The sequence below is a fragment of the Apium graveolens genome, chromosome 7, assembly GCF_009905375.1.
Source record: "Apium graveolens cultivar Ventura chromosome 7, ASM990537v1, whole genome shotgun sequence".
NCBI classification, from domain to species: Eukaryota; Viridiplantae; Streptophyta; class Magnoliopsida; order Apiales; family Apiaceae; genus Apium; species Apium graveolens.
This window is the reverse complement of record NC_133653.1, coordinates 7081215-7139170: the sequence shown is the minus strand read 5'-3', so window position 1 is coordinate 7139170 and position 57956 is coordinate 7081215. Positions and strand designations below refer to the sequence as shown.

General features: G+C 34.6%; 2 protein-coding genes across 4 annotated transcripts; both read right to left on the bottom strand.

Annotated features, from left to right (window-relative positions):
• Positions 1–10408: 10408 nt before the first annotated feature.
• LOC141670691 (uncharacterized) lies at positions 10409–20803 on the bottom strand. 3 transcript variants are annotated; one of them, XM_074476643.1, is made up of 24 exons: positions 20421–20803; positions 19832–19928; positions 19015–19712; positions 18845–18913; positions 18635–18772; positions 18403–18520; positions 17530–17612; positions 17247–17342; positions 16921–17089; positions 16697–16839; positions 16534–16620; positions 16283–16468; positions 15567–15734; positions 14824–14944; positions 14656–14725; positions 14099–14186; positions 13890–14010; positions 13364–13557; positions 13157–13265; positions 12215–12370; positions 11699–11801; positions 11209–11382; positions 10992–11137; positions 10409–10847 (listed from the first exon to the last, which is right to left on the bottom strand). In XM_074476643.1, the coding sequence occupies exons 3-24, from the start codon at positions 19258–19260 to the stop codon at positions 10654–10656; spliced, it is 2979 nt and encodes a 992-aa protein (XP_074332744.1). In that variant the 5' UTR covers positions 19261–19712; positions 19832–19928; positions 20421–20803; the 3' UTR covers positions 10409–10653. The 3 variants fall into 3 exon arrangements, with proteins under 3 accessions (XP_074332744.1, XP_074332746.1, XP_074332747.1); XM_074476645.1 differs by having other exon boundaries at positions 19015–19375; XM_074476646.1 differs by lacking the exon at positions 20421–20803 and having other exon boundaries at positions 19015–19375; positions 19832–19981.
• Positions 20804–21046: 243 nt separating this feature from the next.
• Positions 21047–39185, bottom strand: LOC141670690 (uncharacterized). Its single transcript, XM_074476642.1, has 23 exons — positions 39004–39185; positions 37517–37814; positions 37340–37408; positions 37115–37252; positions 36723–36840; positions 35782–35864; positions 35317–35412; positions 35021–35189; positions 34805–34947; positions 34642–34728; positions 34300–34485; positions 33599–33766; positions 32812–32932; positions 32642–32711; positions 26069–26156; positions 25859–25979; positions 25160–25353; positions 24961–25069; positions 23533–23688; positions 22971–23073; positions 21862–22035; positions 21640–21785; positions 21047–21402 (listed from the first exon to the last, which is right to left on the bottom strand). Exons 1-23 carry the CDS (start codon positions 39168–39170, stop codon positions 21212–21214), a joined length of 3195 nt encoding a protein of 1064 aa, XP_074332743.1. The 5' UTR covers positions 39171–39185; the 3' UTR covers positions 21047–21211.
• Positions 39186–57956: the final 18771 nt, after the last annotated feature.

Sequence of the window (57956 nt, the reverse complement as noted above, 5' to 3'; positions counted from 1 at the left end):
CATTATATCAATTGACTTGATCGTATAAAGACCTCAAAAATATTAATTTTTATTAATATAAGATATTATAAAATTTATCCTTATTGGTAAAATATTCACGTCGAACTCGTAATTTAAATTTATTAAACCTAGATAGTGATGATGTATTTTTGGCTGGGTCATGTAGTCGAATTTCGAGTATTTTTTCAAAATGGGTAAAATTCTGATTTTGAAGCTAGTAATTTTGAACATATTATCAATTGACTTGATTCCATAAAGACCTCAAAGATATTAATTTTTACAAACATAAGAAATCACAAAACTTTTCTTTGTTGGTAAGATTTTCTAGTCGAACTTGTAATTTAAATTAAACCTAGGTAGTGGCGTGGTATTTACGGGCAGGTCATTTAGTCAAATTTTGAGTATTTTTTGAAAAATGGGTCAAGTTCTAATTTTGAATTCGAAATAAATCGAAATACGCTAATTATAAATTATCTAAATATGTAGTACACATATATATTATTTATATAAGTGGATCTCTTTTCAACATATAAAAAAATTAATTATATGTACAATTTATTTTTTATTAAACAATATATATTAAAAATGTATGAGACATACTTTTCAAATTAAAAATTATTTAATAAGTAAGGGAATGATCCGTTTATGTACTATGATTAACTTTATATCTCAAATTCAATTATTCAAAACTAACTCTACAAATATTTTAGTAATCATGTTTAAAGTTAAATAAATTGTCACTATTTACGACACTAACATATTATGCATATGATAAAAAACTTAAGTAACAGTGTAGTGCAGTGGTAAGGTGATGTGTTTGTGAATGAAAAGATTTGGGTTTAATTCCTCCCAACAACCTCTTTTATATAAATTTAAAGTACAGGGGTAAATTAGTCATTTCAATGAGACTTTTTAATCATATTAATATTATCACCGTTCATGGGTAAATTAGTCATTTCAATGAGATTTTTTAATCTCATTAATATTATCACCATGTTCTCTTATTATATATAGATGAGATTAGATAATGTTCATTTTTACACCCACGTCTTGAAAATTTTATATTTTTTCATGATATTTCTGAGTGTACTTCATAATATTATTTTTTTAATAGAGATTGTCAGTTTTTATTTAGTTTTAAAATATCTTACACTCTTATTCATTTACCCACTGTTTTCCAATTTGTTTGACTCATCTCACATATATAAATTCACTTAGTCAACCTAAGTGTTAACAATTGATAAGTGAGACGAATTAGTAACAAATTTCGGGGATCGAGGCGGAATCTAGGATTAGTGTCTCCCCGCCCCATTTCCCCGACCCCGATTATATGTATATATATAACATATTTATATATTAAATTAAATTAATTATTCTAAAAAATATGATTTAAAATATTATATTATTTTTATATAATCAAAAATTACGTTGATCAATTTTTTTACATTATAATTTCAAATATTTTTTTAATTTGTCATTTCGTTATATTGTAAATCAAATTTAATATGATTTGCTATAAAAATATGAGATATTATTAATGTTTTTGTATAATACAAATTAGTATATTGTGTTTTTTGAAAAGAACTTATTAAAAATACAGAATTATTATTTTTAATTATATCCTGAATTCTAGAGGGATTCCCCATTCAGGTGAGTATCGGAAATGAAAAGAATCTCCGTTCGGGGATCGAGGATAACACTTCCTGACCCCGAAGTGACCCGATGCATATCCCTACAAACAAACTACAAATATTTTTGTTTTAATAATATAGTTTTAATTTTTTTAGTAATTAGGTTTATATACCTTAAACTAAGTATCTAATTTCAAAATTTTCGGAGTGAGCGAGAATCGAATTTTACGATAAAAAATAAGTTTTTACCACTTAAGTTATCTATATGTACGAAAAGAAAAAAAATGACAATACAATGATAACCTTTATGTCATCTCATTTTTATTGTATATTTATTCATTTAAAATTTTACGAAATGTAATTAAATTTATAAAAACATATTATTCATTATTACGTAATTGCTATATAAATATAAAATCAAGTTAAAATAATCATTTACCATATTTGAAAATTAATTTTTTATAAGCACAAGTTCGTCCGAGATAATATTTCGATATAACTACAGGCCCGTACCTCGCACGGGCTTTTACGCTAGTACCATATAGAGAGGTACATCAACCATCCTAGTAAAAATTAATGTGAGTGTTGCAAAATAAATATATGTTATACTATATAGAGAGCATATAGAAAAGAGAGAATAATGATTTCACTATATTCTTGTATATCTTACAAGCTCAGATATGAGGTCTATTTATAGGCCTACAAGATGTAAGATACATGAACTTGTAGAATTAAGAGTCATGATCTGAAAGGCCAAAAGTCTAAGTTACAAGAAGATGAAAAATCAAAGGTTGGTGTCTAGAAAATTCTAGGGTCATCCACTAATATACATAACGCTCCCCCTTGGATGACATGTACTAACATCATGCCTCTTTAAAACCTTACTAGGAAAAACCCTGTGGAAAAAACCCTAGTGAAGGAAAAAGAGTACATATGTTGCACATGTAATAATGAGTGTATTATATCTCCCTCTCATTTTGACATGACTATGAATATCAACATAGATCTCGAAGTTTGCACATTCCAATTTTGTGCACCAATTTCTCAAATGAAGATGTAGGAAGTGATTTTGTAAATAAATCTGCTGGATTATCACATGAACGAATCTGACAAACATCAATCTCTCCTCTTTGCTGGAGTTCATGGGTGAAGAATAATTTTGGATCAATGTGCTTCGTCTGATCTCCTTTAATGTAACCTTCACGAGTCTGAATGATACAAGCTTCATTGTCTTCATACAAAGTGGTAGGAATTCTTTGTTGATTGAAAGACCACATGAATCTCGAATATGGTGAACAAGAGACCTCAGCCATACACATTCTCGACTTGCTTCATGAAGGGCCAATAATTCAGCATAATTTGAAGAAGTTGCTACAAGAGTCTGTTTTGTAGAGCACCAAGATATTGCAGTATCACCATACGTGAATGTATAACCTGTTTGTGACCTTCCTTTATGAGGATCAGACCGATATCCTGCATCTGCATAACCAACTAATTCCACTTGTGAGTCTTTAGCATAAAACAAACCCATATCCAGTTCAATGTCTAAATATCCGTTTCACACCAGTCCAATGTCTTCGAGTTGGAGCAGAACTATGTCTTGCCAATAGATTAACAGAAAATGCAATATCGTGATGTGTGCAATTGACAAGATACATTAGTGCACCAATGGCACTAAGATATGGTACTTCTGAACCAAGAAATTCTTCTCCCTATTCTCTTGGGCAGAATGGATCCTTATTCTTTTCTAATGATCGTACAATCATGGGTGTACTCACATGATATGCCTTGTCCATAATAAATCGTTTAAGAATCTTTTCAAAATATGAAGACTGGTGGATAAAGATTCCTTTAGATAAGTGTTCAACTTGAAAACCAAGACAAAGTTTCCTTTTACCCAAGTCTTTCATTTCAAATTCTCTTTTCAAATATTCAATCGTCTCGTGAAGTTCATCCGAGGTCCCAATGATGTTTATATCATCAACATAGACAACACTGATAGTAAACCCCATTTTTGTCCTTTTAATAAAAATACATGGGCAAATAACATTATTAATATATCCATCTTTCAAAAGATATTCACTGAGACGATTATACCACATACGACCCGACTGTTTCAATCCGTATAATGATCTCTGTAATTTAATTGAGTAAATCACTCGGGGTCTTGAACTATATGCTTCAGGCATTTTTAATCCATCAGGGATCTTCATGTAAATGTCAATATCAAGTGACCCCTAAAAGTAGGCAGTCACAACATCCATTAAATTCATTCGGAGCCCTTCTAGAATTGATAAACTTATTAAAAATCTGAATGTTGGTGCATCCATTATCGGGGAATAAGTTTCTACGTAATCGATCCCCGGTCTTTGTGAGAAGCCTTGAGCAACAAGGCGTGCCTTGTATCTCACAATTTTATTTTTCTCATTTCTTTTACGCACAAATACCCATCTATATCCAACGGGGTTTACAACTGCAGGTGTTTGGACAATGCGTCCAAAAACTTGGTATTTTTCAAGTGATTTCAGTTCTGCTTCAATAGTTTCTTTCCATTTTGGCCAATCATTTCTTCTTTTACATTCATAGAGCGGTCTAGGCTCATGATCCTCGATTTTTTCAGAAATGTCAAGTGCAACTGCATATGCAAATATATCATCCATGACAATTTTTTTCTGTTCCACCTCTTTCCTTTAAAATGATGTCATTTGATGTATCAACTTCTTTATCAATTTTCCTTGTTTTTCTTGGAGTTTTATCCTTGGATCCAATAGGTCTACCACGCTTCTGGCGTGATTTAAACTCATTTGCTAGCATGATTTTACTTTCTCCTTCAGGGAGTTTAATCTTACAAGGAACATTAACAGCTGGTATATGTGACTTTATCATAGTCTTGACATCAGTAAATGCATCAGGCAATCTATTTGCGACTTCTTGTTGGTGGATAATCTTTTGAACTTCAAGTTCACATTAATTTGTGCGAGGATCATAATGAGACATGGATATTGCATTCTACAAAATTTCTTGCTTTTCTTTTTCAAATTTTGTCTTATCTCCCCCTAATGCAGGAAAAACTGTCTCATCAAATTGATAATCGACAAATCTTGCCTTGAATAAATCACCAGTCATGGGCTCCAAATATTTAATAATTGAGGGAGAGTCAAACCCAACATATATCCCTAGTCTTCTTTGGGGTCCCATTTTTGTTCATTGGGGAGGAGATATCGGAACATAAACTGCACACCCAAAAACTCTTAAATGAAAGATATTCGGTTCTTTACCATTTACAAGTTGCATAGGGGAATATTGATGATAAGAGGTCGGTTGTAACCGGACTAAAGAAGCCGCATGCAATATCACATGTCCCCAAGCAAAATTTGGTAAATTTGTTTTCATAAGTAAAGTTCTAGCAATCAGTTGTAACCTTTTAATGAAAGATTCGGCCATACCATTTTTAGTGTGTACGTGGGTAACAGAATTTTCCACTTCAATCCCAATTGACATATAATAGTTATTGAAGGATTGAGATGAAAATTCTTCTGCATTGTCCAATCTATTTTTCTTTATGTTATGATCAGAGAATTGTGCTCTCAATCGAATTATTTGAGCAAGGAGTTTGGCGAATGTCTTGTCCAATCTAATTTTTTTTATGTTATGATCAGGGAATTGTGCTCTCAATCGAATTATTTGAGCAAGGAGTCTGGCGAATGTCATATTACGGGTGGACAGTAAACTAACGTGTGACCAACGTATCGATGCATCAATAAGTACCATAAAGTACTGAAAAGGTCCACTTGATAGAGTAATAGGTCCACATATATCTCCTTGAATTCGTTCCAAAAATGATGGACATTCAATTGCAAATTTAACAGGCGATGGTTTCGTTATTAATTTTCCTTGAAAGCAAGCAACACAAGAAAAATCCTTGGACAATGGAATAATTTTATTCTTTAACGTATGTTCATATGAATTTTCTATAATTCTTCGTATCATTGTTGAACCCGGATGGCCTAAACAATCATGCCATATAAGAAAATTTGTCGGGTCTGATAATTTTTGGTTTATCACCATGTGTGATTCAACTGGATTTATAAAAGTATAATATAATTCATAATTATATGACAGGAGTTTTTCCATAATTTGTTTCCTCCCCGAGAGTAAAGATGTTATATGTAAATATTTATCGTCATTTTAATTGTCCGTCTCAATATGATAGCCATTCTGACGTATATCTTTGAAACTCAAAAGGTTTCTTTTTGATCGGGTGGAATACATTGCATTTTTGATAAATAAATGTGTACCATGAGGTAACAATATACTTGCTCTTCCGGAGCCTTCAATAAGATCTGACACACTCGATATTGTGTTTACATTAGCTTTAGCTAAAATGAGATGCGAAAAATATTCTTTATTTTTTAGAATTGTATGTGTTGTTGCACTATCCGCCAAACCATAGGATTCTTCTTCTTTTGCACTTAATGAGAGGCTTCCGACCATATTTATATCTTCAGAAAGCAAATATATAAATATAAATTTAGAAAGTTAATATCTCAAAAATTTCATAGCAAATATAAACATTACATAGCAAACATAAACCAACCACATAAGTGTTCAAACATAAAATTTTAATATTTAAATAAATAAAACAAGGTGTTTAATATATGACTTAATTATTTCCACCGCCAGATTTGGCCATCTCCGCATCACCGTCATCAAAGAAATCACCAACTTCCATATGTGTAAGGTTCGAAGGATCAACTTGGCCTCCACCTCCAATGTGTGCTTCAAGATGGGAAATTCCCAAAAGATCAACTTCTTCAGTGAAATTAGTTTCAACATTTTTCAAAGAGGTCTGATAAAGATCAACCACATGCTTGGAGGTACGACATGTACGACTCCAATGGCCTTTCATTCCACAGCGGTGACAAGCACTTTCAACCCTTTTATCCATCATATTTACTTTAGGCTTTTCCTCATTTTTCGTTCATTTCTGGTGGTGAGATTTTCTTTTAAAATTTGAGAATTTTTTATTATTATGACCTCGGCCATGTAAGAAACCACAACCATCAGCATATCCACGAGCACGCCCAAATCCACGTCCACGTCCAAATTGCTTACTTGGCCCAAGATCATTACTGGTAACAATATTTACTTCAGGGAATGATGTTGAACCAGTTGGACGGGCTTGATGATTTTTCATTAATAGTTCATTATTTTGCTCAGCAAGAAGCAAGACTGATATAAGCTCGAAATATTTCTGAAGCCCTCTTTCACGCTACTGTAGGGCTGAGCATTCGGTCGGTTCAGTCCAAAATCGGAACGAACCGAATAGACCGAAAAACTGAATAGTCATTTTTTCTTGGATCGAACCGGACCGAAGTTATATTATGGACTGGACCGAAGTTGTATTAAAAATTAAACAACAAATTGTAAAATCTAAAATATAATTAAATTAATGTGATATGAAGAGTTCTAATAGTGTATTAATATAATTACAAATTATAGAGTATGATTATAATTTTTAAGATATATGTAAAATGTATATAATATGAAATTATAGTATTTATGATTTGGTCTATTCGGTCTATTCGGTCCGGACCGAAATATTTTTTAAAAGAACCGAACTGAACCGAATTTTATTTCGGTCTATTCGGTCCGGACCGAATAAAATGAATTTTGGAAAAAATTAGGACCGAACCGAACTAGCACGGTTCGGTTCGGTTTTCGGTTTCGGTTCGGTTTTGCTCAGCCCTAATACTGCTGTTATAGGAGCATATTAATGGCGTGGAATGTGGAGTAAGTTTTCTCCAACATATCTTTATCAGTTATATTTTCACCACATAATTTCAGCTGAGTAGTAATCTTAAACATTGCAGAGTTATACTCGCTTACACTTTTAAAATCTTTCAAGCGCAAGTGTAACCAATCATAGCGAGCCTTAGGAAGTATAATAGTTTTCTGGTGATCATATCTTTCTTTCTGATTTTTCCAAAGGGTTGTTGGATCTTTAATAACCAAATATTCGATTTTCAATCCTTCATCAAGGTGGTGGCGGAGGAATATCATAGTTTTTGCTTTCTCTTACTCAAAAATTTTGTTCCCTTCTTTAATTATGTCACCAAGACCCATAGTGCTAAGATGGATTTCCGCATCCAAAATTCATGTCAAGTAATTCTTTCCGGTGACATCAAGTGCGTTGAACTCAAGTTTTGTAAGATTCGACATTTCTTATATTACTATAATAAACATAATATAATTAATCAATTATAATAAGCACATTCGGTCAATATTTAAAATACGCAAAGAAAACACATATGTATTAATATTAAAAAATGCATGACAATATAACATGATTATTTATTGACAATACATGGAGATCACATACATGCATGAAAATGTAAACTCAAAAAATATTATTATGTGATGTTTGTAAAATACTAACATTTTATGTGCTAGTTATGCGAACTTGAGTATGTCTATGGTACATTGAATTCAATCTACTAATACATTGAATGCAATCTACTGTATACATAGCGTCTAGCACGTTGCACCCATTTTCACATTTATAATTTATCTCAACCCAATCCAAAAAATATAGTTTCCTAGTATAATGAAGAAAGGAAGTTGAGAACTATTAAAGCAAGTAAGGATGAAACATATTGATCCAATATCTCAAATCAAATATCGTACAAAATGGCTAATTATGATAAAGTCAAATCTGATCAGTTTCAAAGAATACCAATTTACTCTATGAAGATGATTTTATCTAGAAAAAGTATAAAACACGAAAAATGTAGAAAATTTCGGGACTTTTCCAGAATGGTAAGGCTCGTTGAAAACGAACAAGTAACGAATTCAGAAAACAAATATTTGTGGACTGTAGAATCAGAATCAGCTCCTGATTATGATAGTATTTTGATATTTAAGACATCGAAATCACAGTATATGGTAATGGAATGTAAAGACAAAAGGTAGATATCGAAAAGATATTTCGAGAATGGTATTGCTCATAATATTTGAACAAATATTCAATTTACTATGAATTTTAGAAGTTACTGCATATCACCTTGAATCATACAATCAGATTACACAAAATGCAGATTTTGACATACTTATAAGCAGATTTTGGAAAAACGTAAAAAAGAAATATTGTATATAATCAAAAAACCTTTACAACGGGTATAAGCTCAATAAATTCTGATGGATAATGAATCAGATACAAAATATACAAGAATCAGGCACATAATAAGCACATGAAGATCATCCTATTGCAAAAATAGTGTATTTACCTAATGGACAAACTAAAATAATAAAAGTTTCGTAGAATCCTTCTTCTTCTTGGATTTCCAACACCTATTTACATTATCGTGCTGATAACGTGTTGCAGAATAAATATATGTTATACTATATAGAGAGCATATAGAAAAGAGAGAATAATAATTTCACACTATGAGTGTGTTTGGTATTGCTGTTGCTGACCGCAACACCAACTTTTCGCTGAAAAACAGTTAAAAAACTGTTTGGTAAAATTTAAAAGTTACTTTTCGTAAAAAAAAATTTAGCATAAAAGCTGTTGTTAGAGAAAGTAAGTCCCCATACTTTTAGAAAAAGCTATTTTTCAACTTTTGCGGGAAGCAGATGCTGATTTCACCATCAAACATTACCAAAAACATTATTATTTTTAATTTTTTGCATCAAAACATATACATATCAAAAAAAATTATCAAACAGTCATCTGATTTTTACAACAACACTTTTTTCAGCAGCTTTCGGACAGCACAACAATTTTTAATAGCAATTCCAAACAGAACATATATTCTTGTATATCTTACAAACTCAAATATGAGGTCATTTATATATCTTACAAACTCAAATATGAGGTCATTTATAGGCTTACAAGATATGAGATACATGAACTTGTAGAGTTATGAGATACATGAACTTGTAGAGTTAAGAGTCATGAATCTCAAAAGGCCAAAAGTCTAAGTTATGAAAAATCAAAGGTTGTTGTTTAGAATATTATAGGGTTATCCACTAATATACATAACAGTGAGAGGCATATCTGGATTTCAAAAAATTGTCCTCAATTTAACACTAAAAAAAATTAAACAAACGAAAAACAACAAATCCTTTGGCTGTTGAGATGGGAGATATAGGAAAGGCATGTCCAAATATTGTGATTAAAATTAAATTATGTTATTGTGATTTTTTTTTGTTAAAAGTAATGGATGGATTCACAAGTTTTTTTTTTTACAAAATGTGATAAAACTAATGGATTCACAAGTTGAAAGTGATAAAATTTATAATTAGAAAATGAAATTAGAAGCCCATTTTTTAAATTCTAAAACTCCCCAAAAAAATAATTTTTTGTTTTTTATTGGACGTAGGCATGTTAATATGAATCCTACTAATGCTCGTCAATTTTGGGATTTTTTTGGAAAGATGAGACTTCCTTTGGATATCTAATTTGTAAATGTCAAAATTACAAATTACCCGTTTGAATTTCATAATTCATACGAACAGCTCTTGATGTACTAGTATCTTTCCGACTCCCTTCACGGGATGTTGAGATTCAATGTTGTCAAATATAAGGTGGATGAGTGTGCATGTGGTTCCTATCATATTTTGTCGAGGTTCGAATTTTGTCAAAAACAAGGTGGAAGTTCGAATCTTGTCAAAAATAAGGTGGACGTGTGCGTATGTTTAACTACCAAAAAAAAGGAAAGTTTCTAGTTCCTAGCAGATTTCGTCGATGGATGTTACAGAAAAATAAAAAAAAGTGAGAACCGTCTGAGTTTAATATTTAAAAAGTTTATCAAGGCAATGTAAATTAGTTTCAGTCCCTCCCAATTTTATTCATCACAGCAAACTGAGGGCTTATGTTCTGGACTTGTTCAATCAAATGCAATGAACAGACATGGCATACTTGATGCCAAGGTAAGATTACCAGTGAAAGACATGTTTGAATGCATTTTAGATGCATTCTGCTGGTTTAGATGTCTTCTGTGATCGCCTTTCTTCAAAGTTAACAGACTCCTCTCACCTCGTATCGGTGACAAATTGCCAAAGATGACTTAATCGAAACAGGCCTCGCCTCGGACCAGAGCTCTAAGTTAACTGTACCGGTTCCCCAGTGTATGAGACACTTGTGAACCTGGCTGACATTGAATTTGTTCACTAAAGCCACACTGAGGCATTTATCCACGAGCATCCATTCGCCTGAAATATTTGTAAATCGTAAGACAATTAGTGTACAGTTAAAAAACCGTGCATGCAAATTAGTAGTTAGTAAGACAACTTGTTGAAACAAGAACAGTATGGACTATGGAGCTCAGTTCTTGAAAGTTTTCTGACGATATGTACCATTAGGCCGAAGGTCTCCTTCATAACTCTGCTCACTGGAAGTTGGCCTACAATCATGCCTAGAACCATCGATGGAAATAAACGAGACATATGATTCTGTAGGATGTAGAAGGCTAAACGTAGGGTGCACCCGCAAGCAAACAACCCTATGGATATGTAAAGTTAGCTCAAGTAAGAAGTTAAAATATCATACAGGATATAAAACATAATAACAAACCTTGAAAATCCTCCAGAACCAGCACCAATACTGTGAGCTATAATTCTTGAATGAATCTGGACAACTTTTGGTTCATCTTTAGGTAACGATATTATCCTTTCAAGAACCAGTCCTCCACCAACATCACCTTCTAATGAAAGAGACTCCACTTCTCCAGCCTCTTCAAGATTACGACTGAGAAAGAAAGTACATTCAGAAAAAAAATAGGCAAAAATCTTAAAGATACGCTGTCTTAATTAAGTTAATTTTATGTCCCTGACTAAGCTTCAGTACTTGGAGGTCATGTGATGTGGAGAAGGCATAGAGAGTAAAAGTGGCAATAAGTAGATAAGATTCTTTTTTTGTAGATCATGCCATAGAAACATCAGCCAAGATGTGTGTGCAAGTGTGTCTCGCAATGTTACATAAATAAGAAGCAAACATTTGTTGTATTTACAAAAAGAAGTAGATATTATGTTTTGCTAGCAGTCGAGGAGTAAGTTTCACTCACTCAGTAACAGTATACTCCTCCGAACATCCAGCAGATCTGTACTCCATTCCACTATACTCTTCGTACCCATCAATATCGACCCGACTGTGAAGCCATTGAGTTCCTGCCACAGGAAATATCATCTTATGACCCTTAAATTAAGATTTCAGAGAATTGAGCTCATATATTTCTTAAAAGTTAGAATCCATTTTGCATTTACTTAGTGTCAAATAATTTCGTATTCTAACATTAAGATGGAAGGTAAAATCTATATTTTTCACTTTATAGTTCTGGATTGAACAATAAAGGCAATACACTTCTTAAAATTTTGAACGTTGCTGGAAAATATTTGCATTTCTAATCAGAGGCAGGAAAAAGGAGTGAGAGGACTTGGTAAGTGGCAGCAGGAAATGTTGAACACAGAATATCTGGAAGTTAAAAAAATCGAAGGCAAAACGCATAAATAAATAACAATATATGGTTATCAATAATATATAGTCATGTAAATGTAAAGCCTGATAACTAACTAAGCATTACCAGAAGGAATATGCTCCATTGAAATAATTCGCCCTCCTACCCAAGGAACTACTTTAAGGATCCAGTCATCACTTTTCAATTCCGCAGGAGTCCTCAAAAGCTCTATTTCCTTTCCTTCAGATACGTCTTCCAAGTCTGGAATTTGCCTAGCAGTTTCTGCAATCAAATTTATATGCAACAGGAAATAACCAGACTAACCACAAGCCAATATCACAAGTTGCAAAAGTAGAGCCTGATTCATCAATGATCGAAAGAATTCTATGTTTAAGTGTAAGAGGCTTTGACTGTGTATTCTGAAATTAGCTTCTATTGACAACTGAATTTACCAACTTGCTACTTATTATAAGTCTCACTGCTGTTTTTCATGAATACTCTCATTACAACAGGAATGACTTTGACGTTTTTTAGTTAATTGTTCAAGTTACTTATATCCCAAATTCTACTACCGAAAACATAAACACATTTCAACATGAAACAAACAAGACATTGCACTGAAAAGTTGAAGAAGAAGAAGAAGGTTAGAGGTGTGACCAAAAAGGGAGATCATGCTGATAGATAAAACTGGTAAATTGCATAAATAAATATTTAACCGACAACGTTTTGCAGAGGAGTGATAATCATCACTTCAGAGATCAACATGTGAAGTGAAGGAGATGATGAAATATGCAAATATAAGTCAGAAGAAACTGATATTCAGTAGTTTCAGGGAAAATAGATCTCCGGTCATAGCTGTCATTTTAAAAATTCTTTGTTCCTCTTTGTTTGCCATTTACTGTATACTTTTTCATACTATTCCAGCCATGCATTCATTTTTCGCTCACTTTTTCTTTAAATTTTGTATTGACAATATTATATATTCAATTATTAAGAGTCAATTTTAACTACACAGATTTTATAGCATAATTCTAAATTTCACGTGAACAAGGAGTATTAGTGTATTACCAATTCGACTTTTGAACTTTTTATCGCTTGCAGATACTAAATCAGACAATTCACTTTCTGAAGGCATAGTGATTTGGATAACATCTCCATCAACTCCAGATGCATCAAGCTGTTAAAAGAACCTCAAAAATTCAAACCGAAAAAGTCTATGAAGCAGTTATCTATATCAAGTTCCATAGCATTGCACTACATTGGCAAGAAGCATACCATAGCACCTTTTCCAAGCAATAAGTGTACATGTAAACGGCGTTTTGGCCTCTTCCAAAATCCTTCAGTGTTGGAAACTCCCACAGTAACAACTGAAGACCGAAGCTCAGCAACATATGTTGTCAAAAGATACTCTCCTTTGATGTATTCATATCCATCACAATCATCTTCGTATAGAACACCTTTAGCCTTTCCTACAAACCCAAAAATTAAATCAATAATCGACTAAGTGCAGTTCTATATTAAAAAAAAGCCATTTTCTTTAAGCCAAAAATTAATTTTAATCCAATTATTTTGTAATTAAATCTGGAATACTATTTTGGCAAGTTCACTAAGACTATTTTGCCTCAAACAGTATATATTGCAGCATTTGAAGCCAAATAAATTGACAATAATTATCAAAAATTTTATTTCACATGATCCTATAGCTAAATTATGCTCAGTATAGTATAATGCCTGTTTATAAACCTACATCTTAACTTTTTCACTGTATCTGATAGGCAAAAGTCAAAAGCAAAAGAAGTACCGTTTTCATCTAAAGCAATGAGTATTGATAGATCATCGCTAGGATTAGCTTCGCCAACATGTTGACAAGGATGACTAAAGGGAATGATTGATCCACCTTGCAGATACAGAGCTGGTAAGTCCTGATATAAGCATAAAAATGAAAGATTAGGAATTTGTCAATGTTGCTACAAAAAAGACCCAATATGTTTTCAGTGTTTGATGTAGTACCGGATGTGAATCGTCGAAGTCAAATCTCAACCAAATGCCTTTAGGCAATGTGTGCTGCAACTGATGTATTCCATGATCATGCATTGTGCTGCTACCACAAAAATAAAGTTATTTACGCTAAGATTATTTTTTTATTTTAAATTTTTTCCAATAGTTTAATCCATAACACTCATTAAGTTTCAATTTAGATCAGACAGAAACTTGTAATTTATTACTGAGGGTAAAAATATATGTTGCGAAAAGGCCAATTACCTAAAAGTTCCACAGACATAACTACATAACCATAATTTCTTATGCTGAAACTGCAGTAACATGAAAGATCTCAAATATCCCCATTCAACAATTTTTTTGACAAAAAATTAAATGAACATTTACTTTAGGAGTTCTTATATACTATCACTCCTATTGGAGATTTTTGATAGTCATTCAATTCAATTGCAACATTTTTTCTCTGCTGGAAATATAAGGCAACGGCGGAAGGGGTTGATAGGGAAGTTAGAACATGCATGATACTCTTAAATCATTTATTTCGCATAAAAAACGAAGAGAACCTGAACCTTGCATAAATGAGAAGGGATCCCAACATGAACGAATTCTCATGTGTTCTTAACTTGGGATCTTTTGAATCTGCAGTTAGTAAAATACATGTACAAAATTGTATAAGAACAACATATAGATGGATTGGTGTATCCATGTAAACCAATTCAATAGCAAAAAAAGCTCACCAATGAAGAATGTTGGAACTGCAACTGGAATTCCCTTAGTATGTGCCAAATAAAAGAGGGTGTATATGTGTGGTAGAAGACGGTAGCGCCTTCTCAATGCTAATCGACATACTTCTTCACACTGTAACAACATTGGAAGTCAGGCTTGGCACTTAGCACCATCATTCATGATACAGATGTTGATGCAAATTAAAAGATTATAAAACGTGTATATAAAGCTAACAATGTTCCTTGTTGAAATATGTTCGAGTGTCGAGTGTCCGACACGGGTACTCCAAGATAAAATGAAGAGTCCGGGTAACATAGCTTTAACTATTACGTGCATGGAAATATTGCTCCCCAACAGAAGTTGAGAGCACAAGTCATTTTTTGAACTTGCATAAAGAACAAGTCATTGCTTCCCCATCTTCATATTGAGCATTGCTCAAAAACAATACAGGAGAGGGGAGTACAGAAACAAAGTATAAAAAATAGGATCAGTCCGGTTTGTAAAACTCTTGTAGGTAAAGATGATATAACTACTTCAGAACATAAGCTGGTTCTACCACCTCAGAAAAGCTTGATTGGTGATTTGTCGAAATATCACAAAGAATGCTTATTATTTAGGAATTATCATTGATTTATCAAATGCTAGTAATGCAGTTGGTAGACAAAAACAATGCCCTTATACATGCTGTCACATACATATAACCACATAACAAGTTGGAAGTGGTTGTAGCTATCTTTGTAATAACAATGCCAACCTCTTCCCCGAAAGACCAAGGTTCATGGTCAGAGGTGCCCTTCTCAGAATGCCCGCGGCAAAATGGAAACATGGCACCAACACCCATCCATCTTCCAAAGAGTTTTGGTGTTGCATTTTTAATAAATCCGCCAATATCTGACCCTGCTAGTGGCTGACCACTAATCCCCTGTACACAAAATTAATTATTACAAAGTAATTTGAAAGGCAAAAGCTTATTGCAGAAGTAGTGAATTCAATTCCAGTTAAACAAGAGAAACTCTCCCGCATAATTATAAGATTCGAATTAGAAATTGCAGTATTACTTTCAGAAGCACCTCGTAGTGGTCAACGATGATCAGGAATGATCAACAGCAGTTTATGTTTACAGTTAAATTCTCAAGTCAAGGTTAAACCCTTTTGATGCATCAGTTGATAACCAAATAAAGAGGTATGCAGAGTGCATTTATTCTTACTATCACCCCATTACGAAATAGAGAAGCATTTGAAAATATAGTTTATAGCATACAAGTTAAACTAGATCCATTTATGTTGGTTATTACTCCCTCTAGCAGCTCATTGGAACCACTAAACATGTGTAGAAATATATGAAATTCATAGAACATGTTGTGTGAGTCAAATGGCTTTTGTGAGAAATTTTATAGAAAACGGAGCTTTTGAAGGAAAGATACAAAATAATTTATCAGACAAACAAGCAAAAAAAACTAAGCTGATTACCAAATTGAGAACCATGGATATGCTCATATGTAGATGATCCCATGTTGATAGATTATCGCCAGTCCATGTTGCTGCATATCGCTGACTACCAATAAATCCAGCTCTAGTGAGTACAAATGGACGCTTACTCTCATTAGCTACTTTCATGCCTTCATATGTTGATCTCGCCATCAACATTCCATATACCTAAATAAACAACCGAAACTGAGTAAAAGCTACATAGAGAGAAATGCAGGACCAACAAATTTTACATTGTGATAATGCGCGTGATTCTGGCATCCTCCAAGTTCAGCATCTCCTCTGTGAATATTACTCTCAGGCATGGTTTTGGTAACTGTCTGAAAAAGAACAAATGAGATGGAGATTAAGCAGTGATACGGAATAATGGAATGTCAAAAACTAGCTTGACTTCACCTTAAAGACAGCGGGCTCATTCATATCATTCCATATACCATCCACACCATGTTCAGTAAAATCTTTAACTAGACTTGACCACCACAAACGAGCTCTTGATTGTGTAAAGTCAGGGAAAACACAAGGCCCCGGCCATACATCCCCTAAAAGAGACATGTAAAACTTAGCAAACACAAGGCCCCGGCCAGTTTACAGGTACAACGTGAATTCATATAGAAACTTACCCACGAAAGGCCTTCCATCAGCTGTTTGGGTCCAGATGTCCTTTTCAGAACCACTGTCATGAACAAAATAACCCTGTTCTTGTTTGATTCCTGGGTCAAGCATCCAGATTGCTTTAAAACCAGTATCATGAAGATCTTTCACTAAAGATTGTGGATCTGAGAAATGTTCCTGAGAGTAAATGAACAATTAGCTGTTTTGTTGAATAGCCGGGCTAATTGCAGTTCTAGTCTTTAATAAAATATCAAGAACTAATTGCCTCTGTCATTTTTCCTATATTGTGTGAAAGTTTATATGCATAGCATATGAGGTAATCATGGAAGCATACCTTGTCAAAAGTGAAACAACGAAAGCCATCCATGTAGTCAATATCCATCCATATGACATCACAAGGTATACCTCTTTCTCGGAATGTTTTGGAAATCTGCACAAATGGGTAAGAAAATTGAAATACATGCTACGTACTCGAATAAAATTGATTATCAATAACAAAATATCTAGACACATTTCATAATGCCCAGATAAACAAGTTTAGCCCAATAGTATATGATTTGTATCTTGCCAAAACTGAAAAGCATCTGGGATAAGTCAGTACAACATAAATGACTAACCTCACGAACTCGTTTATCAGAGTCATAACTATAACGACACTGATGATAGCCCAATGACCACTTTGGGGGCATAAATACAGTGCCTAGTACGAAAATGAATAGACAATTTTAATTAAATATAAACACCATCCTCTTGTCTGTATGTTACACAAAAAACCATATTCATTGTAACAAAAAATACACTAAAAGAGAACTCCACTTCATGTAAATGAAAAGGTTCATTTGGAGCATAACAACATTTCAGAGAAATAACAGAAAGCGTCATGCACCATAACTGAGCATACATTACTATGACCTGAAACACAACTAGATTTAGTATTGCAACGATTACATTGAATCAGGATTATTGCACTAGCATAATGCATATATTAGAACAATTTTGCATGTGATATTACAAAACTAAGTAGACAGAAAAAATATATATGGTCATTGTATATAGACCTACATTGTCTGAACATACCTGTGATATCAGTGATAGTCACTAATGTACCAAATAAAAAGCATATAATTACTCATCCACATTTTCTGCAGAAGATAAATCGGATCTCTGTACGTAGAGTGAATAATTTACAGATATGGTGTCGCGCATATTCACATTGAAAACATAAGCAGTTTCACACCCTTCTAGCATCCAAAAGTTGTATATAACATTAAGAGACTAGCTTAATATTACCAGATATGGTGGCCGTAATTTTATTTTTTTTCTAGTTTGATGGCTTCATGTTAATTTTGGCACTTTGGTAATCTTCACTAATCTGGCGTTCAAGCACATTCACATAAAAAACTTAAGCAGTTATACACTCGTTTAGCATGTTAGCCACCCTCCAAATATAGTAGATCATAATCAATCTATGTGGTGGTTTAGGAACTTACCAGTTACGCGAGAAAATAATGCTACCACATCAACTGGTGACGGAAAAGGGCCAAAAGTAATGACTGGAAATGACGATGGAGCACAAAATACTATAGTTGATTCTTTCCGTAAATCAATCTGTTCAAAAAAGTTGGGTAAACTAACAAGTCAGTAGGCGTTGTGTGTATAGAAAATATATAAGAAGCCACTCATGCATACTGTGAAAAACTATACGAAACATATCATGATAACCTCACAACGTCTTGTTGTATCAGCAAGAACTCCGAATGCTTCTCCATCTGGAAGAACAGCTAGAACCCAAGGATGTGACTGGTATAAAGATGTCGTTTCAGCACCATAACACCAGGCATCTGTATTCCAAGTAAAAACCTAATCGACGAGAGTTATTAAATCCTTGAAGAAGTTAAGCAATCTTGTGAAACCAATTAAGAGATGTAGTACCCTTTTCCCTGTACGTTCAAGCTGTCCGCTAACTTCTCCTGTCCCATAGAATGTGGTACCTACAGGAAGCTTAAATAACACGATAATAAATCAGCAAAGTGCATAAAAAACCGACACATATATCACATAGTAATTTTGAGAGATTTTACAAAATATGCCAAATAACTAACCTCGCTTGTAACAGTTTGTTGTTCAAGTACACACTCGAAAGTAGGGGTGAATGATGGTTTCCCTGTAGTATTCAACAGCGGTGTGTCCCTGTCCGTTTGATTAGCAAAAGAGAAACTCGGAAATGCTGCATTCCTATCATCAGCAGAGCAATCAAACCGGAAAACTCCCTCTTCCAGAATAGGTTCGAAAACCATATTTCCTGACTGAATACCTGAACCTGCTGCTGTAGCTTCAACTCCAACCATTTTACACAGCAAAGCTTTCCCGGGCCAGCCTTTAATCAAATCCCTTTTCTTCGATGCACTTCTTCCAATAAATCACGAGTTTTTTTGAAAATCCAAAACTCATCCTCGACATATTCTGTTTTTATGAATTCAGACACAAATACCTGTTTAATTCAGTTAATCCAAAATGTAAAAACACAATATTCTTCAAATTAAGTAAAGAATCGACAGTTCTTTTTTAATAAAATGTACATTTAATCATTTATTAAACAATCAAGTCAAGAATTCGAAACATTAGCTAACTCATGAGGAGCAACAGCACCACTTAAAAACAGATGAGCAAGATCCTGCACCTCTGGAAACAATGTCAGTAGCTCGACAGATACTTCAGTAGAACATTGTCAGTGCCATATCAGCTATCGTGTTATATGATAATGAAATAACGTGTAGCCAACGGATCACGAAACCAATCACTAATAATATCAAATACACAATAAACAAATGATCACATAAGTTGCCTGCAATTATTTAAACAATCAAGTTAAGAATTCGAAACATTAGCTAACTCATGTGGAGCAAGAGCACCACTTACAAACAGATGAGCAAGATCCTGCACCTCTGGCAACAATGTCAGTAGCACGATTCGACAGATACTTTAATAGAACATTGTCAGTGCCATATCAGCTATCCTGTTATAGCGAATGGATCACGAAACCAATCAATAATAATATCAAATACACAATAAACAAATGATCACATAAGTTGCCTGCAAGTATTTAACAAGCACGAAACAAAGTTCGGTGATATTGATGCATTTGTGATGTCTTGTTGAATGAGACAGTTTTCTAATATACTACTAATACATGTGTTTCATGCTTCCATTTGTTTATTTCAAAAGAGCAGCAGAAACAAAAGAGCAGTTGTAGTAATTGTTTGTTTTCGATTTTGTCTATATATTTAGAATTATTTTTATATCATTTCATAGTCATTTTAGCTATTCATTTGCTTCAGTACCTGCTATCATTCTGCCATTTTACACAAAATATTTAAAAAATTCACAGGTCTTACTATTGAGACCTGTTATAGAAATCAACCGATTTTTCAAAAATCGCCGATAAATCGGTCAAATCCGATAAATCACCGATTTTTTAAAAATCATCCAATAAATCGTAAATCTGTACCTCAATCGAATAATTCCGATTTCCGAAATCTGTAACACTGCGTATTGAGTGTGCCAATACTAAACAATAAACGACCGATGAGAGGGGACTGAAGCTTGAAGTTCTACTATGGCTGATAGCAAGTAAGATAATGAAGGTAATTGCACATGCATGTTCAATTTGGAAGATCGGAATCTAATTGAGTCGACTGATCAGATACGGTGGCAGACTTTAAGGACCAGGATCACCGATCGCGATAAACGTGTTAAGTAGGAAGGTGCAGGAAGTTGGCAATGAAGGTCATCAGTAGGAATGTGCAGGGGGGTTGGGAACGTTGTATGTGCTACATTCCTCTAAATGTAACTTTGATCCTGATGTGATTTCATTTTTTTGCGAGACTGAAGTAAATAGGACTCCAGTATATAAATCAAGCATATGATTTTCACTACTGGTGCAGGGGCAAGAGCAATTTTCTGCTGGGTGTTGGCAACGAAGATTGGATTGAACAACTTCCGAGTGGAGTCTGATTGTGTCCAAGACTCCAAGTAATCACTGCAATTAATTCCTCGAAAAATACAATCTTTTATGCGAATTATAAAAATACATTTTTCCAATTTATTTCTCACGAGCCACAGCCGAACCAAACGGAGACTAAAACATCTCATATATAACCAGTCTGTGCACAAAACCAGTATTACACCATTACAATATTTAGTTGGGAAGGCACGAGTCAGGCTCTCCAGAAAAGATTTTACAGAACACATTCAAATGCAATTAGATGCATTCTGCAGGTTCGCATTTCTTCTAATCTACTAGACTCCTCTCACCTCATATTTGTGATGAATTGTCAGAGGTGAATTTTTCGAAACAGGTCTATTCTCGGACCAAAGCTCCAAGTTAACTGTACCAGTTCCCCAATGTATGAGACACTTGTAAACCTGACTGACATCAAATGTGTTCACCAAGGCCATGCCAAGGCATTTATCCACAAGCATCCATTCACCTGGACATGATATTCAAGTGAAAAAGTTATCTGGCGCAAATTAAGAGCTACAAATTGTTGGAATAAAAAACAGCCTGGAACTCGGTTCCTAAATATTTATTTTTGATAATTTTCAGAGTGTGTATATCCAAGTACAAATGGACAAAGCCAGAGGAAAATTCTCTACTTAAGGACACTCTGTAAACATATAGGTTTTTTATGGTTTGCACATTATCAAGAAAAAAACATAATATGTACCATTAGGCCGAAGGTCTCCTTCATAAATCTGCTCACTGGAAGTTGGCCAACAATCATGCTTAGATCCATCAACCGAAACAAATGAGACATATGATTCTGTCGGATGTAAAAGGCTAAATGTAGGGTGCACCCTCAAGCAAACAAGCCTACATAATATGTAAAGTCAAGTCAAATAAGATGTTTAGACAATACACTGAATATAATAGAAGTAAAAGACTCAACCTTGAAAATCCTCCGGAACCAGCACCAACACTGCGAGCTACAATGCTTGAATTAATCTGGACAACTTTTGGTTCATCATTAGGCAAGGATATCATCCGTTCAAGAACCAATCCGCCACCAACATCACCTTCTAATGAAAGAGACTCCACTTCTCCAGCCTGCTCAAGATCACGACTGCAAAATAAAGAACATCACAAAACTTAAACTAAGAGAATGAAAAAAATATCATATGAAAGCTATAAGCATTTAATACCTTAATCATAGTTTCTGACCATGAGATTTAAATCCAGTATACCGAATAAATTCCATGTTTCATTCAATTTAATAATAAAAAGTTGTACAGTTCTCTTTCGTACGTGTTAACAGTACGTGATGGGGTTCAAGGTGCAGCCTTGTTGCTGAATCAAGAAATCAAACATTTTTAATTTCTGTTTCGTCATAACAGACCCAGAAATGCCCTCACTGCATGTTTTGACATGGAGATACAGCTAAGAGGTATGGGTGAAGGGTTGGCGAGAGAAGATTTCAAAGAAGAAAAAGTTGTCAACAATTAAATTTAAAGTCTAATTGTATGTACAAAAATATAGGCCATCTTAGTTGAGCTTTTTTGTTCACTGAAAATCTTTTTCAGCTTCTGCAACATTACTTGACACATAATTTTTACTATTGTCGAGCTTTTCAAGTTGCAACATATACAGAAATTAGAAATCGGTCCTATACCTAATTAGTAATTACATACACCAAGCAGCGATCAGAACTTAACACTAGGTTTGTGTCCCTAAATAACCTCCAAAGTAGCACCATGCTGGAGATTAGATCGTTTTATTTAATCCAATTATATAATGTTCAGTACTTTGGAGCACGTGTGAAATGACGTGGAAAATGTATAAGAAAAGGTGGCAAGAAATGTATATAGTTGCTTTTAAGTAGATCATAAGTCGTAAAACACAAGTCAGAAGGTTTTGTGTATCCAGTGTGTCTCGCAAGTCGCAAGTCACAATAGTTACATAGATAACAAGCAATTGTATTCCATATTTGTTTTCAATTTCCATGCAGTGCTACTCATGATACTATGTTTTCCAAGCAGTTAAGGATTAAGTTTGACTCACTCAATAACAGTATACTCCTCCGAACATCCAGCAGATCGGTACTCCATTCCAGTATACTCTTCATACCCATCAATATCGACCCGACTGTGAAGCCACTGAGTTCCTGCCACAACAGAAAATCACTAAATGACCAAGGACTAACATTTTATAGATAAGAGTCATATATAGCATCAATAAAGGTGATCACATAATGTCCAAGACAATTAAGTACAGATACTTTTGATATTTCTGGGGATAAAAATTCTGTTTTGTATTAACTTAGTGTCGAATGGTATGGGTATTATTATAACATTAAGATGAAACACAAATTTTATATTCGTCAATTAATAGTCTTGGATTGGAGATTGGACAATATAAGGAATACACTTCTTAAAAAAAATTGATCAATGCTGGAATATATACATACATACACACACACACACACACACATCTAATCATAGGCTACAGAAGGCAAGTCAGAGACATGGAAATAGGAAAAGATATATATAGAATAATTGTAAGGTGGGAGAAAATTGGGAGGCAACATGATATTTAGTAATTCAATGATTTTTTACTGAATTACCAGAAGAAATATGCTCCATGGAAAGAATCCGCCCCCCTATCCAAGGAACCACTTTCAGGACCCAATCACCACTTTTCAGTTCCACAGGAGTCCTCGAAAGCTCTATTCCTTTTCCTTCAGAAACTTTTTCCACATCTGGAATTTTCCTAGCAGTTTCTGCAATCATACTTTAATACATTAGGAAACAGCAACACTCACCACATTTTTCAATTTTTTTTCTTAAAAAGAAGAATCTGATTGATCAATGATTGAAAGGATCCTGTAGGTTTAAGGGTAACTAAGAGGCTTTCACTTTGTATTCAGAAATCAACCGCTTTTTGCAACTGAATTTACCAAAGTACTACTTAGTATAAGCCTCACAACTCTTTTTCACAAAGACTAAATTACAACTGGTTCTATAGGTTCAAGTATGACTATGACGTACCGAAGTTGTATTGTTAAGATTACTTCGACCCTAATTTCCTAAATGCTACCCTCTAAAATACAAACACCGTCAATTTATGCTCAGCTGTGCATTCCAACAAACAAAATGCAGGCGAGTAGACTTAACCGGCCCAAAAGAGACAAGTTTTGAGACAGACATGCAACAGTCTCAGCAACAATATTTCTACAAGGATAGTTTGTTCTGTCTTGTACAGATGATCTCTGCCCTCGGGCAGAGAAAACAAATACCAGCTGAAAGGTACTTCTCTAAGCTATAAATATAACAGATTTAACAAAACATTCAAGTAAAATTAAGAAAGCTTGAAAATCAAAGTATCTTAGATTGACCGAGACATTTTGTAGGCTTTGATAAAGCTTGCAACTATATAACAAAAAAACACGCTATTCAACCTGATACAAAAAAGATATTGAAGATGAATAAAGGCCTGTTCAAAAAAGGTAGATGAACAAGTGCATTAGCCTTAGTTTGGTACCAGGTAGATAACATTTCATACAGGATTAATTATTAGTTAATCATCAGTTCAAATGTCGTCAACAAGCAAAGCAATGGTAACGACAAAAAGAAAAAGTCAGGAAAACTTGAAATTTCAAAGTTTAAGAAAAGGAGTACTCTCTATATTTTTTTATTGCAAATTTAGAAAAACTTATGTTTCCTCTTTCTGTGTTGATTCTAGTATCCTCAGAAACATCAAGTAGAGTTTCTGATAATATCTACAAGCATTAACCATAACTTCGTTTTCTCTCATCTTTCATAAAATATATTCAAACGAGATTGATATTCATAGTCATATTTTGGGTCACATTGTCATTTAACCTTATAGCCATTTAATGCAACATAGGAACTTTGAGAAAAGCATTGTTCGGGAAAGCATTTAATCTAGAAAAGAAGCTTTTGGGGTCTCAATTCTACACAGGAACTTTAACACATACACGAAAGATTAATTGCATAACCCTTAAAGGCCAGTTATGTAAGAATGGTTTTACCAAGTCGACTTGTGAACTTCTTATCACTTGCAGATACTAAATCGGACACTTCGCTTTCTGAAGGCATGGTGATTTGTACAACATCTCCATCTACTCCATATGCATCAAGCTGTTAAAAGAACAGTTAAAGATTAAATCAAAACAGGTTCGTGAACCAGTTATCTATAATCAGATCTTATAATATTGGTACAACACATACCTTAGCACCTTTACCAAGCAATAACTGTACATGCAAACGACGTTTTGGCCTCTTCCACAACCCCTTAGTTTTGGAAACTCTTACTGTTACAACTGAAGACTGAAGCTCAGCAACATATGTTGTTAAGAGATACCATCCATTGGTGTATTCATATCCATCACCGTCATCTTCATAAAGAACACCTTGAGCCTTTCCTGCAAACCAGAAAATTGAATCTTTACTCCAACTGCACTTAACTTATATTGTTCACAAGTATCAACAATCAACAGAAAACGTCTTCTACAAGTATCAAAAACGGTATGTCGAGTAGGTAATGATCAAGACAACAATCAAGTCTCTGATAGATTCAAACGAAATTAGACAGATAACTACTTTCGACTTTCCCCGTAATTTGGCCCTTCAAAATGAACAAGTGATTAGGGACTAGGTTTTCGGAATAAAGGGTGAATCTTAAGATGAGAACGTGAAAGAGAGAATTATAATGCCTCAAACAAATGGCTTGTAATTAGTAAATATATAACAGATTATATTTGAATGATGATTAGGTTATATATATATATATATATATATGCTAATATAGGATCATGCCATTCATTTACCCACACCCTAACTTTTTGACCATCAAATAGAGATTTTTTTGTTATTAAGTTTCTGCTAATTAATAGAAAACTTATTTAATATTAAAAGCAAATGAAGTACCGTTCTTATCTAGAGCAATGAGTATTGATAATTCATCACTTGGATCCGCTTCACCAACATGTTGATAAGGATGACCAAGAGGAATGATTGATCCACCATTTAGATAGAGAGCTGGTAAATCCTGACATAAAAAAATACAATGTAAATTTTAAATTAATATATAGCTGCTACATGAAAGACGTAACATGCTTCAACTGTTCTGAAAAATACCGGATGTGAATCATCAAAGTCAAAACTCATCCATATTCCTTCAGGCAGTGTGTGCTGCAACTGATTCACTCCGTGATCATGCATTGTGCTGCTCTCACAAAACCACATTTATTTAAGTAGTATTTTTTAAGAAAAAAAAGGATCAAACAAAAGGTAAAGTTTATTCAGAACAAAACACTTGCATCTAATTTTTTCAAGAAAAAAAACTACACAAGACAGAACTTCTAGAGCTCTCCGCAGTTAAGATCGATGTACTGAACTAAAAAAAAATTAAAATACAATATGTGCTATTGCAATGATGCAAATCTAACAAATAATCACAACATAACATCAGAAACATGCAATGAAAAAAAGATTCTTTCACCCTCTTCAGTCTCTAAGGGTTACAAATCAAAACGTGTTGCTTCTAGAATTATGACCACGCAATACCACTATCTAGGTTACTTTATACTTCCATACTTGCTGTCACTGATGCCAGCTCATCACATCTGGAGGAGTAATCTATGTATAATATACAGATTATATAGTTTATTTTACATAATATTCTGTAGTATAATAGAATTTATTTACTAACATTCCACAAGCTAGTTGCAACAGCTACTGGCGCTTGAAAAAATTGTACACACTAAGCAGAACCAGAAAGTATGGTGAATAAAAGAAGGTTTTCTAAAAGAATGTTAAATGACAGCAGTCAGTAAGATGAATTTCATGATAAGATCTATGACCCCGAAAAAACAAATTAAAACAAAATTTTAATCAGCTAAATTAGTAGGTCAATAGGTCATGCAGGTGAAAAAGGGTGAATGTAACTTGACAAAAAAAAGGTTAAAGTAAGTCGCTCAGTTTAGCTTAACTGCAAGCTTGTCATATTACCTCCCATGAGTCAACAGTAATGTGCTGTCTTTCTCAGTAATCTACAGGCAATGCGGCAAGGAAAAAAACTAGTAATTTGATGGACATAGAATTGACCTAGGTACTTACTTTAAAGATGAAAATCTGATTTTCATAGTTCAGTTTCTTGCATTAATTTATTATTTATTTTCTATAATATATTGCAAGTAATTTGAAAATTTCAGAGAACATTTTTCCTTTAAACGACACTTGTAATTTAGCAATAAAGTGTAAAAAATATTTTGCGAAGAGGCTAATTTATAAATAATAATAAAATCCATAAGAATATATACATTTGCTCAAAATGCAGTATTGACACAGATCTAAAATCTCCTTGTTCAAGATTAACAATTGGTCGACATAAATAAAGAAAACATTTGTTTGAGTTCTAATTCAGTAGTATCAATAGTCCAATTGAAGTATCTGTTAAGTAAAAGAGTAACCCACATATGTAACATGGGCCTGTGTATGTGTATGTCTGAGAGTCGTATAAATAAACAGGATAGGGTAACTTAACCAAAATCCTTTTTCCTCAAAATATTTACTTGGTATCAGAGCCAACCTTTGTCCTTGGCGGCTGCCGATTTCACCGGTGGTTCCGTCGGCAGTGGCTGGTGGTGTTACTTTGTTTCCATAATTAAGAAAATAAAACAAAACAAAACCTACCTCAGTTCCTTGTTTTTACCTCTTTTTCATTTTTTTTTAATATCAGTAGCGTATAAAAAGAGATTTAGGGAGACAGATGTTTGGCTATGTACATGAATATTGAATGTCTTACTTGATAATTCTCGAGTAGGGACGTTATCGTGCAAGATATCTGGGAGTGACCAACCTCTGGAGTTTTGTTAGAGTGATAAAGTGATGATTAAGATGGGCACAACAATCACTACAGCTGATTTGAAGGAGATTTTGGAGGGCATGGCCAAGATGTTGGCATCTAAAGGAGAGGGAACATCTTCCCAAGAGGCCAGCGCGAGAACTGAGAGTATGCAATCACAGAGGTTATAACTATTTCCGATAGAGCACAAGCTTGAAGGTGTAAAGAATTACTTGAGTTGGTCTCGAAGGGTGAAGCTGATATTGGAGGCTAAAGACTTAGAACACTATATTGAAGAAACTTGTGAGCCAACAGATAAAACTAGTGTAGCGTGGAAGACATGGAAGACCAGTGATTCTTTAGTGGTTGCCTGGATGACAGGTTCTCTTAATCCGGCAATTGCTGGTATGGTTGAAGGGATACGAAGTGCTGCTGAAATCTGGAAAATTTTATCTAAACAATTTTCAGGAACCGGGAATATGATGATTGTGATGGATATTCAGGATAGAATAGATGCAATGAAGCAGGGAGAAAAAAGTATTGCAGAATATAGCACCGAGTTAAAGCGACTCTGGTCTGAACTAGACTATTATGACCCGTTGACAATTACTGATAGTGCTAGTGCTAGTATAGCTAACACATGGGTGGAAAGGAGACGTGTGATTCAACTCATGAAAGGTTTGAATTCAGAATTTGAGACTAGAAGAGCTATGATTTGCCATCAGTCCCCTCTTCCTCGTATGGAGGAAGTCATAGCGGCTTTAAGTCAGGAGGAGTCTAGGATGAAGGTGATGACCTCGAGTGGAAATTCATCAGTTCCGGTCCGTTCTGCACTGCTCCGGTCCGTTCTGCACTGCTGGCACCTATCACTAATGATAGAGAATGCTATATTTGTAGGAAAAAAGGGCATATTAGTTGGAATTGCCCTTTGTCACATGATAATGGACGAGGTGAAGGTAATCGCAGTAGCCGAGGAACCTTCAGAGGACGTGCTCGTGGTCGAGGACGTGGGCGTTTTGCTGGCCGAGCTAACTTAGTTGTCGCAGAAAAGAGTGATACTGGATAATCAACAAAAAAATCTGAATTGGAAGAACTTCGGGCATATAAGCATAGGTAGGATGGAGAGTTCCAACACTCAAGGTTCAACTTATTCTTTTCTTGGTAATGTAGCAGATTATGCTCATGCTGGCTCAGGTATTCCATCACGAGCACTTGCATCATTTAAACCATCTTCTTTGGATTGGAAAATAGATTCAGGTGCATCTAAGAATGTTAAAAGATCATCTAGTGGGTTTGATACATATTTCAAATATCCACCATCACATAAAGAGACTATCCAAACAGTAGACGGAAGTTTCCAACCTATAGAAGGAATTGGTTCTGTCAAATACACACCATCCCTTCCACTTGAATCTGTTTTACATGTTCCCTCATTCTCAGTTAATTTACTTTCAGTCAGTTCCATCATTGATCAATTAGATTGTCAAGTAATATTTGATCGGAATTTATATTCTTTCCAGGAGAGGGACACGAAGAGGACGCTTGGGACTGGCATCAGGCGTGATGGACTGTGGTATATGAATAAGGAAAGTGATGGTGTTGCTCTTACCGTTACAACTACCGAGGAAGTTAAAGCTACAGTGATGTTAGAGCATTGTCGTCTCGGCCACGTGCCTTTTGAAAGCCTCGGGAGATTAAGACCTGAATTATTGAATAAAGTAGGTGGTAATAAAGTTATTTGTGATGCTTGTGAGTTTGGAAAACATACACGAATGAGTTATAGCCGTTCAGGATTGAGAAGTGTAAAACCTTTTTATTTAATACATTCTGATGTTTGGGGACCTTGTCTAGTTACTTCCATTAGCGGTTTTAAGTGGTTTGTTACTTTTATTGATTGTTATACTCGAATGACATGGGTTTATTTAATGAAGAATAAATCTGAAGTTCTTTCCTGCTTCTAGGATTTTTTAGCTTATGATATTAAACAGTTTAATGCAGAAGTTTGTGTTCTTAGGACGGATAACGGCACCGAATATCTGAATAAGGAATTTGCATCATATTTATCTGCTCAAGGGATTGTGCATCAAACTACATGTCCGGATACACCGGCACAAAATGGTGTAGCTGAGCGAAAAAATCGTCATTTATTGGAGGTGGCCAGGTCACTAATGTTTACAACAAATGTTCCAAAATTTTTATGGAGCGAGGCTGTGTTGACTGCAACTTATCTTATTAACAGGATGCCTTCACAAGTACTAGGCTTCAAAATCTCCTTGTGAGTTGTTGATGGGAGAAAATGTGTATGCAATTCCCCCTAAGGTGTTTGGATGTTTTTGCTTTGTGCGGGACCATCGGCCATCAGTAAGCAAGCTTGATCCCCGAGAACTGAAGTGTATCTTCGTGGGATATTTAGGTACCCAGAAAGGTTATCGATGTTGGTGTCCATCCGAGAAGCGAGTATTTGTAAGTATGGATGTCACCTTTAGGGAGCAAGAACCATTTTATGGAGAGAAGACACAACCTCTTGCACAGCTAAAAGATTCTCCTGTTATTAGCAATATCAGTAGAAAGGAGGAGAACTCTCTTGAAAGTGTTCGAGATGGAATGGTGCAAGGTTTAAATGAAGTTATTGTCGGAATAATACCATGTCCAATGGAAGAAGTAAATGTGCTAGGAGGAGAAGGAGAGAAGGTTCTAGGAGGAGGAAAAAAGAAGGTTGTTGATACAAACTTGAAAGTGTATAGCAGAAGACAAAAAACTGGAGTACAGGAAGAGATAGGAGAAACATTACAATCCACACCACAAGTCGAAGATGACACGAGAGCAAGAGAAATACCACAGTCCAGGCAACATGTTGTCCCAAATGTCTCTGATGGTCCCTCTCGAAGTCCTTTAGCGTTGTCTCCTGGAACAAATGGTAATGAATCTCCTATTACTAATGAATCTCTTCCTATTGTTGTTCGTAGAGAGCCTAGAGCTACCGCTGGAAAACCTCCGGTTAGGTATGGCTTTGAGCATGATATATCTAATTATGTATCATATACATCCATCAGACCTGCATACAAAACATTTATTGCATCATTACAATCAGTGTCTATACCAAGAAATTGGCAGGAAGCAAAGCAGGATCCAAAATGGCTTGGAGCAATGCATGAGGAGCTTAGTGCATTGGAAAAAAATAAAACTTAGGAGCTTGTTCGTCGTCCAAAAGGAAAAACTATAGTTGGATGCAAGTGGATTTTTTCTGTCAAGCAAACCCCCGACGGTAAAGTGGAACGGTATAACGCAAGGTTGGTGGCGAAAGGTTATAGTCAAACATATGGAATAGACTATGACGAAACATTTGCACCGGTGGCTAAGATGAGCTCTGTGAGATTGTTAATTTCATGTGCTGCAAATTTTGGGTAGCCCTTGTATCAACTAGATGTTAAGAATGCTTTTTTACATGGAGACTTGCAAGAAGAAGTCTATTTGGAGATTCCACCCGGCTTTGGCATTATAAAGACGATTGGAATGGTATGCAGGTTGAAGAAAACTCTGTATGGGCTTCAACAATCACCAAGGGAATGGTTTGATAAATTTCGGTATGTTGTCCTTAGAATGGGATATAAGCAGTGCAATGGTGATCAAACTATCTTCTACAGGCATACAAAGGGTCGGGTTACTATTTTAGCCGTCTATGTTGATGATATTATTATCACGGGGGATGATACAGAAGAAATTGTGCTACTAAAAAAATGACTCAACATGGAGTTTGAAGTTAAAGATTTGGGTCTCTTGAAATATTTTCTTGGTATTGAGGTTGCTCGATCTGATAAGGGGATTGTACTTTCTCAAAGGAAGTAAGTACTTGATTTGCTTACGGAAACAGGGATGTTGGGTTGTCGAATAGCCCCAACACCAATCGAACAAAATCATAAATTGTGTAGTGAGTCAGGGGATCCTGTTGATAAAAAGCGTTACCAAAGGCTAGTTGGACGACTCATCTATTTATGTCATACACGTCCTGATATTACATACGTTGTTAGCATTGTTAGTAGATAAATGCATGATCCTAGAATGGAGCATTGGGAAGCAACTCTGAGGATACTGAGGTACTTAAAAGGCTGTCCAGGGAAAGGTTTATAGTTTAGAGCTAATGGTAATACTGAAGTTGAGGGTTATTGTGATGCTGATTGGGCAAGTAGCTTGGATGATCTACATCTGGTTATTGTGTATTTGTCGGAGGCAACCTTGTGTCTTGGCGTAGTAAAAAACAAGTTGTGGTTGCTCGTTCTACTGCGGAGGCGGAGTACAGAGCTATGGCTCTAAGCTTATGTGAGATGATCTGGATTAGGAAATTGCTGGTTGAACTATGTCTATTTAAGAGAGTACCAATGAAACTTTGGTGTGACAACAAGTCAGCAATCAATATCGCCAACAATCCCGTCCAGCATGATAGGACGAAACACATTGAAATTGATCGATTCTTTATTAAAGAGAATATTGATGCAAAGAGTTTGGAGCTCAGTTACATAAGAACTGGTGGACAACTAGCTGATTTTCTGACAAAGGGATTAGGATCTAAGGAGTGGAATAATATATGTAACAAGATGGGAATGATTGATATCTATCACCCATCTTGAGGAGGAGTGTTAAGTAAAAGAATAGCCCACATATGTAACATGGGCCTGTGTATGTGTAAGTCTGAGACTCGTATAAATAAACATGATAGGGTAACTTAACCAAAATCCTTTTTCCTCAAAATATTTACTGTATCCTCAAAGTCATTAAATTCAATTTCTCTATTCTCAAAATTAGAATTGCAAAACATGCAAAATCTAAAACATGTTTTTCTCGTGTAACTAGAGGAAGAGAGTACGGACCTTGCATATATAAGAAGGGATCCCAACATGAATGAATTCTCAATTGTTCTTAACTTAGGATCTTTCGGGTCTGCAGTAAGCAGTTATAGATGAACAGATCATCGTACAAGGAAACCGCTTAGAGATGGAACGGCATCAATGTAAATCAACTTGATAGCAAAAGAGTTCACCTATGAAGAATGTTGGAGCTGCCACTGGAATCCCCTTAGTGTGTGCCAGATAAAAGAGGGTGTATATGTGTGGTAAAAGGCGGTAGCGCCTTCTCAATGCTAATCGGCAAACTTCCTCGCACTGCAACAATAATGAAAGTTATACTTAGCACCATTTTTCATGATAAATTGATAACAGATATTGATGTGCATTAAAACAAAATCACAGAACATCTCCATAGAGGTAACACTGTTTCTTATTAGCACTTGTGTTATGCTGTTCAACAATGTGGGGGGATATATTTCTCCAGTAACAGAAATGTAAAGAACAAGTCATTTGTTGAAGCTGCACAAAGAAAGCTTAATGATTATATTGATGTTGGATCCTCATGCATCAGCTCGTTGGCACGAGGTACCAACAATTAAATATATCCACCTTAAAATTATTACATTTTGTTATATGTAAACCATGACTAAATTTATACCTACTACTTTTCTTTGAATGCAGAATCAACCACAAATGAGAGGGGAGCAGAGCAATCAAGAATAAAATAGGATTAGTCCTGTTCATGACAAAATCTTACTATGATAAACTACTTAAAAGAATAAACGGTATCTGCCACCTTATAAATTGTGTGTGTACTGATTCATGTAAATATTATCTTGAATTATTATTATTTTAGAATCATTGGTAATTTGTCAAATGCTAGCAACTCGGTCGATGAAGAAATACAGAGTTTAAGACATTTAGATACAATAACATATGAGCTGGAAATAGTGCAGCTATCTTTGCAAGAACAGTGCAAACCTCTTCCCCGAAAGACCAAGGTTCATGGTCAGAGGTGCCCTTTTCTGAATGGCCACGACAGAATGGAAACATGGCACCAACACCCATCCATCTTCCAAAAAGCTTTGGAGTTGCATTTCCAGCGAATCCACCAATATCTGGCCCTGCAAGTGGCTGACCACTAATCCCCTGTAATAACAAAAATTATTAGAAGATTGGTTTGACATAAAAAAGCAAAATGCAGAAGTAATTTAAACTCAACTGGTACAACAGATTCTCCCTAATGGCCCTATATATATTTAAGACTAAATTTCCAGTATTATATTCAAAGTACCTCGTGGTGGTCACGTAGTCAACAATGATCAGAAGTTACCAGCAGCATTTCATGTTCACAGTTAATTCTTAAGTCAAAGCGAAACCGTTTAATGCATCAGTGGATAACCAAACAAGGCATGAAGAAAGTGGTTGCTGTCAGCCATTACATGACAGAAGCATTTAAAACTTAGTCCATTATGTAAAGGGTTATACTTCCTCTAGCACCTATTTTAACCCATAAAACATTTGTCGATATATAAATAATTCTTGGAAAATGTTTTTACAAGTAAATGGCTTTCATGGACATATTTAAAATAAAACAGATATTTTGAAGGAAAGTAATAAAAAAATTCACATCCAGCTTCATTGCAAGAATCTTCAGGCAAGTAGAACAAAAAGGTGATTACCAGTTGGAGAACCATGGATATGCTCATATGTAGATGCTCCCAGGTTGATAGATTATCTCCGGTCCATGTTGCTGCATATCTTTGACTACCAACATATCCGGCACGAGTGAGAACAAATGGACGCTTACTCCCATTAGCTAATGTCATGCCTTCATGTGTTGATCTCGCCATCAGCATGCCATACACCTAAATAAACAACCGAAACTGGCTAAAGAAGTAAAGAACTACAGAATTTTTCCTGTTATCACCATAAAGTCATAAACATCTTACCATATGACAACACCTGCCCACAATGAACAATATACTAAATAAAGACACCAAAGCAGGACTGAAAAAACTTACATTGTGATAATGCGCATGACTCTGACACCCTCCAAGTTCAGCATCTCCACTATGAACATTACTCTCAGGCATGGTTTTAGTTACTGTCTGGAAAGAAAACACAGAGATAGAGGTTAAGCAGTGAAAAGTTATAATGAAATGCAAAAAACTTGCTTCAGTTCACCTTGAAGACAGCGGGCTCGTTCATGTCATTCCATATACCATCCACACCATTTTCAGTAAAATCTTTAACTAAATTTGACCACCACAAACGAGCTTTCGATTGCGTAAAGTCAGGGAAAACGCAAGGCCCAGGCCAGACGTCCCCTAAAAGAGAAGTAAAACTTGGAAACGTAAGAACCAGTTTACAGGTTGAATGTGAATGCATATGGAAACTTACCCACGAAAGGCCTTCCATCAGCTGTCTGGGTCCAGATGTCCTTTTCAGAACCACTGTCATAAACAAAATAACCTTTTTCTTGTTTGATTCCTGGGTCAAGCATCCAGATTGCTTTAAAACCAGTATCATGAAGATCTTTCACTAAAGATTGTGGATTTGAGAAACGTTCCTGATAGTAAATGAGCAGTTAGTTGTTTTAGTCTTCCATGTGTTAAAAGCTTTATTATAGCTGTCATTTTTTTGTCAATCTAAAAGGAATTTTACATGCATAACATCATTTAGTCATAAAAGCATACCTTGTCAAAGGTGAAACAACGAAAGTCATCCATGTAGTCGATATCCATCCATATGACATCACAAGGTATACCTTTTTCCCTGAAAGTTCTAGCGATCTGCATTTAAACAAGAAATCTTAAAGACAAGAAACCGAAGAACCCAATACTGTGGCATAATGGGCTATGTGGATCATCACAATCAAGAAATCTAGACAGAATTCATATTTTATGCAGCTGCGGAACAATAAAAAAATAAATTATCTTGACAGGTCACTTTCAAAAAAAAAAGTTTAGCACATTAAATGTAGCAATTTTGACAGATGTCGAGATGAAAAAGATCATGCTGGATATGATACTATTATTTTTCCTAATAAACAAAGAAAACTTAACTGGATAAAAGTATGAATGAAGTTGGAAGCAAAACTTTGTAAATATACCAAAACAGAAAAGTATTTGTGGTAAGTATATATAACATAAATGACTAACCTCACGAACTCGTACATCTGAGTCGTAGCTCCAACGACATTGTTGATAGCCCAGTGACCACTTTGGGGGCATAAATACAGTTCCTGGAAAGATTGGATAGCCATTTTATTACATATAAACACCATATACTTATGTTGTGTTTGGACGAGAAGAACGAAATGAATGAAATATATGGGAAACAATAGAGGTAGGGAATATTTGAAAAAAATTGAGTGAATGCAAATTTATTATGATAGAAATTGTGAAGAAAACGGGCATGGCAAGGAATGGAGCATTACGAACCACCACAGAGATTGTTGTTCATATTACATTCCATACCCTCCATTTTCGTTCATTCAGACCAAATACAACATTATAAGTATGCTGCCCAAAAAGACAGATTGACATATGATATCAGAAAACATGCTAAAACCTCCACTTCTGTAGGAAGGTTCATTTAGAATAAATTCATATTTTAGTGAAACAACAAACAAAAAGCATCAAGCACCATAATAACGACCTGAAACACAATCAAGCAGTTGTAGTATTGCAACAATGAAATTTAAGAAGCACTACTATACTAAGAATACTAAGATATTACACAATTATAACAAAATGATATTGTAGATGGTATTACTAAGATATAACAAATTTATAACAGATCAATCGTGTATATGGCATTAAAAACTAATTACACAAAAAGATTATCATCCTTCCACACAGATTACAGAACTACATTGATATAGTAGAACTGACATGTCAGTGACATAACCGAAGCACCAAATAAAGAGACTAAAATTACTGATCAACATTTCTGGACTCTTCTTAAAGTGCACGTTTAACTAATATGACAATCGAGCTATTCATAATGAAAACATAAGGCGGTTTCACACCCATGTAACATGATAGGCACCGTCCAAATTTTAAAATGCATTACTCAGTAAAATTATTCAGGAACTTACCAACTGCACGAGAAAATGATGCCAAAACGTCAACTGGTAAGAGAAAAGGACCAAAAGTAATGACAGGAAATGATGATGGAGCACAAAACCTTATACTTGATTCTTTCCGCAAATCAATCTGCTCGAAAGAAAGAAAAATAGAATAAACTAGCTAGTTTGGTTATTAAGTTTGTGTGTCTATACAATATATGTACACTCTAGGGGGGAGCGCGGGTCGGATCGGGGCGGGTTTGGGTTTTTAATTTTGCGGTTTCGGTTTCGGATCGGATTTTTACGGTTCGGTTTTTAACGATTTTTAGCGGTTTCAGATTCGGATTTTTTCGGTTTTCTGCTCAGCCCTAGTACACTCTCATGCGTGTTATAAAAAACTGAACGAAATATATCATGATAACCTCACAACGTCTTGTTGTATCGGCAAGAACCCCCAGTGCTTTTCCATCTGGAAGAACAGCTAGAACCCAAGGATGTGACTGGTATAAAGACGTCATTCCAGTACCATAACCCCAAGCATCTGTATTCCAAGTAAAAACCTAATACAACAGAATTAAAACAACAGAATTAAAACATCATTTAAGAACAACACAATTTTGCAAAATCAATCGACTTAAGTACTATACCTTTTTCCCAGTACGTTCAAGCTGTCCACTAACTTCTCCTGTTCCATAAAACGAAGTACCGGCAGGAAGCTGGAAAAAAAAAATATCGATCTCTATTACATCAGCGAAGCGCCTAAAAATGGACACATATCGCATAGTAATGTTAAGAGATTGGACAAATTATGCTAAATAACAAACCTTGATTGTGACAATTTGTTGTCCAAGTACACACTCAAAAGTAGGGGTAAATGATGGTTTCTCTTTACTGGTCAACAAAGGAGTGTCCCTATGCTTCTGATTAACAAAAGAATGACTCGGAAACGCTGCATTCCTATCATCAGCAGAGCAATCAAACCGAAAAACTCCTTCCTCCAGAATAGGTTCAAAAACCATATCTCCCGACTTAACATCTGAACTTGAGGCCCTAGCTTCGACTCCACCCATCTTACACACAATAATGCTTTCTCCGGTCCTCTTTTTATCAAATCCCTTTTTTCTGTATACAAAACATTTAGGATTCACGTAATCAAAAATAAACCTTGGGTAATTCTAAACCAACAAGTACTGTTGTAATCAAACTCTTCCCTTCTTAACATAATATTCTACTTTGCATATTACGGAAAACACTCCTATTTCAATCAACTAATCCGAAATTGATTTAACAGAAAATTATTTGAATAAAATAAACATTTACCAGTAATTCCTTGACTTATGTGATACACTATAAAATTATTCTTCTACTACTGAACTATTATACTAGCAGTATCTGTAGCACTGAATCTTAGCCATCTTACCTACTGTCATATTGATATGTATTAAACGTGAATATACACATAGATATTGCTTTCCACAATCATGGTTTGTGATCTATAATATTATGTCCGGTGTTTGAACCTAAATAGCTGATGCTAGAAATATTTAAAAAAACATGAGGACGCGCTCCACTAACAAACAGTTTAGCCTATAGACCACACAAATCATCATCAAAATAATACTAGCAGTACAAATCATAACTGAAAAACATACAAATCACTAGCCAATCCGTACAAATATCACTCAGACTAGTACAAATTACTAGTCGTAGCAGTACAAATTATCCCGTCAAAAAATACAATCACTGTTAGTTGAAATACAAATATCACTCATAATACTACAAATCACTAATCGTAGCAGTACAAATTATAAAAATCACTAGTGTTAGAAGTACAAGGTACAGATCATACAAATCACTAGTCATAGAAGTACAATTAGCACTATTCGTAAAAGTTCAAATATCACTAAAATTAACACAAATCACTAGTCGTAGAAACGCAAATATCACTCAAAATACTACAATCACTAGTTGTGGCAGTACAAATATCAGTAATCCTAGAAATACAAATATCACTAGTAGTGGAAAATACAAATATCACTCAAAATAACACAATCACAAATATCACTCAAAAAATACGAAACACTAGTCGAATCCGAAAAAATCACCAGTCACACAAGTTCAAACCACTTAAACCATCGCATCAAGTTTCTACTTATCCTTCCAATTTTATACACACACATTCACTTAATCCTAAATCACACCGATCACGTAACTAACCAATAATTAACATGACAAACACTACAACAAGCATAACAAAACAATAATGATTTCAAAAACTAACTTAATTAATAACAATAATGTGAAATTATACCTGCGATTATGATTTAAATTGAAAAGAAAGTTAAGTGAGTTCGATGAATTAATAGAATTGTGTTTTGAAGTTGAAACCCTAAGAATTTGATTAGTTTTTGAATAAAATAAATGTGTAATGCAACTGCAATTATATACTCCTACTAGTTGTGCTGTTGTTGCTTCCATTTATTTGCAGTTATTTTAACTGCACAACAAAAGAAAGTGCAGTGTAATTTTTTTGTGTATTTTCGTTTAGATAAATGATGGAAAAAGAGTAAAAATTGTGGGGTTAATATTAAAGGGGCGCTTTTATGAAATTGTTTTGTCACGTATTTTGATTAAAGATAAAAATCGAATTGAAGTCAAAACACAAATATTTTTATGAAATTAAGTACGACTAGATTTTGTACATGTCTGTTTTCTTTTGTATGTCGTTTGACTTTTTTGCACACAATTCTAAGTCCTTTAACCGTATAGATAAAACAATATTTTTTAAATTTTTTTTTTCTAAATTAAAGTTTTAGTTATATATTTTTATTCACAAAAAGAAAAAATTAAAAAATATTATTCTAACTATGCGGTCAAATCACTTAGAAGTGTGTGCATAAAAGTTAAACGTCATATAAAAAAAACAGAGGGAATATTTTAATCAAATCTCGTGATACAACTTGTTACACGTTTATCTCGCACATTTTGTACGTTTTTAACTTTAACGCTTCAAAATTATTCGAATTTTAAGTTTAACTTTCTAGATTAGTCAAGAATTTATGTTTTGTACTGCATTTCAAGGTGATGGGCTCAATACCATAAGAGCATCTGCAATTCATGAACCCATTTTTTTCTTTTTCTGGGACCCTTTTTATGCCACATATATAATACATGGTAAATGACCAATATCATCCGGTGCAAACTTGCAACTCACCTGGCCATTTAAATTTAAATATTAATAAAACTGATCTTGTAACACAAAAATGTTTCACACACAAACAGTAAAAGGCAGTGTAGCAGTTGTTGTAATCAATAAATTAGTATAAATAGTACATTTCTGATCAAACTGGGCAGGGACACCAAAGAGGGCTTGAACTAACTTTCTTATGTTGCTCCGATGCAAAATATGATGGCCAGGTCCACTTTACTTGTCCCAATGCACTAATTGGACATGCATCGGAGGTGCTCTAACATTTTGAAGCACACATTATTAAAAAAACGCACCACAAAAACTGCACAATTAGTCATTGATCTGGTCACGACATCAAATTTTAAAATTCGGTTTGGCTCTTGTCTAAAACCGAACAGCAGTTAATTATTATACGCATAATTATTTTTATTAAAGTGCTTATTTCTATTTGAGTATGACATTTTTTAGCACTATTTGGTATAACATTATGGCTCCGTTTGGGAGTGACGTTGAAAACTGCTGTGCTGTGAGAAAAAGTGATGGTGGAAAAAGTGTTGTCTGGAAAATTAATTGACAGTTTGATAATTTTTTTAATTTATGCATATTTTGAGATATAATATATAAAAATAATATTTTTGAGAAGATTTGATGGTGAAACTGATAGCTACTTTATCCAAAAGCTGAAAACAGCTTTTTTCAAAAGTACGGGGGGCATACTTTTGCTAACAGCAGCTTTTAGACCAAAAACGCTTTTGCAGACAGCAGCTTTTAGAATTTACCAAACATCTGTCTAACAGTTTTTCAGCAAAAAACTGTTGTAACTGTCTGCAACAACAATACCAAACATGGCCTATATCTCCTTGTTTGTTTTTCTTTTTCTCTTTGATAAGACGTTGACGCAATACGGAAGCGTACAAGTAACAAACGCTAATCCTCGCACTTACACGATAAATCCTTTAAAACCTTGAATCCACAAGGTCAATTTTGAATTCACAAGAGTTTTCTTGAATCCACAAGAAAGATAAAAAGAAAAATTCTTAGAGTTTAATTTCAATAAAAAATTCTTCATATGTTACATCATAAGATTGTTTATATTGGAATATAAATTCCTTAAATGAAATAAAAATAAATCCTAATTAAAATAAAATATTACTTATTTAAGTGGCATGATCATGCAGCTTTGAGCATGAGCATGCAATGTCTTCCATCTGTTTTTTCCACTTTTGGCATGACCATGCAATCCAGCGGCGTGAGCATGCCATCATATATTCTCAACAGCGTGATCATGCAGTTCTCAGCGTGATCATACATTTACTCTTCTCACACTCATCACACACTTGATATGTTCCGAAAATCCTCCCACATCAGACATTATATGTCCTTTCCAATAGCAAGTCCAATGGTAATTTTAAAAAATATATAGTTATTGCTATAATTTGAAATCTAAAGTGACTTTTGATGTTAAAATAAAAATAATGCTCCAATATTATATGCAAAATAGCAATATCAAACATATTCAAATAAAACTATATTATAATTACTCAATCTTAAAGTACACAACTATATTTGTCCCTATTATTTTATCAATGCATTTTAACACTTGCATGTTTATATGACAATTATAGCATTTATCATTAAATGTAATATTTTCTATTTTAGCACTAAATATAACATCTCATTAGAGTTAATTTTTTCATTTTGATGCTGTATTATGGTAATATCACCCAATTCACCATGATAATTGGACTTACTCTAATAGTGAAACAATAAGTTAAAAGAAGGAATTACCATTCAAGTTCTTGAGGCTACCATAAGAACAATCACGGCAAAAAATCTATGGCATTAAACAAAATTACATGTATTAATTAACTACGAGTATATGCATATTAAATTTATAAATACTTTACATTTGTAAAGTGTATGCATCTTGGTACTCAAGTTGGTGGTGATCAGACCTTATGTAAGAAATTAGAATTTGTAGACAACATTTTTTACATAGGAAAATTATTTAATTGGAGAAGTATCCAAATTCTTTCATAATATGATCCAAGGGAGAAGTTGAAATAACAAAATTTGTTGTATTAAAGTTAGTAACAACTTAATATTTGATTCGTTGGGCATCAGGAAAACTTTCTTTAGTCGCTTTCAGTAATTTTTTACAGAGAATTATAAGGATCTTATTTGCTTTATTAAGAACTATTTTATGGAAGATGGTCTTAAAAAAGACATAGGTTGGCTAGAGAGACCATTTAATATAGAGTAAATCAGAGTTGCATTAGATGATTTAAATCCCGGGAAAGCTCCAGGACCTGATGGTTTTAATGTTGGGTGGATTAAGAAGCTTTGGCATTGGTTGAAGGATCAAATCTTGGAGTTCTTCAATATATTTCATTCTTCAGGTATTATTCCCTCGGGTGCAAATTCATCTTTTTTTCTCTTGCTTCATAAAATAGTTGACCCATCTCTTGTTAAAGATTATCGTCTCATCAGTCTCATCAACTCCCAGTCCAAGTTATTGTTGAAGGTATTGGCGAACCGTCTTAAACCTTTGTTATCTAAGGTCATTGCAGAAGACCAGTTCGCGTTTATACAAGGGAGAAACATTTCTGAATGTAATTTACTTGTTAATTAAGTCATCCATAGTATCAAGGATCTTAATAATGATGTGGTCATTTTTAAGGTGGATTTCTCCAAAGCATACGATTCGATAAATTGGAATTATCTTCTACATGTGATGCAATGCCTTAACATGGGAGATAAATGGTGCAACTGGGTTCATCAGATTCTGAATTCTTCTAGGATTTCGATTTCAATTGATGGGAATCATACTAAAGAATTTTCACCTAAAAAAGGTAGCGTCAAGGAGACCCTTGGCCCCTTATTTTTTTTATCGTAGGTAACCCGCAGCCGCTACCATTCGGGTGCGCACTGGGTAAACCCTACGGGTCCCCTTATTTTATTTTTTTATCGTAGGTAACCCGCAGCCGCTACCCTTCGTGTGCGCACTGGGTAAACCTTACGGACTCACGCAATAGCCTGTAAACCACGTGAACCAAGGTAAACCGCATTTAAGCGACAGACTCTGACTCAGGAGGCATAATCATAAATTCTCCTCCCGTGGGATTCGAATCTGTGGCCAAGAGGATAGTTATCCCCTCTTTAACCAGCTGAGCCAACTCTTGCGGGCCGGGTCACCTTATTTATTCTTGCTTATTGGAGAAGTGTTCAACAGGTTGATTAAAAAAGCACAGCTACTGGACATTGCTCAAGGATTCAAATCAGAGGTATCAAATTACCAAATCAATCTAGTGCAATATGCAGACGATGTAATTTTCTTTTCACACAATTCGGAGAAATACTTGTGGGGTTTAGATAAGATCCTGCTGTTATTCCAAGTTATTTCAGGGCTTTATATTAACTTTGATAAGAGTTGTCTTTATCACGCTAACAATAAGGTTCATAAGCTGTCTCAGGGTCTTAATATCCTTAATTGTAAGCAAGGAAGGATGCCTTTCCAGTACTTGGGAGCATGGGTTGATTCAAGTAACATTAAAATGATCTTTGGAATCCGTTGTTAGCAAAATTCTAAGATAAATTTATAAAATGGAAGAGCTCTTCTTTGAACCTAGCTTGAAGAATGGTCCTCGCACAAGCTACATTGAATAGTGTTCCTCAGTATTGGTTCAGTTTATTTCTCATTCCAAAAGGAATTTTAGAACAGTTAGACATATTAAGAAGAAAGTTTCTATGGGGAGATGATGTAGATCATAAAGAGAGAAAAAAGAAGATGCACCTTATTAAGTGGTCGACGGTTTGTGCTAGCAAAAGTCATGGCGGTCTAGATCTGAAGAATCTGGAACACAGGAATTTTTCTCATTTAGCGAAGTGGTGGTGGATTTTTCATCTGAAAAGCGATAATAAATGGATAGATTTTATCCTTAAGAAATATGATCATTACTTTTTATATGACATGTCTCTTTCTAAACAAAGAATGAGTGGGATCTTCAACATTATTTGGAAGCTATCTGCCAATGATAAGATGAATTAATGGATTTTGCATCAAACTTTCAGCTGGCTCATAGGAAATGGTAGAACAATAAGCTTCTGGAAACACAAGTGGACAGATGATAAACCTCTTTGTACATTATTTGGAAACCTGTTTGATTTATGCAAGTTTAAAGAAGCAAGCCAAGTTGAGGTGGTTGAAAATTGGGATCTAATTTCATCTCAAAATGGTAAATGGAGTCGTAAACTTCTGGGCTGAGAACTAGTTCAATTATAAAGATTTAGTAATCTAGTGAAAACTACCCGCCTTACGAGAAAAAAAGACATAATAGTTTGGATGGATAATCTGGAGTTTTCAGTGAGTGAGTGTTACAGAAGAATTGCAGGTGAAGGTGATGTTTAGGAGATAGTAGCTTCGATTTGGAAAATTAAAGTTCCAAACAAAGTTAAGGTATTTATATGGAAAATGTTTCATAAGATTCTACCTACAAAAAGTTTTTTATCTCGTCATATTCTCATATCAAGTAATGCATGCATGTTATGCATGCATGGGGAAGAAGATTGGAAACATATTATATGGGATTAATGAAATTCGAAGGCTCAATCGAATTAGTTAAAGTGCAACTGTTCACGAATGAGACAGTCTCTTTTGTCTTAGCTAATGAGATAAACTGTATCTAAATGAGACAGACACTATATATTCAGTAGAATGTAAATTGCAGAAATATAAACATGCAATGCTGGAAATATGTTAATGCAAGAACACCAAATCTTTTCACTTGGTTCGGCCCCTATACCTAGTCTATGGCCTACATCCAAGTCCCCATGCCAACTAGCATAGAGAATGTATTATATACACTTAAATAAAGTACTTACAAACTTTCCTTGATTACAATCTTGGCCCTGAATGAAAGAACCCTTTCCCTAGCACACAGCTACCTAGCACACAACTACTTGGTCTTGATCTTGTAATCAATATTCCCACAACCCGGGACAAGTGATACAATACACCTTTCTTTCAAATACAAAGATAATAATGTGTAAGATTACAACTCGACTATAAACTCTCAATTAACTGGATAATCAATGAATATAATTAAGAGGATGTTTTTCTCAGAAAGATATAAGATGGAAAGTGCAGAGAGTTGTATATTTCTGAAAAACATCAAGTTGAGTATATATAGAAAACATGTAACAGATATATTGTATTTCAAACTCTTTTGAATATAATAAAAGATAAGATTAGGTTTGAAATATTTGAATGTGTAAAACAAGTAATCCGTTAGTTTTGTTCCTTGAAAGAGATAAACCTGAGAAAGATAAGGAATTTGAAATAGGTTAGGTTTATCTAATATAGAGTTTGTTTTGAAAAGATAAGTCAAAGGTTATCCAGTTAACTAAGTTAACATTTAAACAAAACTCTAACATTTAAACAAAACTCTAATACTTATCTAACTAACTAACAATCTGATTTGTTGTAGACTTCTTCAATGCATCATCAGAAATCACGGATTAACATTCTCCCCCTTTTATGATGATGCCAAGGGTAAAGAAGTGTTATGACCCCCCTATCAAAAACACTTTAATCTCCTGTTGCAATATGTTAGATAGTAACAGTGTATATATGCAACAATCAGTTGATAATCATGAGAATATGCAAATGAAACATAAGACTTATCAAATGTGACAGTTAAGTAAATGAGACAGCAAATTAGATTGAATAAACCATCACATAATTCAGCACATAAACCAGTGCTACCAAATCACACCATCACAAACAAAAACCAAGTCTTAAAAGAAACAAAATCAGGTGAAGCAATCGTCAAAAGAAACATAATCAGGTGAAGCAATCGTCTGAAATAAACAAGTAAAAATTCTCCCCCTCAACATCATAAAAGGCGGGTAAAGAAACTAGTCAGAATCATCAACGTCGACAGGAGCAGAATCTCGAGTCTTTATCTTTCCCTTGTTGTGGTAAACTGGCGGAGCACCATACTCAGAGAAAAGCTTGTCCAACTTGCCTTCATCTGGAGCTTTCCCATCCCTCTTGCGGAGCCATTCCAAGATATATGAGTGATATTCAGCACGAGTCATCCCAAAAGCTTCGGGTGGAGGAACTGCAGGCAGGGGCAAAGGAGAAGTAATCTCGGCCAGAGTCATATCGCCAAGCCAGTCCTTTTTCTGGTGCCATGGCATACTTCGAGTAGAAACCTGCTGAGATATGTACTTGGTTTCTGTACCAAGTTGATAGAAGAGCTTGACAAATTCTTCCTCCCAAGCCTTGGCAGTGGTAACCATTCCCTCATGAAGCGCACCAAACTCAAAATCTATAGCCCTACTCACCTTCTTATCATGGACATGTAAGATCTCCAACTTGGCATTTATTGATTCAAGAGAAGCAGTGACAGACTTATTAAACATCTCATAGGAGGCACGCATCATACTGACTTGTGAAGACAGGGATACCAAAGACTCGATAGAAGCAAACTGAGTTTTAAGAGACTCCAAGAGATTGTTGTTTTCAGAAACTTTTGACAACAACGATTTCAATAAAGCAGAGTCCTCTTGATCAGGATCAGACATATAGTGAGGAGACTCAGGAAACGAACCAAACGACTTATGACCCTCACCAAAAATAAGAACACCAAACTCAATAATCTCAATATTATTAGCAGACAGGACAGACAGATCAAACATAGTAGACACTGGCTCAGTGTTATCATCATCAGAAACAATAGAAAAATGTCTAAAGATCTTTGTCAACAAAGCAGGAAAGGACAAGTTCATAGACTCATGAGACGCACAATGACTCATGTATTTGATAATCAATGAAGCAATATCACAAGGAGTTTTAGTCATGAAAACTGAAATTAAAACAACATCTTGATAAGTGACACGGTCAAGACCACTCTTACGAGGCAAAAGATTTGTATGAAATAATTTAAAAAGCAATAAAGCAAGTGGAGTAAGATCATGTACCATGGGCTTAAGAGAGGTACCGATAAAGTTCTCACCAAGAATCACTTTCAGCTGTTCTTCATACTGTAGTCCTGGAAACTCCATGAAAGCTGCATGCGTGGTATACGGACAGATACCGGAGCACGAGATACCACAAACTCGAGACAACAAATTAGCATTGAACACAATCGGAACACCTTGAACCTCAGAATAAACCATATCCTCCTTCATCATCGAGAAATTAAAATAAAATTCTCGGACCAAAGAAGGGTAAATAACATTTGGTGGGGATAAAAGAGATTCACAACCGAGAGCGGAGAACAAATCAACAACACCCACTCGCTGAAGCAGAGCAAGATCACAAATACGTTCTTTAAGAATGGGTTTTGACATGATTTTAGGCTGAGAAGATTTTTCGGGTGACATTGGAGTAGAGGTATCGGGATTAGTTCTTTGGCGTTTAAGAGAAGAAGATGATGGGTTAGGAGTTTTAGCGGGTTTAGATTTGGATCGAATATTAGGGGTCGACATTGTTGAAGAGGAAGAGAAACGTTTGGAAAGAGGAAAAGAAAAAGAAGTTGTGATTAAATAGAACAAGAGAAGAATATGAAGAGTTAGAAGTGAGATAGAAGTAGAAAGATGGAGTGTATCTCGAAAAACGAGGAGACGCACAGAGATTTAGAAGAAACAGATGGAGTAGTCAAATCAAAGTGAAAGACTTGAAGGAAAATGCATGCAACTCGGTTCAGTTCCAAAGTTCAAGAGTCCCATCAAATAATTACATATAAAATATATAATTAAGACTGAAACACGCAAACTAATTAAACCAAACACGACAATTAATTCACAAAAATTCATCAATAAATTCCATAGACAAATCAGCATTAAATTAATCAAATAATTAAACACTCAATTATACAATTTTAGTCACAAAGATGAATTATGCAAATAATTGACACAAATAAGCTAAATAGTATGCATGCAGGGATGTAAAAATAAATTAATGAGAGATAGTGCACATACCAAGTTCACGTCTCATAAGACAAAACTGGTCTTCACCTAAAGGTCTGGTGAAAATATCTGCTCTTTGCTTATCAGTTGAGATATAAATTAACTCAATATTACCCTTTGAGACATTATCTCACAGAAAATGGTGACGAACATCAATATGCTTAGTACGAGAATGCATAACAGGATTTTTAGAAATATTAATAGCAGAGGTATTATCACAATAAATTAGAATATTTGTATAAGAAATACCAAAATCCTGCAATGTTTGTTGCATCCACAAAATTTGAGCACAACAACTACCAGCTGCAATGTATTCTCCTTCAGCAGTAGAAAGAGCTACAGATGTTTGCTTTTCACTTTGACATGCAACCAAATAATCACCTAAATATTCACACACACCACTTGTACTTTTTCTATCAACCCGTGACCCTGCATAGTCAGCATCTGAAAAACCAATTAAGTTAAAAGAAGTAGAACTAGGATAAAATATTCCAAGATCTCTAGTTCCCTTAAGATACTTGAAAATCCGTTTAACTGCATTCAGATGAGATTCTTTCGGTTGAGATTGAAAACGAGCACAAAGACAAACACTATACATAATATCAGGACGAGAAGCAGTTAAATATAATAACGAGCCGATCATACCTCGATATTTAGTAATGTCTACAGGTGTACCTTGTTCATCTTTAGTGAGCTTGACAGATGTACTCATCGGAGTAGCTTTAGCAGAAATATTTTCTAATGCAAATCTCTTAAGCAAATCATTCACATACTTACTTTGATGTATGAAAATACCTGCAGCAGATTGGTTAATTTACAAGCCTAGAAAATATTGCAATTCACCCATTAAACTCATATCAAATTCTTTATGCATGCAGTTAGAAAACCACTTACATAAAGATTCATCAGTTGATCCAAACACAATATCATCTACATAAACCTGTACTAATAGAAAATGATGATGTTTCTGAAAAATAAAGAGAGTTGGATCGAGTGTACCACGAGTGAAACCATTCTTTAGCAAAAACTGACTGAGACGCTCATACCAACATCGAGGGGACTGTCTCAATCCATAGACAGACTTTTTGAGCTTGTAGACATAATGTGGATATTTTTCATGAATGAAACCTGGAGGCTACTTCAAGTAAACTTCTTCTTTAAGATGACCATTTAAAAATGCGCTTTTAACATCCATTTGGTAAAGCTTGAATCCTTTGTGAGCTGCAAATGCCATTAGAATCCGAATAGTTTCGAGACGAGCTACAGGGGCATATGTCTCGTCGAAATCAATTCCTTCCTGTTGGTTGTATCCCTGAGCCACCAAACGAGCTTTATTCCGAATAATGTTACCATCTTCATCCTTCTTGTTCTTGAAAACCCAACGAGTACCGATGACTTTTGCATTAGAAGGAGGAGAGACAAGTTCCCAGGCTTGACAACGCTCGAACTGGTTCAATTCTTCTTGCATGGCAACCGACCAACATTCATTTGCAACAGCTTCTTGAGCATTTTTCGGTTCAAATTCAGCAACAAAGGCACAGAATGCACATAAGTTATGAAGCCTGCTTCGCGTAGAAATCCCTTGATGTAAATCAGTAAGAAGATTATCTGGTGGATGATTCTTCAAAGTCCTAGAAGACTTAGGAAGTTGAATATTACTCATCTCTTCCTCATTAGAATTGTCTGCCTGGAAATGAATAGGAGTTGTCTCATTCAAAAGAGACTGCCTCATTTCCGCTTGTGAAGATTTATCCGGAGGAGTAACATAATTCACATTTGAAACACTATCGGGAGTCTTTGGAGAGCCAGAAGATTCATCTGAAGCTTGAGTAGATCCCGAAGAATTATCAGAAGACTGAGATGGACCTGGAGAGTCTTGACTACTTGATTTGTCAGAATGAGACTGACTCTTTTCAGAATGAGACTGTCTCATTTGGGAATGAGACGATAGATCCGCAACATCTTCTTCAATTTGAGATATATTCAAGGCAGATTCATTAAATGTAATGTTGATAGATTCTTCAACTTTGAGCTTGATAGAATTATAAACTCTATAGGCCTTGCTTGTAGTGGAATATCCCAAGAAAATTCCTTCCGTAGACTTAGCATCAAATTTTCCTCGAGTGTTCTGTGTATCTAAGATAAAACATTTTGAACCAAATAATCGAAAATAACTGATGTTAGGCGTTTTATTCTTAAGCAATTCATAAGGAGTTTTAAGCAAAATAGGACGAATAAGCATTCTATTTAACACATAACAGGAAGTGTTTACCGCTTCTGCCCAGAATTTACGTGGCAGATTACTTTCATGAAGAAGAGTACGAGCAGTTTCCTGTAGAGTTCTGTTTTTGCGTTCAACAACTCCGTTTTGTTGAGGTGTATGTGGGGCAGAGAATTCATGAATAATGCCTCTAGATTTGCAGAAAGTTACGAAATCTTTCTCGAATTCTCCTTCATGATCACTACGAATAGTCTTGAGCTTTAAAGAATACTTAGTCTCAAGGTTAGTAATAAGATCTTTGAATTCACTAAAAGCTTCATCTTTAGTACGCAAGAATAACACCCAAGTAAAACGAGAGTAATCATCTACTATAACGAAAGCATAATTCTTACCTCCCAAACTTACATATCTTTCTGGACCAAAAAGATCTAGATGTAACAACTGCAAAGGAACATAAGTTGATACTTTATTCTTAGCAGTAAATGACGTTTTCACCTGTTTTCCAAGCTGGCAAGCTGAACATGGCTCTGTCTTCTTGTATTTCAGCTTAGAGACCTTCTCAGATAGGAGCTTGTTTTCTTCTGCTAAGGATTCATCTTTGATGGAATCATCAACCTCATTGAGAACCTCACTCAATGCTTGTTTAAGATAAGCGTTCTTTTCTCTTAACTTTTTATTTTGAGTCTGCAAGGTTAGTACATCCTGAGATATATATGAATTTTTATTAATTTGAACAGTATGTACCTCATCATTGTCACTAGAGTCAGATTCAAGTCCAGCAAAGCATAGTTGAGCTAATTCATCGTCTGAGTCAATTTCCATTCAGAATCATCATCACTCCATGTGAGTAAAGCTTTCTTTTTGGCTTTGAGCTTGTAGCAATCTTTCTTGAAGTGACCTTTCTTTCCACACTCAAAGCATGCATCCTTGTTTTGATTATTTTTGCCTTCCTTACTTGAACTAGGTCTGAATTCTTTCTTTGGAAATGACGACTTCATGGGTCGTTTAGATGCATTCTTTTTGGCCAGAAATTTGTGGAACTTCTTAGTGAGAAGTGTAATCTCCTCGTCAGAATCTTCAGAAGAATCACCTGCATCTGCATTAAGAGCCAGAGTCTTTTTCCTGGGGGCTTCATCTTCTTCATCATATCTACGTAGTTGGTTCTCGAATTCTTCCAATTCACTGAACAGTGTTAGAGTATCCATAGTTGAAAGTAGTGTCGAATCCTGCAGAATGGTAACCTTTGGAGCAAATTTCTTTGGCATTGCTCTGAGGATTTTCCTATTGATCTCAAATTGAGGAATGATCCTTTCCAGAAGTGAGATAGAGTTCATTAATGTCAGAAACCTCCCTTGAGCATCTCGAACGCTTTCATCTCTTTCCAACCTGAAACCTTCATAGTCACTCATTAACATACTTAATTTTACTTCACGTACCTTAGACGTGCCTTCGTGGCTGACTTTGATCGTATCCCAGATCTGCTTGGCAGTAGTACATGCTGATACTTTTCTTAATTCTGCAGCTACCATGCCATTGAGAAGAGAATTCATAGCTTTAGCATTGGAGTTCATTGCATTCACTTCTTCAGGAGAAAGATCCTTGAGAGATTTTGGCTTCCCTTCTTTCATGGGAATGGTAAAACCATTTTCTACAGCATCTCATTCGAAAGCATCACGCTGAAGAAAGATTTTCATCCGAAACTTCCAGTAATTGTAGTTTTCAGCACCATGAAGCAATGGCGGATAATTATTTGAATACCTATCTGGTTGAGCCATGGATCACTAGCAAAATAAACACTAAAAAGAGAATTAAATGCACCTGCTCTGATACCAAATGAAATTCATAGGCTCAATCGAATTAGTTAAAGTACAACTGTTCACGAATGAGACAGTCTCTTTTGTCTTAGCAAATGAGACAAACTGTATCTAAATGAGACAGACATTATATATTAAGTAGAATGTAAATTACAGAAATATAAACATGCAATGCTGGAAATATGTTAATGCAAGAACACCAAATCTTTTTACTTGGTTCGGCCCCTATACCTAGTCTATGGCCTACATCCAAGTCCCCATGCCAACTAGCATAGAGAATGTATTATATCCACTTAAATAAAGTACTTACAAACTTTCCTTGATTACAATCTTGGCCCTGAATGAAAGAACACTTTCCCTAGCACACAGCTACCTAGCACACAACTACTTGGCCTTGATCTTGTAATCAATATTCCCACAACCCGGGACAAGTGATACAATACACCTTTCTTTCAAATACAAAGATAATAATGTGTAAGATTACAACTCGACTCTAAACTCTTAATTAACTGGATAATCAATGAATATAATTAAGAGGATGTTTTTCTCAGAAAGATATAAGATGGAAAGTGCAGAGAGTTGTATGTTTCTGAAAAACATCAAGTCGAGTATATATAGAAAACATGTAACGGATATATTGTATTTCAAACTCTTTTGAATATAATAAAAGATAAGATTAGGTTTGAAATATTTGAATGTGTAAAACAAGTAATCCGTTAGTTTTGTTTCTTGAAAGAGATAAATCTGAGAAATATAAGGAATTTGAAATAGGTTAGGTTTATCTAATATAGAGTTTGTTTTAAAAAGATAAGTCAAAGATTATCCAGTTAACTAAGTTAACATTTAAACAAAACTCTAACATTTAAACAAAACTCTAATACTTATCTAACTAACTAATAATCTGATTTGTTGTAGACTTTTTCAATGCATCATCAGAAATCACGGATTAACAATTGCAAGGTGGCAAAGACTGTGTGGTCCAAGGTGCTTGGTTGGTGGAATTTTAAATACTCTTCCCAAATTCCTGATAGTGAGTTCTTATCAAGTTTATTTATTATTGCAAAGGAACCTTATTGCTATAAGTCCTGGCGGATTACTGTGTCTTTTATGTTATGGCATCTTTGGAAATCCAAGAATTTAACGGTGTTCCAGCATGAACAGACAGATATCAATTTTTTGTTTGATCAGATCAGAGATGAGGCAAGATTCTGGTGCATGCATTCAAAATTAATTTCTCAAAAGAACCCTAATCTTTGGGCATGTGATCCAAGTTGCTCTCTAAATAATGCAGTTAAAGAAGGTCGATCAAAACTATTGGATAAACAATTTTTGGAATTTAACTGGGTGGCATTTTGTGATGGAGCTTGGAAAAAAAATAAAGGTGGCATTGGAGGCTACAATATTCAAAATAACAAAAGTTGGAGCTATATTTTTTATGGTCTTTGCTCGGCAATAGATCCGTTATATTCAGAATTGGAAGCTGTTAAGCATCTTATGGTCACATTATCTTCTTCTGACAGCACTATTAGAGCTATCATTTGTACATATTCAAAAAAAAATATATCATTATTTCTTAAGGTAAAGGCATAAGTAACCACGAGAGAATCCTTACCTTCATTTTAATAATAAAAAAATTCAATTATCTCTCTTTCTTCATATCAAATGCATAACTAAAGTTTGAATATATTAATAAAATATTATTAGGATACACTTATAAGGAATGTTGTTAGAGTTGACATACAATAAAATATCCTAAAACACTAGGTTTCATTATTATAATAATATTTTTAAACATGTTAGCACTCTATTGTCTATTGGAGTTGCTCTAAGGTTAGAGAAATGGTAAATCTTCTTCCCAATACTCATATTATGTTCATCTCTCGGGACTGGAATAAGGCAGCAAATGATCTGGAAAAAGAGGGGGTTAATCGAGTAAAACTCTTGGAAACATGGAGTCGAATTTGGACTTTAGTTGGATGGAATGATTCTTTTTACATGCATTGGTCAATAGGTGGGGGGTATTGTAGTGGTCAGGTGTTATTTCCAAGTACTTGGTGACTTGTAGTTCTGCATGCAGGGGACAACGCTATTGATATTGTTGTAAAACAATATCATAGTAATTACGTTAAGATGACTGAGAATCTGACATGTAATTATGATTCTAGTTGGGGAAATTTTTTGAATGCATAGGATAACAGCTGGTCTATCTGCTATTGGTTTATCTCTGTATAGATTATTATAGGTTTAGGCTATATAAGGAACAACTCCATATCTTCTCTAAGACCAAACTCTTCTCCTTTCATCACTTTTCATCTCTTCTTCTTCATGGATAATCACTGGGAGCCTCCTCCTCCTGGAACCCTTAAGGGTTAATGTGCATGGTGCCCGGTTTGATAACCCAAGACCAAATGGAAATAGGAATGTAATTGGTGGGGTCATTCGATACTCTAATATGCGTGTGCTTAGCTGTATTGTTGGTGTGATTCCTCATCTCACTTTTCTAGCTTGTCAACTTTGGGTTATCTTCATAGGTCTCAGAAGAGCTTATATCGAAGGAGTGTTTAAGGTTATTCTTGAAATTGATAATCTTGAGGCCTTTGGTGCCGTTCAATTTGCGGGTTGTAACATTCACTCTCATTATGGGGATTTGATTCAACAAATCCTTATAAGGATTCGTGACCCCTCTTGGAGTTGCTCCTTTAGATTTGTGTTTCCTGAAAGAAACTATGCTCCTACTTACTTAGCTCTTCTCGGGGGTAAATTGTTCACCAGACATTATATCTTTAACTAACCCATTGAAGCTTTTAGTCAAATCTTAGACCTTGATATGAGTCTAGGTCCTTATGACGACCAGTTCGTTGAAGAGCCCATGCTCCACACTACTAGAAATATGGGATCAGACATCGGTTCAGAACCGATGTTAAAAAAAATCTGAACCGATGTCTTCGCGTGTGATGTTAAATGTCATCAACCTTTGACATCGGTTAACAGCCGATGTCTATTACAGTGCTATACATCGGTTTTAAGATTAAATGTGATGTCTTTGCAACAAATTTCAGCTTATATTACAGTATTTCTAGGTGAATATGGGTATATTATGAGGTATTTATCCATTAAAACATGAAATCTACAAGCTCTAAATGCCATTTATTAAAATTCTTTCGAACAAACCGATGTGAAATGCTAGATCAGACATCGGTTAGATTAGTTGCCCGATGTGAAATGTTTGATCAGACATCGGTTAAGTTAGCCCCACGATTTGAAATGATGGATAGGACATGGGTTTTCTTCATGAAACCGATGTTAAATCTTTTTGTTTAACATCAGCCAATTTCTCTAACCGATGTTATTTGACTTAAAATATATTGTGTTTCTTTTCAGAACCGATGTCAAATGACTATTTCACATCGGTTTTTTTAGTTCTTTTTCGTTTAATATTATTTTACATGATGTCTTTTACACATATTTTTACATCGGTTTACATGTACCATTGTGATGTTAATGTTCTGTAAATTGCATGCCATCCTGATACTATTTACAGCCATAGGGAACCAAAACAATGCAACATCCCAACAAAAAACATCCAAACAGAAACATAAAGGTATTTATCCAAATTACAAGTCTAATACCAAAATATTACTCATATCATACTATACATACATTTTAAATAAAATACAAGCATTCCATTAGCCAACTTATACTATACTAATTTAGCCAACTTATTTCAAATAAAATACAAGTACCCTATTCTTAAATTCCGACAACTCCATCCAATTTAGCCAATCAACCTAATTCCGACAAACTAAAGAAGAGTCTGACTTCTGCATGATCAAACCAAAGAGCAGAAAATCAACCCTGCAGGCCGATAATGTGTACGTCTGGTTCTAATGGTGCCGATGATTTAGACTGTAATAAAAATAAACAATATCAATCATTACTGCAGAACATTTGATATATAAACTAAAATTAATAAAAAGTTTATGTTAGATGATAATATGATTTCATAAAAAAAAAGAAATAGAGATATAAAACAATCTTATTACCATGTGAACAAATTTTATTATTTGATTATTTGAGAATACAATATCACTAATACCTGTACCAAATTCAAATATGTTATCCTCTGTATAGCAGAATCCTCCTCTAGCCGTATAGCAAAACCTGATACAGAAAAATTAACAGAGTGAAAAGTTTGAAATTAGGTTCCAATATAACTGAAGAAAACACAAAGAGGATTTAATGTCTACCGATAAATATAAGGGGTGTGTTTTCAGAATTGTATTTAAAAAAGCAACCATCAAACAAGGAGCATCTAGAGCTCCCAAATTATATTTATCTTAGATATATTGAACAATCTAAACAGACAATCACAGTGAGTGTCAAACACCAACAATAATGTCCAGTCATCAATAAACCACATTCATAAAGCATTTCCTGTAAACTAATCAGGTCGAGGGAACCAACTGTGTTCTTAATAGAATCCGTAATAAAACCAGTTATCAGTCTAGCGGATAAGAGCCCTGCATAATGAGTATTTATCATTAGCTCATCATCAGTGTACAAGATTTTCAGTAGGATATTGATTAGGTGATGAAATAGCAGTTTATCTTTAACTGCTGAGATTATATAATCAATATGTACCCACCTAAAATACTATGGTGCAGGTCATAGACACTTCTTCTCCGGATATAGAAGAGGTTGAACACAGCAATCGGCAGCAAAGCTGCATACATCTGTACAATACATGAACATGCTATCAGCAATGCTATCTCTATAGTCCGGACAAATCAATTGGTCTTTACACAGTGAGAGCATAAGAAAACAGAGAATGTACTCATATATTAGATAGGGCTATATACATCTTCTCAAATTGAGCGTAACACTGTAACTAGTACCCATAACTAATCCAGGTATCATTGTCAGTTAAGCAATACTTACAGAACCAACATCTCAAGTGACAAAAGCATCCACGATGCACAGCGAGACATTGATTGCAAAATGATACAAGTACAAGCTCTGGATAATTAACTGGATACATATTAGAGTTCTTGAACCAGAAATGACATTAATTTATGTCATTGAAAGAATAAATTCAATAGTGAGACAGATTCGTTCATTTGGTTCACAATGATTCAATCTTTTCATAATTTTATTTGTTGTCCATACAATCCACAGGACTACCATTTTCTTTGCTAAGCAAAATATGTTGTAAATTGAGGTCTGTATGTTAGTTCAAATAGAGGGAAGGGCAGTTGGATAAATGCTGCAGTAATTTTATAAAGAGAGTTAAAAACACAACCCTAGCATTTCATCCGTGATTCATGTGAACAAAAAGTAGTAAATCACATAGACCCCTTAACATATGAAAGACTGATGGTGAAAGCCTTTCAAGTATACCAAGTGGAGTAAATTAGAAAGATTTATAGTTTCATACTACATATTCACCAGCAAGTCAAAGCCTAAAGTAAATACATATACTAAATCTGAAGCAAGTTGTAAAAGATAATATACAAAAAGGCTAGCTCTTACCAATAATTGGTGATATATTAGAATGGGTTATTACAGCTTTTGCACACATGAATAAGAAATTAGTGGCAAAGATTAGATACATTTACCTTTGCAAATTCATATAATCAAACATAATGTTCTTACATAGTGATTAAAGGATCAGAACTTGCGATCACATAATCAGCAACCCTGTCCAATTATGAATAAAAACTAAATTTAGCAGACAATATATTTTACAACATAGATACTGGATAATGTTAGTAGTTTCAAATGCTGAAGGTGATGGTACAAAAAATAATATCTTTAATAATGAACAGGTGGAAGGAGGGTAATACATATGTAAGACCAAATACATACACTTTGCAGGACCGCGAAGCAGTTTCAATACGTCCAACAGATTTCAGTTCTTCCTGAGAAATGTAGGTCAAAAAATTAGTATATCGACGTGAAAATATTCATCTTTATAATCACAAGGTGAAACAAGAAGAAAAAAGAGTGACTGGAAGATATACAGGTACCATGTTATACACAGAAAATAAGGTTTGATTATTAACACA

Coding starts and splice junctions, on each gene's coding strand:
- LOC141670691 (XM_074476643.1), bottom strand. CDS start 19,260: ATGGTTGGAGTTGAAGCTACAGCAGCAGGTTCAGGTATTCAGTCAGGA. Junction 11,383..11,698: donor GAGGAGTATACTGTTACTGA/GTGAGTGAAACT, acceptor TTTCTTTCTCAG/TCGTAATCTTGAAGAGGCTG. Junction 11,138..11,208: donor GGTTCTGGAGGATTTTCAAG/GTTTGTTATTAT, acceptor ACATATCCATAG/GGTTGTTTGCTTGCGGGTGC.
- LOC141670690 (XM_074476642.1), bottom strand. CDS start 39,170: ATGGAAGCAACAACAGCACAACTAGTAGGAGTATATAATTGCAGTTGC. Junction 35,190..35,316: donor GTTGTTTCACCTTTGACAAG/GTATGCTTTTAT, acceptor ATTTACTATCAG/GAACGTTTCTCAAATCCACA. Junction 25,070..25,159: donor TGCTTGGTAAAGGTGCTAAG/GTATGTGTTGTA, acceptor TTCTTTTAACAG/CTTGATGCATATGGAGTAGA.